General features: G+C 43.7%; 1 protein-coding gene across 1 annotated transcript; it reads left to right on the top strand.

Annotated features, from left to right (window-relative positions):
• Nucleotides 1–48,177: 48,177 nt before the first annotated feature.
• On the top strand, nt 48,178–60,217 carry LOC126260489 (glycine, alanine and asparagine-rich protein-like). The gene is made up of 6 exons (XM_049957817.1): nt 48,178–48,258; nt 49,297–49,362; nt 49,454–49,506; nt 51,829–52,134; nt 55,066–55,275; nt 59,972–60,217. Exons 2-6 carry the CDS (start codon nt 49,326–49,328, stop codon nt 60,215–60,217), a joined length of 852 nt encoding a protein of 283 aa, XP_049813774.1. The 5' UTR covers nt 48,178–48,258; nt 49,297–49,325.
• Nucleotides 60,218–72,089: the final 11,872 nt, after the last annotated feature.

Raw genomic sequence — 72,089 nt, 5'->3', positions numbered from 1 at the left:
AACACGTTTCAGTCCTATACCTATAAGGAAATTAGTGGAGACTTCAATACAGGATCAAACGCAATATTATTTCTCGGAATTTGAAATTCAACTATGACAATAAATAAAAAATGAATTCGCTTAAAACAGTTTCTCCATGCTCCTATAAATAGTAACACTAAATAACGCACACTCCCATATTTGAGACACCTCAAATCTGACGATATTTTTAATTTTATATTAATGACATTAGTTGCTGAATGTATAAAATATTGACTGCAATGTCAGTGAATCACTAATTTTCCTATGAATCAGTCCCAGATTTATTTTCTGCATGTTGTTCAAATCATGTGAGTGGGAATCTGGTTGACAGATTAATGTGAAAAATATAGTGTTATTGTGAATTCCTTTCATCCTTCCACTCGATAATTGAAATCAATGAATTCGGTCTCCTACAGCAGAATTCGTAATTTCTGTAAACAATTTAATCATACATTAATCACAGAGTTGAACTCAGTAAGAACACTAAAGTCGAATATAAATGGACTCTACCACATTATTTATTAAATTAAGCACAATACAATAGGGCAGCAGTGTGCCTATACATACACCGATCAGCGTCACTACCAGTCCGATAACAAGACAAGAGTAGTTTCGATAAGGATGGATAATTCATTTTATAATTTGGACGCTGATTTTAAAAATCAAGGGTTCTGCTCTTTGAAAAGTACCGATAACAACGATTACTACTAAGTAGGTTCTGGATTTTATCATTTACGTGCTACTGCAATATGTCAATTGTCAGTAGTTTTCTTTCAAGCTACCCACAGGCTTCGAATATTATCTCTATGCCCTCGCAACATTACGCATATGTTAAGTCAGGTTGCAACAAATTAACTAATTTCGTTAAAAGAACCTGGACTACTACAATATTTTTCATTGATAAACCTAGTTTTAAGCTTATTTACGGTTGCAGTTAGAAAGATCAACTAAGGAATGCCTCGAACACAGTCATTGGGAAGGCAATACCCTCTGAGGTTTGACTTACTAATTGTTCCACAGCTATGCATCTTTAAATCAGTAACAGACCCTTTACTGAGATGACACGAAAACAGCACCAAAACTGCTCTACATAATTCGCTTCTCGTGCCATTTTAAACTTTGATCCGTATTTCTAGTTTACAATATTACAGAATAAATTTCTTCTCCACGGTCTTGAGCTCGTTACGCACCATATTAATCAATGTTTAGTAAATTTATTCAATCTTTTTGTCATGGTCACCTCCCCCTTGGTAGCCCCCTCCCGGAGATCCGAGTGGGCGACTATACCGGAATATTTACCAATGGAGAGATCATCATAGCACTTTTCAATTACGGGCCACATGTCCTGTGGATACACATGACGTGTCATTAACGCGGTAGTTACTATTGCCTTCTGCATACTCTTGCCGTTAATTACTGCTGATCCTTCCGCCTTTAGGGCAGTTTCCTACCCCTAGGACAAGAGAGTGCCCTGAACCTCCGTCCATTCTTCCGCCCCTTTTGACAAGACCGTTGGCAGAACGAGGGTGACTTCTTACGCCGGAAGTCTTCGGCCGCCAATGCTGATTATTTATCAAAATTTAAGCAGTGGCGGGATTCGAACCCAGGACCGAGGACGTTTTGATTATTAATCAAAGACGCACTTCCAGACCGCGGGTTCTGCGCAGAATCGGAGAGGAAAGGAATATGTGGAAAACACTGATAAGGAGAAGGGGCAGGGTGATAGGACATCTGTTAAGACATGAGGGAATGACTCAAGGTACTAGAGGGAACTGTAAAGGGGAAAAACTGTAGAGGTAGACAGAGATTGGAATACATCCACCAAATAACTGAGGCCGTGGGTTGCAAGTGCTATTCTGAGGTAAGAGGTTGGCACGAGAGAGGATTTATCATCAGTCAGAACACTGATGATAAAAAAAAGATACTAAATTTAAATTTCCAAAATGCTTGATTTCTAAGCAACTACTGAGCATAAAAATGTGAGTAAATTTATCTTATAACTGCCAGCTACTTTATAACTCATTTCGGTAACTAGTTCTTCTGTCGTTGCAGATATATGGGCGACACTAGAAGATGGGGTAATAAGTCCCCAGTAACTAAAAAAAAAAACAGCATATTCAGGTTACTGCGAAGTAGATGGCTATTGTATTGGCAGCACTGTAACCAACTTGACAGTCATCTTGCGCTGCCGCCTGTTTAGACTGATATAGAATGGAATATATGTAATTGTGACCTAGGATGTTGTTTGCATTAAGCTCGCCGGTTATGAATTAAATCAAGAGCAGAAAACAAAGATAAATATTTGTTTCACGTTAGTGCCGAAAAAAGTACCCTTTCTTATGATGTCATGTGAGTTTTGTTTGAAATGTATGTGAAGTAACATGCTCAGATTTGCAATGAGACCAAACTCTGTCTTGTTAAAGGTTACTACGGAGCGTACTGGATTTCGTCTAGAAATTTTTAACATATTTTCCTCTTCTTTCTTCAATAGATTGTCTCAAATAGATATCTGTGACAAGTGACTGACACTGTTGAGTGTTTGGGAACTGTTATCTTCTGTTTACGAATTAATCAGTACTTACGCAAAAGACAGACATGGGAGACAGTCACATAGCCTGCACCTCTGAAATTACACCAAATGGACTATTCAAGGCATCTTCTGACAGATCAACAAGTCATAGATAGTGTCGCTTTCTGTAGCCCCGCAAGACTTCTCGGAGAGGTATGCGACAAACGAAACTTTGAGCAGGCAGGTGCACGTATCTCCTCAAATTGTTTCTTCAGTCTTCCGTTTCTAAAGATAGATTGCACAATGGATCTTCAACTAGATTAGATTCAGTTTTCGTTCCACAGACACAAAAATGACATTATTCTAATAGGTGTGGAACATGTCAGAAAGTAAACATAAAAAATATAGAACACCTCAATATAATAATCACTTCTCTGATCATTTATCAGGAGATTGTCAAGTCCGCAGCTCGTGGTCGTGTGGTAGCGTTCTCGCTACCCACGCCCGGGCTCCCGGGCTCGATTCCCGGCGGGGTCAGGGATTTTCTCTGCCTCGTGATGACTGGGTGTTGTGTGATGTCCTTAGGTTAGTTAGGTTTAAGTAGTTCTAAGTTCTAGGGGACTGATGACCATAGATGTTAAGTCCCATAGTGCTCAGAGCCATTTGAACCTTTTTTTGAGATTGTCAAAATATGTTAACACATTACAGCTAATTCAGACTGCTAATAATTACAGAATTAGAACATTGTCAGAACGAAACATAGTTATGCACTTTTAATTAAGTTGTTGTACACAAAACACCTAATCTTCACTGTTGTGACCAAGTGTCGTCAAACGTGAAATATGACAGCCATTTTACTTAAGCTGGTCCAGTAGTTCCTGTTAAGATATTCATCCATAGAGGAGAAGAAGTTGTCCATCAAAATATATTTCAAACTCTGTATAAACTGTGCTTTATCTCATACCAAGTTTTTAATGGCTGCTGGAAATTTATCGAAAATATGTGTTCCTGAATACTGGGCCACTTTTTGGACACAGAGAAGTGGTTTTAGGTATTTATGTTATTTTTTCTTATTCCAAGTACTCATGCTATGTATTGAGCAATGGGTTGATGATCGAGACATATTATTTGCAACAAATTTCATTAAGGAATAAATACATTGTGAAACAGTGGTTAGAATACCCAGTTCCTTGATCAGGTTTCTACATGATGTTCTTGTATTTGAACCAGAAATGAGTCTTATTACACGCTTTTGCACTCTTAAGACTTTTGCTCGGTTTGACGAGTTATCCCAGAATATCATCCCACATGAAATAATAGAATGAAAGCGAGAAAAGTATGCACGTTTGCTTACACTTATATCTCCTACATCTAACAACATTCACGTGGAGAATGCAGACTTGTTTGAGCGCTTTAGCAGTTCTGTATGCCCCTTCCAATTGAATTTATTATCGAGTTGTAATCGCAGGAATTTAACATTGTCAACCTCTTCGATCTGCATGTCTCCATATGTTACACACATTCTCTAAGGAGATATCTTACAGGTTCTGAACTGCATACAGTGGGTGTTTCCGAACTTTAATGACAGTGAATTAGATTTAAACCATTTACTGATGTCAATGTAAATCTGATTAGCAGCCATTTATAAATCTGTACTTGACCTGTCATTAAATTATGTTCTGTATTATTTCATAGACGCCTCGTTTGGACTGCGCTGTGAACGACTGAGCTTGGGGTTGTATAATTATGAAATAGACATCATTTTAATATCTGTAACATAAATAAATACAGCTGAGTGGAATATTCCTAACTACACTACTGGCCATTAAAATTGCTACACCACGAAGATGAAGTGCTACAGACTCGAAATTTGAGAGGAAGAAGATGCTGTGATATACAAATGATTAGCTTTACAGAGCATTCACACAAGGTTGGCTCGGGTGGCGTCACCTACAACGTGCTGACATGAGGAAAGTTTCCAACCGATTTCTCATACACAAACAGCAGTTGACCGGCGTTGCCTGGTGAAACGTTGTTGCGATGTCTCGTGTAAGGAGGAGAAATGCCTACCGTCACGTTTCCGACTTTGATAAAGGTCGGGTTGTAGCCTATCGCAATTGCGGTTTATCGTATCTCGACATTGCTGCTCGCGTTGGTCGAGCTATGACTGTTAGCAGAATATCGAATCGGTGGGTTCAGGAGGGTAATACGGAACGCCGTGCTGGATCCCAACGGCCTCGTATCACTAGCAGTCGAGATGACAGGCATCTTATCAGCGTGGCTGTAACGGATCGTGATGCCACGTCTCGATACCCAACAGATGGGGACGTTTGCAAGACAACAGCCATCTGCACGAACAGTTCGACGACGTTTGCAGCAGCACGGACTATCAGCTCGGCTGCATCACAGACAGGAGCGCCTGCGATGGTGTACTCAACGACGAACCTGGGTGCACGAATGGAAAAACGTCATTTTTTCGGATGAATCCAGGTTCTGTTTACAGTTTCATGATGGTCGCATCCGTGTTTGGCGACATTGCGGTGAAGGCATATTGGAAGCGTGTATTAGTCATCGCCATTCTGGCGTATCAACCGGCGTGATGGTATGAGGTGCCATTAGTTACACGTCTCGGTCACCTCTTGTTCGCATTCACGGCACTTTGAACAGTGGACGTTACATTTCAGATGTGTTACGACCCGTGGCTCTACCCTTCATTCGATCTCTGCGAAACCCTACATTTCAGCAGGATAATGCACGACCGCATGTTGCAGGTCCTGTACGGGCCTTTCTGGATACAGAAAATGTCTGGTGAATGGTGGTCGAGCAACTGTCTCGTCACAATGATGAACTGTGGTATCATGTTGAAGCTGCATGGGCAGCTGTACCTGTACACCCCATCCAAGCTCTGTTTGACTCAATGGCCAGGCGTATCAAGGCCGTTATTTCGGCCAGAGGTGGTTGTTCTGGGTACTGATTCCTCAGGATTTATGCACCCAAATTGCGTGAAAATGTAATCACATGTCAGTTCTAGTATAATATATTTGTCCAAAGAATACCAGTTTATCATCTGCATTTCTTCTTGCTGTAGTAATTTTAATGACCAGTAGTGTATTAATAAATAAAACTGAAAGTTGAAGACGTCTACCTGGAAAGACGGCTAAAAGGAAGGTTTCCCGGTGATTGTAGACTGGATCCTGGAGTAGAAACTGCACTTATATTTTGCATGTGTCTCCCTTATGTCAATGCACACTATCCGATAGTGTTCCAGTAAACAGAGTAATAGTGTAATCGGAGATTCTGGAAGGTCTACAAAATTCACTTGTGTCATTCCTATGTTGAAAATTCGTATACTTTTATTTCATAAAATCTTCACCGGAACAAAAAAGAAAAAAAAAGGTATTTAAGTATTGAGAAAATAGATGGAAATCAGAGGATGTGGTATCCCTTCAATAGCTTGGTTGTTCAAAAATTTCGGACTTAAATTCCCTTTGTTTTCCCACCGACAAAGCACTATTGTTTGAAGATGCATTCCACTATGCTAGATTTCTCTTCTCTATTTTTCTGCAGTTAGTTCAGAAAACGAACGTACATTATTACTTTAATTTTTAAAAACAATCTGTTGAATGCTCTTTAGCACCTTAGAAAGCACGACATCGACTTGGTGTTTAATGGTGCAGGGCATGTAACTTTCAACAACTGTTTTGATAGCTGCGTTGTTTATAGCATTAAGGTGCACAAGTATTAATCATCTTAAGAAATTTTCACATGGAATGTGGTGGACTAGTTTTAAAACGCTCCAAACGTTTCTAAGAAATTCTATCTTGATTTTCACTCAACAGATTCGTCACACATCTTGCATAAAGCCTTTGTCATAGGCAATGATTGATACAAAAGTAACTGTAATCTTCCTTCTGGCTTATCTGTACCGTCAGATATACCATACAACTTTGATTTGCGAGCTCCCAATAACACACAGCGCATTTTCTGAAAAGATCAACCTGTGGTCTGTCAGGTGCATCATTCTCAATGGACATTCAATCACGTTTGAATTCAGTTTTTCATATCTTGAAAATTAATTAGCAGACTCCTTGTAATACTGTACTATCTTTTCATTAACACTCATTTGCGATTCTTAGTGATACTGTACTTTATCTGTTTTAAAGGAACACACAGAAAACTGCTACGTTCAAAAGCTGAAGGTCCCTTTTGTCTGTCCGGTGCATCACACTCAATGGAATTACGACCACGTTTCAATATAGACGTTCGTTGCGTGAAAATGAATGAGCAGGCTCCTAATAAACTTGTACTAACTTTGCATTAATATTCTTTCTTGATTTTTTAAATGACAGAGTATTCTAGTTTATGCATTGCAAAGGAACACACGGAAATCTGCTACATTCAAAAGCTGAAAGAACATATTTACTCTACAGGTCAATTTGACACACAGATCATGTTACCGACAAACATGTACCAACATATACTGACCTGCCAGAACATTTAGACCACCGACTTACTATCGATATAAACCCGTCTAGGCGATAGCAGCGTCACCTGGTGGCGAGTGACTGCTAGTTAGACACACGTACGGCGCCTGTGGTATTAGTGGGCGTGGTGCCTGTGTGTAGAATGAGCAAGGAGAGCTATCTATCTGAGTTTGAGCGAGGGCAGAATGTGATGGCCCGGAGGCTCGGCAGCAGCATTCCTGGAACTGGACGAATTCTCTGGTGTTCAAGGAGTGCTAGGTGAGTGTCTTTAACACGTGGCGAAACCAAGGTGAAACAACGTCCAGACGTCGTGACGTCATTACAGATGTCGGACGTCGTAGACCGGGCAGACTGGTAAAACACGACAGGCGGTGAACTGTCGCGGAACTAACATCAGACTTAAATGTTGGGTAGAGTACAAGTATCTGAACACACAGTGCACCCAATACTCTTGTCGACGGGCCTTCGTAGCTAACGACCTATGCATGAAATAATGTTAACACAACGAATCGACAACTACGACTGAAATGGGCAGGGAACCATCGGCTCTGGACTTTGGCGCAGTGGCAAAGCGTTGAATGGTCTGTTGAATCCCGATACCTTCTTCATGATGCCAATGGGAGGGCACGAATCAGTCGTCCACCAGGGGAACAGCTTCTTGGCACCTGTACTGCGGGACGGAGACAAACTGGCGGGGGCTCCATTATGCTTTGGGGAACACTCATGTGGGCATCCATGGGTCCAGGGAGCTCATGCAAGATACCATGACGGCAAAAGGAGTATCGTACACTGGTTGCAGGACAGGTACACCCTTTCATGACAATCGTATTTCCTGACAACAGCGGCATTTTTCACCACAATAATGCTCCATGACACAAGGCCAGGAATGTGATGGAGTGCTTCAAGGAACACAGTTTCGAATTCCAGTCGTTATGAGGGTGCCTCATCTCGTCGGATCTGAACCCGATCGAACACATGTGGGATGTGATTGAACGTGGCTTTAAAGCTCATCGCCCACCTCCCCGAAATTTCCGGGAACTGGGTGACTTGTGTGTGCAGATGTAGTACCAACTCCATCCAGTGACCTAACAAGGCCTCACTGCTTCCATGCCACGTTGCACCACACTGTTATCCGTACCAAAGGTGGACATATCGGCTATTACGTAGGTGGTCATAATGTTGTGGCTGATGACAGTGTGTATAAAAATATTTTGTTGATATCAATACTAACGCTGAGCCAGACCGAATATTTTTCTCCTCGTTCTCGAGTTCTTAAGGGTATTTGAGCTAGATTTAATGAGTCTCAAATGAAAAAGCCTCGTGAGTGATGTGTCTATCATTCTCTGTTATTCCAGGCCAGCTTATTCATGATGTGTCTATCATTCTCTGTTATTCCAGGCCAGCTTATTGAATGTTGGCATACATAATCCAGCAGTTATATACTATAGTGATACGGACTGTGTTGCAACTGTGGTCGCCGCAGTGCCTGTTCCTTTGGTCAAGCATGCTTGTCCAAAGGAATTTTGTAGCGTAATCAGAATAACGCAGACATTGCAATATCGAACTCTCATTCGAGGTGATCGACGCATCACAATCCAACACCTTTCTGCTCAACCCTACGTCTCTGTTGGTAGTGCTGACATACTTTTCCACTTGTTGGGGTACTGAAAGGTGTGTGCCCGCTGGAATCCTCGCAGCCTAGCGGAACAATGTAACGAGCAACGAAGGACTGTCTGTACAGTAAGAGGCTGTTCGTGACAATATTTTGTCGAAAATCGTTCAGGCTATGAAAAATGGGCTAATAACTTCGAACCAGAAACAAAATGTCAATCAATGGACTGGCGCCATACCACCTCTCCAACGAAGAAAAAGCTCAAAGTCTCACCCCAAGCCGATAAGGTGGTGGTGACGGTCGTCTAGGACTCTGAAGGTCTTATTCTGTTTTATGTCTTCCTTCATTGTGCAACGACCAACTTTGAGGTGTGTTGTGCTACCCTCAGGGAATGGAAGGAACGACTTCAGACTATTCGACGCCACAAAATGCTAACGAAGTTCTCCATGAGAACGGAAGACCTCACAAAAATCTGCACAGTCGACAGCAGCTCACAAAACTTCATTGGACTGTTCTTCCTCTTCCTCTCTACGGCTCGGATCTCCCACCTTCCAATTTCCATTTATTTGGCCCAATGAAGGATGCACTCTGCTGGAACCAGTACGCGGATATTGGGGAGGTTATTGATGCAGCAAGACGTTACCTCCGACGTTGACCTGTAGAGTGGCACCATGTGGACATATAAGTCCTCCCACTAAAGATGGCGTAAAGCTGTCGCACTGAATGGACATTATGGTGAAAATAGGGTCTTTTAGACAAAAGAATGGGGAATAATATGATCTACTGGAATAATGAATAAAACCAATCTGCTTTCAGGAAAAATGTGACGCATTATTTACTGAAAGCACCTCGTAAATAAGCAGTGTGATATTAATACACGTAAATGACTCAAAAACTATAAAAGCTTATCATCTTCACCAACATATAGCTTGTGGCAGGATAATGAGTACGCGCCCACTGATTCACAAGGCGTGCTACAAAATCTGTTTGTATAACAACATACTAAATCGAACTATCTCATATATTTTTGGGTGACTCTGTCAATTGTTTTACAAAATTCGAAGTTTATTGTAGTATAATAATGCCACAATTATGACCAATGACTATATTGCGGGGGTTGTGGTGAATGCAGTGTGACGTAGTGGGTAGCACCGATGGGTAGCATCGCTTCAGTTTGCCAGTTCAGACCTGACCACCAGCAATTATCCGTTATTTCGCATTTACCTTTTCTCGAATGTTCTTGAAATATCTTATTTTTTTCATATTTATACTGCATATTCTGGAATATTCGTTGTTGGAATAAATAGCAGTACTAGGATATTAGATATTCGTAAAAATAGCTACGTTCATAAAGGACTTCCGTACCAAGGCACGTTCCTTGCAAAAACAGGTACACTTCAAATTTCCATAAAATGAGGCCTTGTCCTTAAGGAGGCACTAATGTCTGCTCCTGTTCCAGAAATGTTAACCTTGGACACTACAAAATTTTGATGAAGATCCCAATAAAGGTGTCGAAACGCCAATCGTGTAGAAGAAATATGACGCACGCTCACAGCCCAGAAGATGTTACTGCTCTGGAGAATGTCTTGAACATTTGCTTTAGAAATGCTGCTCCACTGCAGTTCGTTACACAACAATGTTGACTGACAGCTTCTGGTCGCAAGTCCACTGCTTAACATTATGTCTTCTCAAAGCTGACTGGTCGGATGCATATATGAAATGAGTAAACTTTTTTGGATTATGATGTATGTAGTCTCTTGCGTTAGTTTCGTAAGTGAGATCCTGAAGGGCATTGCAAGTGGCTCTCCTGATCCAACGAATCCTTATTCGCATGATGGTTTGCGAGGGTACCGCAGAATAAAATTTGATGGATTTTGGACCTACAGAACTCACGTCCTCCTTCTTCAGAATGTAACTCAACATATATTGCTCAAGCCGACTTCAATGTGTAGTCATAGACCGGAGAGTAACAATCTGATTTATTGCCGTATTTTGATATTGTAGACTTTTTCAACGTAAAGGATCTCAAACTACTCCTTCCACCTAATATTCAGTTGACTGTCTTTTTTTATGTCGTTGTTGATGTTTTTCCATGGAAGACTTCTGCTCGTAGAGCGATGTACAGTGTTGAGGTCTCTATACTACACCTGTGCTGACGTCATACCATATGCCGCTGCATTAACAACAGAACACGAAGCCCAATGACTGCTGGCAACAGAAATTACAAAATAGAGGCAGAAACGTCATCTAGTACATGTTACATAAATAAATCATTTTTTTACACAATCGACATTTTAAATAATAAGTTATGTTAATTTATTACACCAGTTTATCACGTTTGCTTATTAATGATGAATGCCGAGAGTATAGACATTTTAAATCGAAAAATATTCCTTAGGATCTCCCAAACTAAAATCACAAAATAACTATTGTGGGATCCTGACCAACGCAAGCAGCGATACCGCAGAATGATAAATAACAGCATCGGTAGGCCATGATACTCATTGGTGCTGAATTCCGACACATGCTGGCAGATGGTTCTTCATTTTACGCGAGCTATACTACGACCTTTAACATACAAACAACATTTAAATGTGATTTCTCAATGAGAGACGCACTGCGTAATCTTCCCGTACTTACCGATTGTATAAGGAGTGTTCAAATGAGAAGGTTGAAACTTGCATATGCCGCTTTGCGGTAACGTAGTGAGATATTTAGGATCGCGAATGTAGTGTCGTCACCTCCCTCTAGGAGAATTAAAAACGGTGCCGTCAACAGGCAAGGTGATGGATGCTTACCGCGTTCTTACGTCCAAGATCGGATACTCGTCGAATTTCTCGAACACGGAAAAACCATCAACAGCGACATGTACTGTGAGACACTCCGAAGCCTATGCAAGTCAGTCGAGAACAAGTGGCCAGGGCTGCTCACGGAGAAGGTGATACTGCTTCACGATAACACGCGACCACAAGTTTCCAAGGTCACACGAAGTGGAATTCCTAAATTCAAGAGGGAGTAGCTAGGGCATCCGCCTTACAGTCTACTCGTATGTCGCCTTGTAGCTTCCGTGTGTTTGGTCCGCTAAAAAGACATCTCAGACCGAAGGGCTTAATCTCGAACGGCTGACGCCTGTCACAGCCACAGAAATTCTGGGAACAGGGAATCGTTCAGCTCGTGCAACAGTGGGATAGTTGTTCTCAGGCCTCTAGTAATTACTTATGAATAAAGACTTCAGATATAACCACAGTGTTATTTCGTACATATCCTTAGAACACCCGTCATAGATTATCTTACACGTACCTTCTACTTGCGGTTGCAGAGAAATGCTTATCATTAGCATCTCCTAGCAGGTAGTACACCTCACCACTGATTTGACGTTTGTTGTATACCGCCTTCACGTTGTTCTGTTTTCATTGGCAAAATGGGTCCATTGATCCTAGCGATCGCAATTTTGAACATTTGCTATGAGCTTAAGTTTTGACAATTATATCAATAAGAGAGCTAAATATACATGATTAAAACATCCTATTATGTTTCACTGTTATTTATTGATTGACATCTGTGCCGTGCCAGGTTTTAGGGACTCAGTCCCATCTACAGGTACATCAGAAAAAAGTAGGTCCAAGCGTCCGTGTCAAAACTAACGTACAAAGCAACGCATCTGCCGTAGGGGGGGCCTGCATGTTTCATTAGTGTGATTTAGTTTACAATATAACGAGCCATGTATGGCAGATGTATTGTCTGGTAAATTAGCTTTGACGTGGACGCTTCGACCTGCTGTTTATAGATACAGGTGTAGCTTGGGCGGAGTCCCTGAAACCTGGTAGTGTAAAGACTTCAGTCAACAAATAACTTGTCAACTGTAGCGGATGTTTTAATCGTGAACATTGCGTACAACTGTTGTGGATATCCCACCAACAAAAATTTGAACCAAATATTCATTTATGACCGTTGGTTTTCTCAAAGTACTTAGAGTACAATACGTAAAATTTTGAGGCTAGGCGGTTGCGACAGCTTGTTGATGGTTAAGTGGGGTTTGTTTGGTGTAAACTTTTAGCACTTCACTAGCTGAACATTACCTTTTATACTTGCGGAAAAATTCATTAATTACAGTATTTAATGAATGTTATTTAAGTGCTGGCGGAGAAGGAGCGAAGGGGTGTTACTGGGACTTTTGTAAGTAGGTTCGATCAATATACGTGGATCGTAGAACTGTTCCATCAACTCGACTAGGAATCCTTGGAGGGCAGAAGACGTTATGTTTCCGAAACACTATTGGGACGTTGAGAATGTACAGAGAACTGTCTTTGCCGACAGACTGCAGAACGATTCTACTGCCACCAACATTCATCTCGTGTAAGAATGGCGAAGACGAGGGAAGAGAAACTAAGGCTCGTACGGCAGCTTATAGATAAATGGCTTTCCCATGCTCAGTTTGTGTGTGGAACGGGAAATGGAATGACTAGTAGTGATATAAGGTACCCTCCGTCATGCACTGTACGGTGGCTTGCGGAATATGTGCGTTGGAACTTCGGACAGCGAGGTACACCCACCATCCCAAGCTAAGACCATTGCGCAGCAAGAATGGCGCAGTTTCAGAAGAGAGTGCATGGTCATGGCTTCCCGCAGCTGCAGTTTTGCTGCGGCACTGGTACCAGGTGCATCAAAGTGAGCAATCTAAATGGTGTGGCAACCAGGAATGTTCTTAAAAGCTGAAGTACGCAGGACAATATGATTATTGTGGGTAAAATGTCTAAATTGCACACAGACTCATCCTGAAATTCTGGTGGTATATGGATTAAATGCAGTTTCGCGTCCAGCAATAGTGAAATGGTGCAAAAAATTTGATGAAGGCCGCGCAGATGTGGGCCATGCTGATGAGGACGTACACATCTTGCAACATACGAATTCCAGGTTTTGGCAAGCTGGAGGAACATCTTGGGGGAAGAAGATTTTCCAGAGATGAGGACAGTCACTCAGAAATTCTTGAGTGGCCCCGTGATCAAGGAAGAGTGAAAAATCGGCAGAAACGTTCCGAACGTTGTTTAAAGAGACGTAGTGACTATGTTGAACAATAGTGTCTTGCATCTTCGTCGCTTTGAAATGTAGTGAAGCATTCAATGAAAGTTACTTAATCTGGCGTCATAGTGTAATGTATATCCTACTTTTTGGACGTCCTTTGTAAGCAGATGTACGTGAAAGAAGGAATCATTAGTTACATGCAAGCCTCTGACATTTTACATTTCCCACTTTCCATAATGTTTTTGTACTTACACGCGCAAGCTGATGTCTTAGTACTTGGAAACCTGTCGATAGGTCCGCATGCGGTGTACAGTGTACATTCTATCAAGAGGAAATACATAAGGAATATCATCACTGAAGCAGAAACAGACTTCAGAGGACAAAAGACGAGGGAAATGTTTCTGAGGGTGAAGTACCTCTGCAAAGGTCACCAGGCCAAGCAGGAGTTTGTCAAAGATTCCCGTGATAAGATCCTCACGAACGATAGGGACATAGCTGAGAGATGGAAAGAGTACTTTCGACAGCTGCTAAATTGTGATGAACCCGAACTGCAGTTTGATTTCCAGTACCCAATTACAGCTGATGCAGACTATCCCCCACCTACCCTGTGTGGTGTCACAGCCAGACACCACACGTCCTAGGTGGTAGCTTAAATCGGCCGCGGTCCTGTAGTACATGTCGGACCCGCGTGTCGCCACTGTGTGATCGCACACCTAGCGCCACCACAAGGCAGGTCTCGAGAGACTAACTCACCCCCAGTTGTACGGACGACAGAGCTAGCGACTAGACGTACGAAGCCTTTCTCTCTCATTAGCCGAGAGACAGAATAGCCTTCATCTAAGTTCATGGCTACGAACTAGCAAGGCGCCATTAGCCTTACAGTGATTGTAATTAGAGTCTCACTTGTGTTCACCATAGAGATGTACAAGAAGACATTAAAGATAAGTATATGAGACGCTCCGTTCTTTTCTTCATAGCATTAATTACGTATCCTGTTCCAGTACTTCACGCCCGTCTGCGTTAGTCTCGCGTGCCCTTTAAGCCACCTCTATCTACAAGGTGTTGGCCCAACTGCCGACACATCACCCTGGATGAGATAAAAACCAGAATCAGACACCTTAAACAGAATAAGAGTCCAGGTCAAGATGAATACAGGCTGAAATGATCCTGGCAGGAGGAGAGAAACTTGCAGAAAAAATACACCGACTGATACAGGCAATATGGACCAAAGAAGAACTACCAGGAGAATGGAAAACAGCTCTGATTTGTCCAATACATAAGAAGGGCGACAAACTGAAATGTGACAACTATCGAGGAATCGCCCTGCTTAACGTCTGCTATAAGATCCTGTCCAATTGCCTCATACATAGAATTCAGCCAGTGGCAGAATCGGTGATTGGGGAGTACCAGGGAGGTTTCCGGCCAGGACGGTCAACAGTAGATCACATCTTCAGTCTCCGGCAGCTCACTGAGAAACTGGGTGAATATGGTAAAGATTTGCATATTTTATTCGTTGATTTTAAGAAGGCCTATGATTGCATACATCGCAAGAGCCTGCGCAACTGTTTAAGGGAGTTTGGCATAGCAGAGAAACTCATCAATCTGATAAAGATCTGTCTGAACGAGACACATGCAAAGGTGAAGATGGGAAATCGCGTAACTGAGGAATTTGAAATTGTGACAGGACTCAGGCAAGGAGATGGGTTGTCCCGTATCCTGTTCAACTTTGCCCTCGAGAAGATCATACGCGAGACCTTCCAAGAGAACGAGGGGATTGAAATCGAAGGAAAGAGACTGGCATACTTAGCCTATGCAGACGACATCTGTTTACTCTCTAGGTCGGAATAGGAGTTGGAGCAAATGACCAAAGCACTAAAGGAGGCTGCCAGCAAATTTGGGCTAAACATAAACGAAGCTAAGACAGTGTACCTCGTTATGACGCGTGGTCATTGTCAGACTGCTGATCATCTACAATCACTTCAGGTTGGGGACCATTCCTACAGGAGAGTGCAAGAATTCAAATACCTAGGGGTACTTTTCACTGAGAACTCGTCATGTGAAGCAGAGATCAATGCCAGAATACAAGCAGGAAACCGATCTTACCATAGCCTAGCACAACTGCTTCGGTCCAAATCTCTCTCCAGACAGTTCAAGATTCGACTGTACAAAACCCTGATCCAGCCTGTTGTTCTATATGGCTGTGAGACATGGGGTATCCGGAAACAGGACTTCCATAAGCTTCTTGTCTTTGAGAGAAAAGTGCTTCGGAAGATCTTCGGTCCGGTTCTGGATGCAGATACAGGGGAATGGAGGATCAGATACAACCAAGAGCTTGAGGAACTATACCAGCAGCCCAACATAGCAGGAGCTGTCAAAGCCAAACGAATGCAGTGGGCCGGCCATGTGGCCCGGATGGAGGATCACAGATGGCCCCGGAAGCTCCTGGATTTCACACCTACAGGAAAGAGACCGCCAGGGAGACCCAAGAAGCGTTGGAGGGATGGACTCCATGAAGATTTAAAACAAATGTCAATAGATGTGGACGAATGGCGGATAGCAGCAATGGACAGAATACAGTGGAGGAGGAAACTTGTAGATGCGTGCGGTCCACTGGGCCTGATCAAGTAGTAGTAGTAGTAGTAGTAGTAGTAGTTATTAATGTGTTGAACGTTACAGAATTCAAGCAAGAGTAACAGACAAGTGAGCGGTATATTTTTACCCTGTTATATCAAGCAATGACGTAATTCTACTGCTACAGCGAGCTGCCAAAGAACCGAAGTAGATTTTCCACTGTTAGTTCGATTGAGATATGGTGAAATAGTTAAAATCAGTGAAGATAAACTGCGGACTGGCTACAGACACAGATTAGAGGGTGTCCATAAATTGCCGCTATAATTTAAAAAAATCGTAATTGGAAACTACTGGAGATAGACAGTCGGGGTTTCCCGTACAACGTTCACCCGCTCTAAACATTTGACTTTTAGTGCATCAAAATGACGACAGGCTAAGAGAAAGCGCTATAAATCATTTAATATGCAGGATACAATCTTTGACAATGATACTGTGGAATTATCGTCGTCAGTATGGAAGGGCACCGCCGGCAAACAGTAATGTGGTGGTTCCAAAACTTTACTAGACAGGCAGTGCCAAAGACCTTCCTCGAAATTTATGCACCCTGTCTCCCACAAACGTGCTGACAGAGTACATGCTTCTTTTCGACTCAGCTCCCAGAAATCAGTTCTTCACGCATCATGCAAATTACAGGAAGAAATATCAAGTAAAAATAACTCCATCTTGGGTTCAGAAGTGTGGGACAGCGGCTAGTCGATGAAACGTAGTAATACTCTACCAACAACCGTTACCTTATTTGTTTTATTAGGCAACCAGGTTCGACGTTCCAGTCATGTCATGTTCAAGAGTATTGCATGAATGACACTATGCATGTATATGACAAGACACCAATAATCGTATCTGGTTCCGTAGATATCCGCTGTCACCCGTTTTAAGAGTGCACATGCTCATGATGGTCGTATAGCTACGGAACCAGACACGGCTATTGGTACCTTGTCTTGTAAATGCACTATTGGCACTTGGTGTCATTCATACGATAGGCCTGAACATGACATGACTGGAACGTCGAAACTGCTTGCCTAATAAAACAATCAAAATAATGGCTGTTGGTACAATATTATTACATTGCAATACCAAATGTCCATAAAATATACGCAGTTACGTCTTTTTGCCTACAGAGTGTAAAACGTCCAAGTAATGCAGCCAAACGGTCATCTTCTGCGGCATACATTTGCTTTTTCATGCTGATATACGTAGATGATTACAACAACTACTCTAAAAAATGCCTGTTTTCAGATGAAATACCGTTTCAGTTTTCTGGATTGCGAATCGCTCCGACATTACGATTTGGCACTCCAAAACCAGAAGACACCCGTGAACACATTGGTGATAGCTCAAAGATTAATATATGGTGTGGTGTGATGCTCGATAGCGTGATAGGCCATGTTCCTCCGCAGAGATAAACCATAACAGGGAAGGCGAACTCTAGATTGCGGTTTATTGGTAGAATCCTGAAGCGATGCAGTCCTCCAACAAAGGAAATAGCTTACAATACGTTAGTTCGTCCAGTCTTGCAGTATTGTTCATCTGCATGGGTCCCTTACCAGTTGGGTCTGATTCAAGAGATTGAGAAGGTCCAAAGAAGAGCGGCAAGATTCGTGACTGGTACATTTAGCCATTGCAAGAGCGTTACAAATCTGATAGGAGGTTTGAAATGGGACACACTTGCAGATAGACTGCGTGCTAAACAGAGGGGGCTGTATACTAAATTCCGAATCCGACCTTCTCCGAGGATGTAGAGCATAGATTATTACCACCAACTTTCAAATCGCGCAATGATCACCATTCAAAGATAAGGGAAATAAGAGTTCGTACTAAGGCGTTCAGACAGTCGTTTTTCCCACGCGCGATCCGCGAGTGGAACAGAAGGGGGGAAATATGACTCTGGCGCGAATTGTGCCCTCTGCCACACATCGCTTGGTGGTTAGCGGAGTATATGTGTAGATGTAGGTATACATGGACATGTCGAACAGTTCTTGGCTACCGTAGACCGAAGAGCTGCAGCCATTGATCATCTTCCAGTACGATACTGCTCGCTCACATTAGAGTCCAAAACGTGCCGGATATGCTGAATGACACATTTCCTGAGAGATAGATGGGTCGTGACATTCCCTACTCTAAGCCCCGCGCTCTCCCGACGTCCCGTCATTAGACTTTATGTTTAGGGATTACGTCAAAGATCTCGTGCACACAGTAACAGTGAATGAGGTATCTGCACTTCGCGCACGAATGATTGAAGCAATCAAGACTGTGCGTTCCATTGTTGAGTACTGTTTGATGATTTGAGATCTGCAACAGGTTGGATTAAAGAAAGAGAAAAGCAATCCAGAGGCGCGCTGCTAGATTTCTTACCGATAGATTCGAACAACACGTAAATATTAAGGAGATGTTTCACGAACTCAAAAGGGTACCACTGGCGGAGGGGGGGGGGGGGGGGGAGGGTAGGCGACGTTCTTTTCGGAAGAACTTGTGGTGTCACCGCCAGACGCCTTTAAATCGGCCGCGGTCCGTTAGTATACGTCGGACCCGCGTGTCGCCACTAACAGTGATTGCAGACCGAGCGCCGCTACACGGCAGGTCTAGTCTAGAGAGACTCCCTAGCACTCGCCCAATTGTACAGCCGACTTTGCTAGCGATGGTTCATTGTCTACATACGCTCTCATTTGCAGAGTCGACAGTTTAGCATAGCCTTCAGCTACGTCGTTTGCTACGACCTAGCAAGGCGCCATATTCAGTTACTATAATTAATATCTTCAGGAATGTATTCTGAACAGATAATATTGTGATTCATGTACCGTGAAGAGCAACGTTCATCATTAATGGATTAAAGTTAAGTATCAAACTAATTACGTCCGCTTTCTGAATTCTCATTCCTTGTCATGTTCCAGACCTCACGTCAGTATAGTTCTTCCCTCCTCACGCCAGCCTGCGTGAGCTAAAACGCGTGCACTTCGGCCTCCACTCGTAACACGGTGTTGGCTCTTCTGCTAACACAAAAGAACTATTGAGAAAAATTAGATGACCGGTACTTGAGGCTGACTGCAGAACGATTCTACTGCTACCAAGGACATTTTACGTGAGGTCCACGAACATAAGATTAAAGAGATTAGGGCTGGTACGCAGGCATATAGATAGTCGTTTTTCCCTCGTTCTGTTTGCGAATGGAACATTAAGGGAAATGACTAGCAGTGGTAAAACGTACCCTCCGCCACGCACCGTACAGTGGCTTGGGAAGTGTGTATGTAGACGCAGATATTGATCTTGCTATGTTGATCCGTGCGTCGGCAGAATTCTAATATTTGCAATGGAACGAGTGGGATAACTTAGAAATTCTTAGGAAGAAAAAAAAAAACAGACTTGGAGAACTGCTAAACGTTTTACAACGATCCACTTATATTGCATCTCTAAAGCGCAGATGACGCCTGTATATAAGAAGGGTAGAAGGACGGATCCTCAAAATTACAGACCAATATACTTAACATCGGTTTGTTGCAGGATTCTCGAACATATTCTTAATTCGAATATAATGAATATCCTTAAGACAGAGAAGTTGCTGTCCATGCATCAGCACGCCTTTAGAAAGCATCGCCCCTGCGAAACGCAACTCGCCCTTTTTTCACATGATATCTTGCGAACCATGGATGAACGGTATCAGACGGATGCCATATTCCTTGACTTCCGGAAAGCGTTTGACTCGGTGCCCCACTGCAGACTCCTAACTAAGGTACGAGCATATGGGACTGGTTCCCAAATATGTGAGTGGGTCGAAGACTTCTTAAGTAATAGTACCCAGTACGTTTTACTCGATGGTGAGTTCATCGGAGGCGAAGGTATCATCTGGAGTGCCCCAGGGAAGTGTGGTAGGTCCGCTATTGTTTTCTATCTACATAAATGATCTTTTGGATAGGGTGGATAGCAATGTGCGGCTGTTTGCTGATGATGCTGTGGTTTATGGGAAGGTGTCGTCGTTGAGTGACTGTAGGAGGATACAAGATGACTTGGACAGGAGCCGGCCGAAGTGGCCGTGCGGTTAAAGGCGCTGCAGTCTGGAACCGCAAGACCGCTACGGTCGCAGGTTCGAATCCTGCCTCGGGCATGGATGTTTGTGATGTCCTTAGGTTAGTTAGGTTTAACTAGTTCTAAGTTCTAGGGGACTAATGACCTCAGCAGTTGAGTCCCATAGTGCTCAGAGCCATTTGAACCATTTGAACTTGGACAGGATTTGTGATTTGTGTAAAGAATGACAGCTAACTCTAAATACAAATAATTGTAAATTAATTCAGATGAATAGGAAAAAGAATCCCGTAACGTTTGAATACTCCATTAGTAGAGTATCGCTTGACACAGTCACGTCGATTAAATATTTGGGCGTAACATTACAGAGCGATATGAAGTGGGACAAGCATGTAATGGCAGTTGTGGGGAAGGCAGATAGTCGTCTTTGGTTCATTGGTAGAATTTTGGGAAGATGTGGTTCTTCTGTAAAGGAGACCGCTTATAAAACACTAATACGACCTATTCTTGAGTACTGCTCGAGCGTTTGGGATCCCTATCAGGTCGGATTGACGGAGGACCTAGAAGCAATTCAAAGGCGTGTTGCAAGATTTGTTACTGGTAGGTTTGATCACCACGCGAGTGTTACGGAAATGCTTCAGGAACTCGGGTGGGAGTCTCTGGAGGAAAGGAGGCGTTCTTTTCGTGAATCGCTACTGAGGAAATTTAGAGAACCAGCATTTGAGGCTGACTGCAGTACAATTTTACTGCCGCCAACTTACATTTCGCAGAAAGACCACAAAGATAAGATAAGAGAGATTAGGGCTCGTACAGAGGAATATAGGCAGTCACTTTTCCCTCGTTCTGTTTGGGAGTGGAACAAGGAGAGAAGATGCTAGTTGTGGTACGAGGTACCCTCCGCCACGCACCGTATGGTGGGTTGCGGAGTATGTATGTAGATGTAGATGTAGATGTAGTCCCCAAGTTACGACTTTTTTTAACTGATTGCAGGACGTTATGGTCACTTTGAATAGCGAAGGTTGGAACGAAGAAGACGTGCAGCGACACACCACGGGGAACACAAGACTGGAACTGGAGACCATCCTACATTCTCCACAGCGTTGCGTTCTCTGTATTGTTGGAATGAGTCATGCTTGGATGGCTAAGGAAGCGAAAGTAGCGATCGCATGGTGGACGTTTTACGACGCAGTTCCGGCACTGCACGGACCAGCTGGTAGATGTAAGAGCAGGAAGCACGCTGGCGGGTCTTTACCGCTCTTCCGAGTAAGTACTCGGTGGGCGATCGCTGGAGCTTTCGCGTCGCCCTACCCGCCGTAATCCAGCGTGCTGTGTCTGGGCCGTGCTCCTCCTTTCGCCCAGGGCCGGAGAAGGCCGCAGAGGTGCGGCTTTAATAACAGCAATTGGAGCGCCGCGCGCCGCTCTCCGTCCGGAGGAGAGAGAGAGAGAGAGAGAGAGTGTCCGCTATCTGCTATCAGGGAAGGGGCGTGCCGGCGTCCACCTGCTCTGTGCCGTGCTTTGTCCTCGCCACCCGCTGCCGATGGTCCGCCGATATCTCCGGGGCTGCCCCGAGGTGGCAGCAGATACTCATCGGAAAGGCGACGACTCTGCTCCTGGGAACTTGGTGGCGCTGCTGGTCAGCGGCAGGAAAAGCGAGGGAGCGACGGTGGACTTGTACTCACTCGCAGAAGCCGCTCGCAGCTGCAGCCTCCTTCTCTGCAGGCACTTTCAAGCCTGACTGTAAAGCTACGATTCTGATCAATCAACTTACATTGTCAGGTGATTCACGCGTATTAGAACGGTAAAGGAAAGGACACACTACAATACAGACCAATAACCTTAAAGCCGGTTTGCTGTAAAATTCTTGAGCCTATTCTACACGGTCCAATCAGATGAATGTGACCATCGGCTATGTTCAACGTCAACATGCACGAACCACTCACAGACGGCAAATGGCAACACAAGCGCTGTAAGATATATAGGGTGTTACAAAAAGGTACGGCCAAATTTTCAGGAAACATTCCTCACACACAAAGAAAGAAAATATGTTATGTGGACATGTGTCCGCAAACGCTTACTTCCCACGTTAGAGCTCATTTTATTACTTCTCTTCAAATCACATTAATCATGGAATGGAAACACACAGCAACAGAACGTACCAGCGTGACTTCAAACACTTTGTTACAGGAAATGTTCAAAATGTCCTCCGTTAGCGAGGTTACATGCATCCACCCTCCGTCGCATGGAATCCCTGATGCGCTGATGCAGCCCTGGAGAATGGCGTATTGTATCACAGCCGTCCACAATACGAGCACGAAGAGTCTCTACATTTGGTACCGGGGTTGCGTAGACAAGAGCTTTTAAATGCCCCCATAAATGAAAATCGAGAGGGCTGAGGTCAGGAGAGCGTGGAGGCCATGGAATTGGTCCGCCTCTACCAATCCATCGGTCACCGAATCTGTTGTTGAGATGCGTACGTACACTTCGACTGAAATGTGCAGCAGCTCCATCGTGCATGAAACACATGTTGTGTCGTACTTGTAAAGGCACATGCTCTAGCAGCGCAGGTAGAGGATCCCGTATGAAATCATGATAACGTGCCCACTGAGCGCAGGTGGAAGAACATGGGGCCCAATCAAGACATCACCAACAATGCCTGCCCAAACTGTAGAGCAATGAGTCGCATGTCAACACAAGCACCGAAGTCAACATTATCTTCCTTCAATTGGGACAACTGGCGGTGAATCTATGAAGTACAGTACATACTGACGAAACTAAAATGAGCTCTAACATGGAAGTTAAGCGTTTCCGGACACATGTCCACATAACATCTTTTCTTTATTTGTGTGTGAGGAATGTTTCCTGAAAGGTTGGCCGTACCTTTTTCTGACACCCTGTATATAAAGTATGAAGATGGTATCTGTTCCCGAAAGAACGGATACCATTGATGACCGCGCAGCTTCTCTAGAATGAAATGATAATTAAATCGAAACCCTTAGCTACTGACAGGTGTTGTTGATACTGAAACATACCCTTAGAAAAATTTATGCAATTTCTGTACTGATTAACCCCTTACGTTATTTGATTTTCAAACAGCTAAGCAGAACTGAACGTAATCAGACATTTCTCTCTTTACTTGTTCTGATTAACACTAAACTGACACCCAATATTTTTTTAGCGCAACGCAATCTGACTTTCAATAATCCCTACAAAAGAATGGCCCTGACTAACAATAACCTATACCTTTCATGAATCACTTATCTCACAAAAATCTTCATTACTCGAGCTACTGCAGTATATCGAGCGCCAATACTGCCAGCTAAATAAATGATTCTAACTACTGAAGGCACTAACTACTGATAGGCATAGTTAGCAAATGAAAGATTTTGATGGAGAACAAACAATGTATTTACCTTAATAATGTTCAAAAGTCATCATATATATATCAGTTCATGATATCCAATATTACAAATTTACTCTTTCTGATGGACACACGTCCAGATCGTCCGCTCTCAAAATTCTGCCATCTCTCTCCCCACATCCACCACTGCTGCCGGCTCACCTCCAACTGCGCAACGCTACGCGCTTTTCACATCCAACTGCCCAACGCTACCATAGCGAATATTCCAACAATGCCAACCAGCCATAGATTGCACACAGCACAATCAGCGATTTTCATACAGAGCGCTATGTGACGTTACCAACATAAAAACCTAAACAGCCTACTTACAATATACGTCAATGGGGACAACTGAAAATGTGTACCTTGGCCGGGACTCGAACCCGGGATCTCCTGCTTAGATGGTTCAAATGGCTCTGAGCACTATGGGACTCAACTGCTGAGGTCATTAGTCCCCTAGAACTTAGAACTAGTTAAACCTAACTAACCTAAGGACATCACAAACATCCATGCCCGAGGCAGGATTCGAACCTGCGACCGTAGCGGTCTTGCGGTTCCAGACTGCAGCGCCTTTAACCGCACGGCCACTTCGGCCGGCTCCTGCTTAGATGGCAGACGCTCTATCCATCTTCTTTTTTTCTCATTTTGTTCGATGTTGTTCGTTGCATTTGTTCGGTGCGGATGTCCAATTTCCCGTTCAAGTTCAGTGTAGAGCCGTTGAATCAGTTATTACAGAGGGCAGCTAATCCTCTGATCGAACACGCTGAGCCACCGTGCCGGTTCCCATCTGAGTCACCGAGGGCACAGAGGATAGTGCGACTGCAGGGACTTATTCCATGCACGCTTCCCGTGGGACACACATTCCCAACTGTCCACAACCTACATTCGTAGTGTTCCTTATAGATATTTTCCCGTTCACTTATTACTCGCGCCAGACTTAGGAGTGCCGTATGAGTTCGGGCAAAGTGTGCGCATTCGCACAGAAGCAGGTCAGAATGGCTCGGTGGCTCAGATGGGCAGTCGGCTTTCAGCCGTGTTACCGTGCGGACGGGCTCGGCGCGCCGGGCAGTGCTCCGCAGGTGTTGTTGTTTACCCGCTAGCGCGCGGTCGCGTCGTTGTATTGCCGTATAGTACTTGTACCGACCCGACATGGCGTTCTCATATCGAAAAGCTACAATCAAACTAACGTTCAACGCATCGTACACGAGACCGAAGGCCCATGAAATCGAACGGTTTCTACGAGACATCATGCACATCGAACCACAAGAACTGATAGGAATTCATCTGTCCATTGTAACCAGCACAGTGTACCTCAAACTGATTGACGAAGCGGCCTGCGACAGATTACTCCAACGATCTGCAAACGGCTTTCGCTTCTGTCACGCAGACGGTAACGTGAGCGTGGTAGGAGTTGACCATGCTGGTCTGGGGGTGCGTACCGTGCGCATCTTTGAACTACCGTTCGAAGTTCCTGCCAACCTAGTCGTTGATGCGCTGCGGCCATACTGCACAGTTCTGAGCCACACAGAGGAGAAATGGAACACATTCGAAACGTACCCTGTCCTTAACGGGGTACGACAAGTGCGCATAGAACTTAAGAAGCACGTTCCATCATATGTTTTCGTTGGTGGCTGCCGCGCAATTGTTATATATGATGGACAACCGAGGACCTGCTCGGGCTGCGGCCAGGAGGGCCATGTTAGAACTGAGTGTCTGCAGCGCCGCCTCGTTCAGGTGCCCCGCAATGAACTTCCCCAACGATCCACTATGACCTCTCTCCCGCTAACATATGTGGAGGCGGCACGACATGATGTGATGGATGATCAAAACCTGCTACCTCCTCAAGCCGCTGCCAGCTCCGTTGGAGAGTCAGCACCGTCGACGACGCCGCAGCCCAACGGTGCAGAGGTTCCTACAGCCTCTGCCCACCGCAGCGTCGTGGGCACCCAGCCACCGTCACTGTCGGGATCAGTCACAGGGGTTCCTAGCGACCGAGACTGTGTCGAGGCCCGCCCTCCAGTGGATGTCGAATCTCGGACCCGAAAGCAAAAATCACCCAAGCGCCACAAGAAGAGGCGATTGTCAGCTGAAGAGCAGGTCAGGGATGTGAAACCGGTGGAAGACATCGACTTCGTTGACTCGCCCACAATTGCAACGGACTCCAGTGGCATCATTCACCAGAAGGTGCCTGAAGACAAGGAACACTCTCCTACATCTGGTGGCCCAGAAAACGAGGCGCACTGCGTCGACTCCCAAAATGTGGGCTCCTGTGAAAGCGACCAGCCCCCAATGACATCACAATCGTCTCTTGGTGATTGGGCAGACGATATGGAGGCAGATGATGCACAGCAAACATCGATATCTCCACCAGAGCCCATGGCTGACATTGAGCCCGGAGGGCTCTGCCAATCAGGGACTCCTACGGCACAGTAATGCACAGCATGCAGATGGATGGCTGTGTGGTGTGTGGTGTGTGAGATCACTGTGGGATTGCACCGGCACACTGCCTCCGCCACTTGATATGTCTCAGTCATACCGTGTGGGAACAGTCAATGTAAATGGTGTCCACTCCACTGTCAAGACCCGCATGTTACACGACATGATCAGAGCGGCAGACTTGGACGTTGCCCTTCTCCAAGAGGTCCGTCCCGAGCTGTGTTTTGCGCCGGCCGCGGTGGTCTAGCGGTTCTGGCGCTGCAGTCCGGAACCGCGGGACTGCTACGGTCGCAGGTTCGAATCCTGCCTCGGGCATGGGTGTTTGTGATGTCCTTAGGTTAGTTAGGTTTAAGTAGTTCTAAGTTCTAGGGGACTTATGACCTAAGATGTTGAGTCCCATAGTGCTCAGAGCCATTTTTGAACCGAGCTGTGTTTAGACCTATATGGCTACACCATGTACAGCCTACCCGTAGGTGATGGCGCAGGAGGAACGGCCATCCTTCTCCGAGATGGCATAGACGCGACGGACGCGACGTACTTGCCGAACGGGCGAGGCATCGCACTCACACTTGGCGCAGTCCGCCTCATTAACGTCTACGCTCCCTCCGGTAATTCGCACCGTGGTGACAGGCATGTCTTCTATTCGGAGGAGGTAGCCCCACTTTTACAAGGAAATATGGACCATTACATAGTGGGCGGCGATTTTAACAGTGTTCTGCGGCCCGAGGACCAGATACCGCATTACGTCCCATGCCCGGCTCTACAAGCATTGATACGTGACCTCGCGCTCCACGACACATGGCTCTTACATTATGGGACCCAGAGTGGATATACGCACTTTACCAGCCATTCTGCCAGTCGTCTGGACCGGATATACGTCTCGCGTGCCCTTCGCACAGCAACCCGTGATGCAGAACTCTGGCCGACGGCCTTCCCGGACCATCTCGCGTACATCTTCACTGTCACCTTGCCCCGACAACTGACAAGACGCAGCAGGGGCCCGTGGACGCTGAACGTCTCCCTCCTTAGCGAGGAAGCGTGTCGGCGAGCAGTCACTGACATGTGGCGTCGATGTATCAGGCGCCTGCCTATGTATGCTTCCACGTTGCTGTGGTGGCTGGGATGTGTCAAACCTGCACTCCGAAAGACATTGATGGCCTACGGGCGTGACAGAGCGAACTGGCAAAGGGCAACATCGGAATTTTACTATACAGCGTTACGTGAGCTGGCGACGCAACCGCCGTCTCCCGAACGTCAGATGTCCGTACAACGCATCAAAGCTCGTCTACTTCGCATCAGGACAGAGCAGCTGGACGGTGTCCGCATCCGTGCGCGAGTGCAAGACTGTATCCCCAACGAAACAGCGTCAGTGTATCACATTGTGCGCGAGAGGCGCCACCGCAAACGTCAGCTCATTACGGTGGTAAACACGGAGGACGGCGGGCGCGCAGTGACACAAACGGACATCGCGCACACGTTCGCCAGACACTATGGGACCTTGTACATGGAAGATCCGCGAAATGTACGTGATTATGACGAGCTGTTGCACGATTTTCCCGCCCCTCGAGACGTGGCAACCGATGACAGTCTGCTGTTGCCCATTACACCCGATGAGCTGACATCGGCCTTGGCACGTGGAGCACCAAACAAGTCGCCTGGACCGGACGGTTTACCACTGGAATTCTACCGTACTTTTTACCACCTTATGGGTGACAAGTGGCTCCAAATGTTTCAAGACCTGATCCGCTCTGATTTCACTGTCCCCACAGGATTCACAGAAGGCATCTTGATCCCAGTTCCGAAACCGAATGGTGGTTGTAGGTGGCAGGATTTTCGCCCACTCACACTTCTCAGCAACGACTACAAGATCTTCGCCCGTATCCTCCGCGCGCGTCTCCACACCGCTATCGGGAAAGCCATCCACACCGATCAGACATGTTTAGGTGGTGTCAGCAACATTCATACGGCGTTAGGAGCATACCGCGACGTAATTGCTTTGACGGCGGCCTGCAAAATACGAGGCGCCCTTGTCGCCGTAGATTTTGACCACGCATTCGACCGCGTCGACCACGGCTTCTTACGCGCAGTTTTGCAACACACGGGCCTCTCTCCGAAGTCTGCACAGATGGTCCTTCGACTGGTCCACGGAGCGGGCTCCCGCATGATGGTCAACGGTTATCAGTCTGGTCACATTGTTGTTGGACGGTCAGTGCGACAAGGGTGCCCCCTGTCGGGCATATTATTTGCTGCAGCGCTTGAACCAGCTTTACATGGTCTACGGCAGCGATTAACTGGTATCTCCTTGCGGGACGTGACCTTTTGTTGTGGTGCATTCGCCGATGACGTGGTGTTCCTGGCCAGATCAGAGGATGAAATGCATATGGCGCTACAGTGGCTACGCCAGTACGGGGCGGTCGCTGGGAGCGTCATCAACGTGACGAAGACAAAATACATGGATGTCGGAGGAGGGATTTCCCACACAACGGCGGTGCCCTTTGACAAGGTGCCCGTACTCAAGTGTTTAGGAGTGCAATTCTATAGCAATGTCCGCCGCACGGCGGCGGCTACGTACCGCCGGCTCCTACACCAGACACGTGCTCTGCTGCAGGACAGCAAACTGCGTCGCTTGGATATGCTCCTCAGAACACATTATGTCAACACCTATCCTGTCTCAAAACTGAACTATTTTGCGCATATCCTTCCCTTGACAGCTACGATGGCCGACAGATTTCAAGCAGCATATGGACATTTCGTAAGCACCGGTCTGGTTTTTAAAGTCCGATACGCCACCATGACACTGCCGCAGCGGGCGGGCGGTATCGGTTTAATTCACGTATATAACCGTGCGCGATCGCTTTATCTCAACACTATGCGTCGCACGTGGACCTCTGCCCACGCCACTCTGACGGGCACCCTGATAGCGGAAGTGGCACCACACTCTCTGCATCCCCCGGTTTCTGTAGGACACATTTCACCGGCACTCACCCACATCCGAGAGTTCTTTATTGACTTCAGCTACTTACGGTCAGAACTTCCGACGACACGGAAGCCCAGCACAAAAGACTATTATCGCCTCTATCAACCTGTAAATACGGTCACCCACAGACATCCTGAAGTTGCCTGGAACGCGGTGTGGCGAGCGGTACACACGCCTTTTCTACCTACGACGGTGCGTTCATTGTGGTACGTGGTTGTGAATGGGAAGTTCGCTACTCGTCAGAGGTTACATTCCATACATCAGACGGACGACCCCTTGTGTCCGACATGCTCAGTCGCTGACTCGGATGCACACCGTCTGACGTGTGCCGCGACCAGCGAGTGCTGGCTATTGACGCAGCGCATGCTGGCATTACTCTTGCGGCGATTGCCGGAGTCTATCTCCCCTGATGACGTATTGCGCCCCGACGGCGTATACTTTCCATCAACCAGAACGAACAACGTCAACTGGCTAAAAGGCATGGCCGTTTACTACATATTTTGCGATGCTCCCAAAGGCACACTCGACTTTTGGTCCCTATTGATGACGACACATGCAGCTTTCAGCCGCCACCCGAAGTACAGAACTCGTTTCGCAAATTATTTAGGTTCATTATTTGCGGATCCTCCTGCTCACTGGGGCGTTCCGGGTATGAGACGCTGAAAATGAAGACGAATCCTGGAGCATACTGATCCTCTACGGACGGAATAGGGGGGAACCCCTCCCAACAGACGAGAAGACGACTCGGACGCTCGGCTACGGCAGTTGTAGGATCTTTCTTTGTAATGAAACAAAAATAAAACTATAATACACAAAAAATGTTATAAAAATTAAAGAAATAAATAAATAAAACAACGTCGATAAACCCACTACATCCTCTTCCTGATCCTTCGATCCTCGAACTCGAACACGTTGCTTGGGCGTGGCGGCGGGGTGGCCAGGCTTCGGGTGTCGACCCCTGCCCTACCCGTCGCTGCTCCTGCAGCGGTTCATTAGATTAAAAAAAAAATGGTTAGAGCGTCTGCAATATAAGCAGGAGATCCCGGGTTCGAGTCCCGGTCGGGGCACACATTTTCCGCTGTCTCCATTGATGTATATCAACAACAGCTGTCGGCAGCTAAGGGTTTCGATTTAATTATCATTTCATAAATATATATTGAAACGAAGTGATTTATCTGACGTCCAAAAGGGCATGGTCATTGGCTTTTGAGTCAACAGTGGACGCATTTCTGAAACGGGTAAGTCTGTCTGACCACATACCGCCGTAGCTATACCGCGAGTAGCAAAATGGTGCTGTGGTGCACCACGGGCCATAGGTGACGGAGGTGAACGACGGCTGTGGAGATGTGTAAGTGCGGACAGACTTGCGGATGTGGAGCTACTGACCGACCAAATGAACCAAAGGGCTACTAACAATGTCTCCTCAACGACCGTGCAGAAAAAGTTGCTGCATGTGGGTCTCCGCAGTGCCGTGTTCATGTACTCGTGCTGATTGCTGCTCATCGGCGACAAAGGTTGCAATTTTCACACCATTATCGCAACTGGACGTCTACTGAGTGATGACAGGTGGCCTTCCAAGATGAGTTACGTTATGTGCTCCATCGGACATACGGCCGGTGGGGTGTACAGCGTGAAACTTTTGAAAGCTTGTGTACTACAGCAATCTTCGGAGCGTTATGATCAGGGGGATCTCCTCATTGTGGAAGGCACAATAGATCAACACAAGTATGCATCTACCCTTGGGGATCATGCCCATCCCTACATGTAGTCGATTTTTCCTCGGCACGTTGGCATCTACCAGCAAGACAATGCACACGGTTGCACATTGGATTTATTCACCTCGCTGGCAGCCATATCTGCAAGGGGCGCCATTATGCGCCTAACGTTGGAGCTTCTAGCAACCAATCCCACCCTCTGTGCATGTCCAGATCTTGCTGGCAGAGAGACTTCCTGTGGAACACCACGAACCACTTCACCTGGGTCAGAGACTTGGTCGGCCACTTACGGTGCCCGTTCCTGTTCATCAGACGAACTGGAGAGGCCCTTGGAAAGACCTTTACTACCGACCAATCTTGAAACGACCTATCACTCGACAATAGGTGAGGGATCAGCCTCAGTGTGGTCAGTACCCACGGCAGCCGCAGTAGTGAATCGATCGAGGGGCACATAGGTCGCGCAGGACATCCCTCGGATCGCCCTGTCCAGTCCACACGGTGAAGCCCATTGGCAACAGCCTCAAGCAGCGTGACCGAAGCCAACGCCGAGTTGTGAGCGAAGCTCCACCAACTCAGATCGCATCCGAACATAGCAGTCAAGGTTCCTACCCGTAATAAAGATGGCCTGACAAATACACAAGCACGCACGAAATATAGGAACTGAAGCTAAAGAACACTGATGAAATTTAAAATCATTCGCCTCTTAAGAGAGGCTATGTCAGCTCACAGTACTCGTAAACATAATTCGCAACAGTACTCGCCTTTATCTGCTGCAGGAACGAAGATCTCTCTCGCTGACAGTCTAACCGACATTGAGGTAATATAGCCAAAAAAACCAAACAAAAATCTGGCAATACGAGGGTCGATACATGCGTTCGAGTACTTTACACTACCCTGCTATTAAAACAAAAAAACTGTGTCTAGTAAGTACAAAAACACACAAGAACTAATAAAAGGAACTAAACTATAAAAATAGGTCGCTCCCGTCTACCGCTCCCAAATATAATTCGCAAACGAGCGGTGTATTCGCCTTTATCCGCAGCAGAAACGAAAGTCTTCTATCACTGAGGGTCTAGCCGACGAGCTTAACAACAGGACGAGCTGCAAGAGCTTAGGTGAATTAAACGAAATAGGAGCAGAGAGTACGCAAGCTGGGAGCATCCATTGGCACACAACCATTAATGATGAGATGCAACTTTTGTCGCCTGTCCTGTAGCTGATAGGGTGGTTTGCTATTAAATATTCTAATACTCACAGCGAGAGAGTTACTTGAGCTTTGTAGAATAGTGTTTTTAGTGGAAAACCCATAGATGAAACAAGTTGCCAATAAAAGTGTACGTATTATGCCGATTGGCGAAAATGTGTAGACCATAAACAAACTCAGGGGCCATTTTGAGCTCGCAGAATTTAGGAGTCGGTGGTCACCCCATGGGTTACGCCTTGTCGAGGGTAGAACAGAAGTCCTACTGCCCTGAGGGACGCAGAACATGTTAATTATTTTCGGTAGTACACCAATTTCATAAAACATTTGAGATCCCCACAGAATTGCCAAGATTATTTCGAGTGCGAAAAGACAATATGACTGCAAGTTATGTTCCGTGTGTAGGATCATAGTTTACGAGAAATCCTCAATGGAGTATGAGGAAGGGCAGAGTAGTGGAGTTGTATGAGCTGTATGATGGTGTGGTAGTCTGTTACTTTTCTTTATCGCTTCCAAAACGAGGTGTTTGTCTTCTAGGAGGAAACAAAAACATCTACAAAAATATGTGCGCTTAAGATGTATTGCTGTAATTAACTAGAATGTGACCGGACTGTGTTATATGTGGGATACAAAGATGTTGATACTTTTCAAAAACTGCTGAGCGATTCTTTCAGCGGCAGAAATTAAGTCTGAGTTAGAATCTATCTGCCAACGAACACTGTTAATGAATCATGTGAGTCTGAGTAAATGTATCAGCAGCATCTGAATAATATACAAAAATCTCAGCACCGTCTACCCATCTATACCATCGCATTCGTATCCCTAGATGTTGCTGTATATCGCTTTGTGTAAACACCAATCCAAGCTATTTTTTTAAAATTTCTTTGTATTTAAGGACTTGCCCTTCATTAAAGTGATTAGTTAATTTCTAATTTACACTTATCGTAGCAATCCATTTTACCAATCCATCCTCAATAATTCTCGTATGAAAATTCTTATTAATTAGAGACAAAAACAAAAATAAAATAAAACAGTTATGACGAGGAGAGCTGCCCTGCTCTCAGTTTATGGTTTTCCGGTTGGCTTATATACATTAGCTTATAGCTGTCGTATTTCAGGAATCTGTCAAATTGATGACTGTTTCCGCTGCCTCTTTCAAGCGCAACTTCACTGTCGGATTGCTAGGACGCTCAAGAAACGCTCCCTCTGCTGTGAGAGTGCTTTGGACTTGTATAATATGTCTGGGAACCTGTGAGAGTCGAATTACTTCTTGGAGGGACACAGAATTATCCTGATAATTGATTTCATATTTTCTTGGTATTTTAATTAAATTTTCTGAACCATCTTCAGTTATGATGTGTCATCTAACTATCAAAAGGGTGTTTTTAGCCCAAGAAGTTAATTTTGAGCAGAAACATCAACTAATTTTGACTTTTCATATCACTAGGACAGTGAGGGAGCACCAAATGCTGCATTTGGTCCCTAGGTCTAACTAAATGTTGTTGCCATGTAATGCGAAGGATGCATTGGTTCTATGTTCAAGTCTCCCAGGGGAATAGCATTTTGTCTCAGACAAAGCTACAGCCATAGACTTCCTGAATGTGGCCAACAAGTCATGTCAAAACGATCCTACCTGTAGCAAGAAAACTATTTTTTGACGTGATTTCTTCTATAGTACTCACTCCATACAAGGCACAAATGTTAGAGATTCGTTCACAGCTTTCACTCCACTAAAAAATCCAAAGAGAACGAAATGTACAAGTGTTAAACTTTCTGCAGTTTGACACTATTTTCTAAGACGTAAACAACGGTATTAATCTTGAAATAAGCTACGACCAAGATTTTAATGCAAGAGCGATACTAGACCTTGAAATAAAAAAAAAACTTCATACTTATATGCCAAGCAAAATCACAACGAATGTATGGACCAACCTCCTTTTCCCGGATAAATTTTGCCCAAACACCTATAGTATTCCTCACGTCATATGCTGCTTGAACATTGGTTATGATGTCATCGTTGCTGCATGGTGTACACCGACACTGGAGACCAAACTACAATAGTAAATAATCTTGTGCTTGTCAAGGTGAGAGCAGAAATGCCCACTGTATATCATACGCTCAAGACGCTGTCTCTCGTGATCACATAGGCTTACGGCGACTACCGTGATGTGGTCATAGGCACGTAGAGCAGCAGTTGTTCTGATCAGGCGGGCAGGCACGTGTTCTTTCCCGAAACCGTTTTCCCAATGTTTTACTAATTTTGCCGGGTTAGAAAGAAGTAAATTACCTCTGAGTTTAGAAGATATTGATACTGTTAGCAGAGAAACGAGCTGTGGTTAACTGAACTATGGAAAAATCGTGTTCAGTAACACATCTTTTTTTTTCATTGCACGACGTTTACCACTAGTACTCGTAAATAGCGTAGCAGGGTAGCTCAAGTAGAAAGCAATAATTTCAGAGAAAACTTACACATTCTACACTGACAGCTGTTTTGGATGGCCGTTATGTGATTTTATTTCAGTGATTATAAAATAACGTCAGATGTTTGCAGTGGGTAACAATGGCCGCTGGTTAATGGCGATTCGATCAAACAAGGAAATGAATGTAACAAACAGGCTGTAATTCACTATGGGGAGTCACGGACTATGAATTCTCATCATGTGTGTGAAGCATTATCGATAATGTATGAGTAGCGAACTGTCTTGTTTTACTTAAAAACATTGCAGTAAAGGTCCTTGTGCACGAAATTACAGACCAATACAACTGACGTCTATCTACTGCAGGATCCTAGAGTATTTGCTAAGCTAAAATGTTATGACATTACTGGAGGGAAACAAGTTTTTGTCAAAGAATCAGTACGTATTTAGGAAAGACAGCTTGCTTTATTAGTACACGGGATGTGGCAAACAACGGATACAGATAAACAGATAGATCCCTGATGTGTGCTCGACAGTAGTAATGAGAGAGGAGAAAGACTACCAAGCAAGATATGATCACACAAAGTGTCTCCGCTGTTATGTGTTTTAGGTTGATGAATGACCATGTCAGAAGCTTGAGCGTGATAGGAAAGATACAAAATCTGAAAATGGAAACGCTAAGGCTCAGTGAGGGTGGCTAACGTGAAACATAAAGAAGACAAGGATTTCTGGTCAGAAGGGTACAGAGTAATATTAAGAGCAACGGAAGATGTTATAACGGTAGTAGGATTCGTTATGAATAATAAGGCATGGTGAACAGTGAGTAACTGTGAATAGTTCGCTGATAGGGTTGTTCTCATCACAATCGATAGCAAGCTAACAACGATGACAATGTTTCAGATATACGCATTTACGTCGCAAGCCGACGATGAAGAAGTATATGAGGATATTTAACGGGTAATTTAGTACGTGAAGGAAGATGAAAATCTAATAGTCATGCGGAACTGGAATGCAGTTGCGGGGAAGGGAGAAGAAGAAAGGGTTACGGGAGAATGTGTGGTCGACAGTAATAATGAGAGAGGAGAAAGACTAACTGAATTCGGCAATGAACATCAGTTGATAATAGCCATCACGTGACCAGAAGTAGACGAAGTTAAGGAATTCGGCTACCTATGCAGCAAAATAACTCATTACGGATGGTGCAAGGACTATCGCTGAAACAAATGACATTCCTGGTCAGGAGAAGTCTGCTAGTATCAAACATTGGTCTTAATTTGAGGAAGGGATGTTTGAGAACGTACGTTTGGCGCACAGCATTGTTTGGTAGTGAGACATGAACTGTGGAAAAAACGGAACAGAAGAGGATCGAAGCCTTTGAGATGTGGTGTTACAGAATGTTGAAGATAATGTGGACCGATGAGGTAAGGAATGAGGAGGTCCTCCGCAGAATAGACGAGGAAAGGAACATATGGCAGACACAAGAAGAAGGGACAGTATGATAGTACATCTGTTTACACATCAGGGAATAACTTCCATGGTGACATAGGGAGTGGCAGAGGTTCGCAAAGAACAAAAAATAGGGTTACAGATAGGAAGATGCTGCATAGAATGCGTTTGCCAGTCAAGAGAGCAAAGCATGATGACGACTAACTCAGGCTCGAAACTATTAATGGTATAACAAAATCATTTCAAGAAAACATGTGGCTGGTTGCAATATTTGTTACAGTGCAATTTACTAAAACAGCTGCAATGTTCTCCAGCCAAAATCGATAAAATAATAAATACAATTTATTTTTTATCATCGACACGAATTAGATAAGAAAATTCTGAAGCTCCTGCAACAAGTTTTTCTTTGCGACTATGTCGCAGCTTTTAAAACCACAGTTTTTGCCCTGTTTTCATCCGCAAATGAAAGAAAATGCTTAATTTTGGTACCAAATATCCGCCACCAAGCAATGTACCAAGCACATGTATATGTGGACGTAACAAGGAAAAGGGGATTAATAAAAAAATGTGTAGTTTGGAGGGTAGTGGTAACTGTTTCTGTGAGTCCATTGACGAAATTCTGTGGAAAGGTGTACACACTTTTCATTGTGCATATGATCTCAAGTACTTGATTTGATACAAAAATTAAATATGAGCAGATAAATGTCTCACTGAAACAATACATTTGTAGATAGTTGAACGTATAAATCGTAACAGATGAGGCTAAAATTTCAGACAGTTAAATTACTAATGAAAGTGACTACTGTGGTGAATTGACTGTTCCGGGGGGTGTTACATCTAGATGATGTATAGTATGTGCAGAGATTCCTCGAATCGCACGCTTCAGCTAAAGGCGCCCGTTTCGATAACAGTGAGTACCTGTTAAAGGAATTCTTCACTTGTTCGTACTGTAAGAAAGTTCAGGGAGACACCTAGCTCAGTTGAGCACTTGGTTACCACGATTCGCCACATATTCAGAGAGATGCATTATACAAAATGTAGGTAGATTTCAGCTGCTTCTAACGACGCATATTACGGTGCGTCTGATGTTCCGACGAGTTTAGAAACTTGAAATGTGAAGATTCCGAATGCACTTAATAGTAGTTAGCAATTTAACTACCACAAAATTCCAATGGACGAACTTTATTATCACGATGACTGACACTGAAAAACTTATAAGGCATGTTGGCGTAATTTTTACAGCACTTTCATGTGTAGATTGGCGGAAAATCTCGAAATTATACCTGTGCTTGTCGTGAAGAAACCGGCTGGATGGTTTTCCACAGGCAGCGATGGCTGTTACAGTTCATAAACTCAGTGCACGAACGCCATGCCGGCACATTTAGTTTGTGTAAAATGCGTACCGTCGTTTTAACGACGAGTATCACAAGCGTTGTCATTTTGAGTAAGTAGTCTCGTTTCCTGAATCGCAATCGTCAACTTGACTCAGCATCCGCTACGCACCCACTTTAAGTAGGATCGTTATTTATTTATGTGATGATATTCTGAAATATTTCCTTGGGACAGAAAAGCAGGGCCAACAGTACTAACAATACAACAATACTAACCAAAGAGCAACAAGTAAAACAGTGTTCACGTAAGATTTACGATTTTGATCTGCAGAGGAATAAAATACGACAGTCAGACACAATATTGATTGTAGCTGCATAGTTAGTGAATTTCCCTCACCTTCAAAATGAAACGCACAATTGAAAATCCAATACAATTATCCACTGTTTGGGAATGTACGAGGTGTGGCTAGAAAAAAACCGGACTAGTACTGGTGAAACAATAAAACGAATGCAATAAGGCTGAAAGTCGCGTGGCCTGTCACGTGACTCTCGCTCCGCCTACTGCTCGAGTTTCATCTGACTCCTGCACTCAGTCTGCCCGTGGCGTCTGTTTTAAGTAGTTGACGTTTTGTCTGTGCGTCGGAAAATGTTGAGTGTACAGAAAGAACAGCGTGTTAACATCAAATTTTGTTTCAAACTAGGAAAATCTGCAAGTGAAACGTTTGTAATGTTACAACAAGTGTACGGCGATGATTGTTTATCGCGAACACAAGTGTTTGAGTGGTTTAAACGATTTAAAGATGGCCGCGAAGACACCAGTGATGACACTCGCACTGGCAGACTATTGTCAGCAAAAACTGATGCAAACATTGAAAAAATCGGTAAACTTGTTCGACAAGATCGCCGTTTAACAATCAGAGCAGTGTCTGAGTTAACAGGAGTAGACAAGGAAAGTGTCGAACAAATTTACCGATTTTTTCAATGTTTTCATCAGTTTTTGCTGACAATGGTCTGCCAGTGCGAGTGTCATCACTGGTGTCTTCGCGGCCATCTTTAAATCGTTTAAATCACTCAAACACTTGTGTTCGCGATAAACAATAATCGCCGTACACTTGTTGTAACATTACAAACGTTTCACTTGCAGATTTTCCTAGTTTGAAATAAAATTTGATGTTAACACGCTGTTCTTTCTGTACACTCAACATTTTCCGACGCGCAGACAAAACGTCAACTACTTAAAACAGACGCCACGGGCAGACTGAGTGCAGGAGTCAGATGAAACTCGAGCAGTAGGCGGAGCGAGAGTCACGTGACAGGCCACGCGACTTTCAGCCTTATTGCATTCGTTTTATTGTTTCACCAGTACTAGTCCGGTTTTTTTCTAGCCACACCTCGTATACAGAGAATCTGTAAAGTCTCGAATCTGCAGAAAGACCGAGCAGGATATAATAATTCCACTGATGCTTTTCAATGACCTGGTCATAGTTGTAAGCGATAGAGAGGTATTTCGGGACACTGTTAATAGGTACTATGAGTCGAGAAACAGATTTAAATTAAAAATTAATGCGATGTAAATTGAAGTAATGAGTCTTGTAGATCTCCATTTTGGTGCTGAGAAACTAAAATCCATTGTGGAATACATGGGTATCAATGAGACGGAATCTATTGCGTTTAGCAAGTTTGTCCACTTCATGTTACAAAATTCATGATACGAAGCTCTCTGTTACAGAAATGTTGAACTCTATACTCCCTTGTACACCTCAGATTTGGTGTTCATATCGGGGACCTCACAAGAAACTGGACAGTTTCCATTTGAAACGTGTCAGGTACATATTCCACATTGAGATCTCTGTCCTCTTGAGGAACGCCGATATGCTAAAGTGTATACGCACTGACACTGGTACCAGCAAAGTTGGACGCATATCTAAACCGAATGTACGATCACTCCCCGCTATAGATCTTTAACGGAGAGCTACGAACTAAAACGTGACAGGTTGGAATACAGAGATTTTGCTTCAACGACGCAGCCAAACCTAACGTGAGACACTGGACCAAGACACGGAAGAGCTTGGAAAGTTCCCTGTTAGGCAATCAAAATGGATCTAAGTAGCACACATATAGATGCAAGTATTCATTAAAACAAATCTACAAAGGAAAGGCAGGTGGAATGCAATGAAAGTAGGTCAAACTACAGTGTAATGCAATTTGAACTCTCTCCAGAATGCGATACACTCACATTTGTGACAAAAAATGGACCCACAGGTCATTCAAGGGCTAAAGAAAATAAAACACAAGAAAAGACAAGTAGGTCACGTATATACAAATACAGTGTGTCTCAAGCCAAATTAAAAAGACCGTATAGGATTTCAAACAGACAATAATATGGTAAGGAAGCAATGGTTAGAAATTAATACTTCTAGCGGCGCGAGGTTTGAAATGAACAGCGTGCGAGAGGCACATATTTGAAAACTACTTACATTACATAACGAAAAATTACATGACGATTCTATAGTGACAGCGCTAGTTTGAAAAACAAAACAAGCTGACCTGTGACGCGCACTGGAGGTAATTCACTATTCCTTACAATTCGTGACTGGTTATACAAAACTGGTCTTCAATAGTTATAGAAACCTGCATTCACGTATTTAATCTGGAACAGACGACATTTTCTCATTATTAGTGAGAGATTTGGGCGAGCCAGACACGTTGAAACTATTCCACCTGGTGCACATGATATAAGACACTGGCGAAATGCCCTCATACTTTAAATAGAATGTAATTATTGCAATCCGAAGAAGGCGAGTGCTGAGACGTGCGAATATTACCGAGATAAAAGTTCAATAACTCATAATAGCAAATACTGACACGAATTATTTGTAGAAGAATGGAAAAACTGTTAGAAGCCGGCCGGCCGAAGTGGCCGTGCGGTTAAAGGCGCTGCAGTCTGGAACCGCAAGACCGCTACGGTCGCAGGTTCGAATCCTGCCTCGGGCATGGATGTTTGTGATGTCCTTAGGTTAGTTAGGTTTAACTAGTTCTAAGTTCTAGGGGACTAATGACCTCAGCAGTTGAGTCCCATAGTGCTCAGAGCCATTTGTTAGAAGCCGACCTCGAGGAAGAACGGTTTTAATGCCAGGGAAATACAGTAACATGCGAGGCAGTACTGAGCCTACGACTTAACTTAGAGGATAGGTTAAAGAAAGATAAATATATGTAGATTTAGAGACAGTTTTTGAATAGTGTTACTCAAATAGACTCTTTGAAATTCTGAAGGTAACAGGGACACCACTGCTCTTGTAAAAGGCGGACGCGAAAGGGAAGCAGTGGTTGAGAAGAAAGTAAGACAGTAATATTCAGTCTGTATTTTGAGCAAGCTGTAAAGAAGATCAAGGAGATATCTAGAAAAGAATTTAAAATCTCACCGGGAAAGAATAAAAACTTCGAAGCTCGTCGATGAGATTGTAAGAGACAGCAAAGGACTTGGAAGAATAGTTGAATGGAGTCCATAGCATCTTGAAAATGAGTTATAGGATCAAAATCAACAGAAGTAAAACAAGTGCAATAAAATGTAACCAAGTTATATCAGGTGATGGTGATGTAATTAGGTTAGGAAATAAGGAACTAAAAGTATTACATGAATTTTGCTATATGCATAGCAAAATAATTGATGACCAAAATAGAGATAACATAAAAATGTACAGCGCAAGACATCTTACGGCAGTATGGATGAGGGTACTAGACGTGCCCCTGTCATTTCCACCACTTCCTGCTCCTGTCGATAGTGGTTCGCAGTAAGAACGGTTATCGGGAAGCGTCAATGTGAGCTAGAATCTCACCAGTTTTACGTTCATGAGCTCTTCCCGAGAAAACTAACGAGAATACGGAATAGGTTCCGAGATACGTGAGTGCCTCGCAGAATTCTTAACTAATAGATACCAATATGTTGTCCTCCATGGCAAGTGCTCATCAGAGACAAGGTTATCGACAGTGACCACTGTTATTTTCTGTATTACGTAAACGATGTGTCGAACAAGGTGGGTAGCAGTCTGCGGTTGTTTGCTGATGACACTGTGGTGTAGAGGAAGGCGCCGAAGATGAGTGATTGTAGGATAATACAAGATGACTTAGACAAAATTTGTAGTTGGTGTGATGACTGGCAGCTGGTCTTAAATGTAGAAAAACGTAAGTTAATGTGAATGAGCAGGGAAAAGAAACCCTTAATGTCCTACTTGACACCGTCATGACGTTTAAATATCTGGGCGTTTCGTTGCAAAAGCAATGTGAAATGGAACTAGCATGTGAGGATTGTGGTAGGGAACGCGAATGGTTTATTGGGAGAATTTTAGAGAAGTGTGATTCATGTGTAAAGGAGACCGCATGTAGAACGCTAGCGCGACCCATTCTAGAGTCCCTCTCGAGTGTTTGGGATCCTCACCAGGTCGACTTAAAGGAAGACGTCGAAGCAGTTCAGAGGCGGGCTGCTTCATTTGTTGCCGGTAGGTTCGAACGACACGCAGGTGCTACGTTAATGCTTCGGGAACACAAATAGGAATTCCTGGAGGGAAGGTGGCGTTCTTTTCGAGGAACACTGCTGAGAAAATTTAGAGAATCGCCATCTGAAGCCCACAGCCAGCGTGCTGCTGCCAACATCTCTCGCTCTATCTACGAGTGGAGCAGGAAAGGAAACGATTAGTAATGATACAATGTACCAGCCTCCACTCACCGCACGGTAGCTTGCAGAGTAAGTAGGCGTAGATGTAGATATATCTTGGGGAAGCAATATTCTAGTTGACTCTTCTTGGAAAGTACGCTCTTAGAATTTTAATACTAACCAACTCCGTGGTGCGCATCGCATGTCTCGCAACGTCTGCGGCTGCAGTTGGTTATGCATCGCGCTTTCGCGCTTACTAAATGAATGAGCCTGTAATTAAATGCACTGTCCTTCTTCGGATCTTTTTATTTCCCCTATCGATCCTATCTGGTGCGGACCCGAGATTGACGAGCAACACTCGAGTGTTGATCGACCGAGGTTTTTGTGAGCTACCTCCTTTACGGGTGGACTATACGTGCTTAGGATTCTTTCAACGAATCTCTGTCTAGACCTGCCTTACTCGCGTAATCTTTCCTCTTTAAACCACTCTGTAAGCGTACTATTAGATATATTTGTGACTGCTTGGTTCAAATGGCTCTGAGCACTATGGGACCTAACATCTGTGGTCATGAGTCCCCTAGAACTTAGAACTACTTAAACCTAACTAACCTAAGGACATCACACACATCCACGCCCGAGGCAGGATTCGAACCTGCGACCGTAGCAGTCGCGTGGTTCCAGACTAAAGCGCCTAGAACCGCTCGGTCACATCGGCCGGCTTGTGACTGCTTCCACTGATTGTTCTGCAATTTTTAAATCATTCAATAATTGGTCTTTCTACCTATTTACAGGCAGTACGTTACATTTGTACGTTACATTGCAAACCGCTGGGCCACGGGTCAGTCCTCTGCAAATATTTCTGCATTTCAGTGCAACTTTCTGACGTTGGGATTGCTCCATATACACATCCTGAATGTTAATGCTCCGCAGCTTCCAAATTTTTTATTAAAGCTTACATCTTCAACTTACTATGGGCTGTACGACAAATGTTTTATTTGCCGAAACTGATTTTCGGGGTTATAGTCCATCATCAGTTTCATCCGATCGGAATAGAGCAAGCAGGTACAAAAAGATAATTTTATAACCTTACCACACAGGAGTCACATTTCCGGCATAATAAGTTGTTTCTTTCGAAACGTTGGGCTGCAAATTCGCTTCAGGACAGAGAAAAATGTGAGATCACTTGTTACACACAGTATAGATACGAGGCAAAAATATTTCTGATGTGTATAAAGTAACATGTAGTGAATGTGATAAATTTTACCTTGCAGAAACAGGGAGAAACTTCAAGGCGAGATTTAGAGAACGCATTAATTTTAGTGAAGCGATCCCCTCAGCAATTAGTGCTCATTTAAGAGCATACAAGCATTCTATTAATGATACTGACGAAAACATCACCATTCTCCATAAAGGAGAAAAAGGTAGAGTATTAAGTATTACAGAAGAAACTGAAATATACACCCAAATGACAAAACAATCGGACAAAATACTTACTGAACAAACAGAGTTACTTGGTACGATGTATATACAGAATTTCAACAATGTCTTAATCGATTGATTTTGGTTTTGAATCTACGTTCTGCATGTAAAATAGTCTAATTTAAAATGATATCGTATATTATTTGGCAATTTTAACCATTTTTTAATATTCTACCTTCACATAAAAGTTATCAAAAAATATAATTTATATACAGGAATACATGTCGTAGACATATATAAATATGATATTAGAAATAACAGAAGCCAGGTAACGTAGACACTTTGATCTGTCAGATCCATGTTTACTCTGTATGATAGTTACGTCAAACGTTATCTCTTTATTGCCTAATATTTGAAAGCAGAAACATACATGACTATCTGTATACTATGTTATAGGACAGATTTGAGAGCCTATCGTATCAACAAACAGGCAAGTCATTACTAAGCAGACTTATACTGGTACCAAATATGCAGTTATCCTTTTGTAGAAAGTGATGTACAAAAAGTTGTGTGTTGCTCTGCATCAGATGTCACTGATGATGAATTATAAACCCTAAAACCGGTTGTGGCAAATAAAACATTTCTAGTGCACCTCAAGGTGTATAGAAGATGTCCTTTAATATATGCTGTATATACAACAGCGTCATCCGAGGAAAGCGTCAAGGAACTTTCAGAACAGTTTCGCTAACGAAAGACTCTCTGTGGTTCCTCCTTTAATGGTAGCTTGAGCGTCGAAATGACAAATATCGAGGTATCAACTCCATGCCAACCATCATGGACTCCGAAAACAGTGATCATGTGGAAAACTTACTGGAAACCACAGATAAATGCAGTCAGGTAGACGTAGTAATTCTAGATTTCCAAAAAACATTTGAGTCGATACGACATATTCGCTCATTATCAAAAGTACAGTTGTATAGGGTACCAATCAGAATTTGTGACTGGACTGAGGACCTTTTGGAAGAGAGAAAACAGTATATTTTCTTGGAAGGAAAGTGATCACATGATGTAAATGTAACGATGCCCAGTGAAGTCTGTAGCGACACTTACTGTTCGTCTTGTATACTAATGACCTTGCAGATAATGCTCATAGTGACCTCAGACTTTTCGCAGATGATGTAGTTACCTACAATGAAGAAATATATCTATATCAAAAAAGGTGCCCAAATGTCAATGAGATCTGACAAGGGGACCCTCCATACTGTAAATCACGGATTTTGATGCGCTTCAAATATATTGTAGAGCCACTTACTCTGAGTACCTGGCTATCCGGTTTGTTAGCGACGGGCCTTGGTTTTTGAGAAAATCGATTTTGAAAAGTTCGTTGCGCGTTTTGTATACCCGGAAAATTACATACATCCTGAGCAAGTCAGCTTAGCGCAGCGGTCAAGGTTCACGGCTACCGCGCTGGATGTGCCGTGTTCGGATCCTGCTCGTGTACCTTTGTGTTACTTTTTTTTCAAAATCAGCAGAATTTTTCAATTTTATTTCAAAGAATATCAACAAACAGTGTAATGTGTGCGGAATTATGAAGATATATTCAGTTACTAATTTTTTCTGTCATACAACATTACAAAATCTTATTTTTCATCGTCCACATTGCTTGATGTGCCAGAACAATATTGTGGGTGATACTTATCATAGAAACAACCGAAGCACAAATTTTCGCAGCACCACGCGCGTTTTATGAAAGCCACCGTCTTTCAGGTGCACGATCTCTTCATGAGTAATACCGGGAAACACAATTCTTTTAAATTCAAAAAGATTTCTCTTTCATCCGCTAATTTCGATGCGAACCATGCGTATCTAATCATGCTTTCAAAATTAGATGCGCTGAATTTATGTAGGATTTGCGAATGTAATTTTATCGAATCTTATCTAGAAGCGATCTCTCTGTTGTCTTTAATCAAGTCGCGAGCATTCTGAATAATTTTCGTGAAGATTTTCACCTGTCGGTGTAAATAAACATCGCAGGGCTGGCAACAAGGAGTGCACTTTGGTGGGACCACTTTTAGGGTGCAGGTGCTCGCTTTCCTTTCATCAGTGAATAGATGATCGTGTGAAGTTGAATGGGTTTGCCCTCCGCACGAAGCAATAATGTACAAAACAAATTTCTGTCCCACGTTCGGAAGAATTACAGAACGCAAAAATTCTTCGTACACCAATTTCGTGAACTTACCGGGTTTCGTGCAGGACACGACTACATTTCTGTATTTCCCAATTAATTCGTCTACTCGTTTTTTAACGTTAGGACCAAATTTTCCGGATGGTTCTTGCTTACATAAAAAAAACATATGGGAGCAGGATCCGAACACGGTACCTCCAGCGCGCTAGCCATGAACCTTTACCGCTTCGCTACGCGGACTTGCTCGGAATATATGTAATGTTACAGATATACAAAACTCCCAATGAACTTCAAAGTCTATTTTCTCAAAAACCAAAGCCCGTCGCTAAAATACCGGTTAGCCAGGTACTCAGGTTAAGTGCCTCTACAACGTATTTGATGCGCATCAAAATCCGTGATTTACAGTATGGAGGGTCCGCTTGTTAGTAGGATCTGGAAATCGTGGAAAGGTTGGCAGTTGCTACAAATTTCAAACTGTAAAACTTCACACGACACCAAACTAAGAAACGTAGTATGTTATGACTACAGTATCAGTGAGTCGTAGTTGGAATCAATCAGTTCATACAAATACTTAGTAGGAATACGAAATGGAACGATTAGATAGGTTCAGTCGTAGGTAAAGCAGGTGGTTGGGCGGGTGGTAGACTTACATTCATTGGTAGAATATTAGGAAAATGTAATCAGTCTACAAGGAAGATTGCTTACGAATCACCCACGTGACCCATCATAGATTATTACTCGAATAGGACTAAAGACAGTCTACAGAGAAGGGTAGCACGAATGCTAACATGTTTGGTTTACTCATGGGAGAGAGTGACAGAGATGCTGAAGAAACTGAACAACAGATATTTGGAGATAAACGCAACCGATCGTGACAAAGCATTCTTACAAAGGTTCAAGAACCGGCTTTAAACGATGGCTCTAGGAATATACTACAACCACCTGCCTACTGTTCAAATGGTTCAAATGGCTCTGAGCACTATGAGACTTAACATCTGAGGTCATCACTCCCCTAGAACTTAGAACTACTTAAACCTAACTAACCTAAGGACATCTCACACATCCATGCCCGAGGCAGGATTCGAACCTACGACCGTATTGGTCGCGCGGTTCCAGAAGCGCCTAGAACCGCTCGGCCACACCGACCGGCGCCTACCGTTCCCGGAGTCATGTTGAGGAAAAGATTAGGTAAATTACAGCGTGCAGAGGGACGTTTAAACAGTTATTCTTCTCGCATTCCATACGTGAATGAAACGGGAAAAAGCGTTGATAACGTGTACAATAGGCCGTTCCCAATTTCACATATTTCACATTGGTTTGCAAAGTATGGATGTAGATTTAAATAAATGACCACTGCATAGAAGGGCAATAGAAATAGCTCTTCGAAGTAAAGGTTAAAGGTTAAAAAAAAAAAGGTTCAAACGGCTCTGAGCACTATGGGACTTAACATCTAAGGTCATCAGTCCCCGAGAACTTAGAACTACTTAAACCTAACTAACCTAAAGACATCACATACATCCATGCCCGAGGCAGGATTCGAACCTGCGACCGTAGCGATCGAGCGGTTCCAGCCTGTAGCGCCTAGAAGCAAAGGTCACTGGACCTGATGCGCTAACAATACAGTTATGCGAAATAATTTGCTCCTATTCTAACAGCCGTGTACCGCATCGATCCTAGCGACTGGAAAAAAGAGCAGGTCATTCCCGGCAGATCATCGAAGTTAAGCGCCGTCAGGCTTGGCTAGCACATGGGTGTGTGACCAGTCTGCCGAGCGCTGATGGCAATAGGGGTGCACTCAGCCCTTGTGAGTCAAACTGAGAAATGTGGTTCCGGTGTCGTAAACTGACATACGGCCAGGAGAGCGGTGTGCTGACCACATGCTCCTCCATATCCGCATCCAGTGACACCTGTGGGCTGAGGATGACGCGATACCGTAGGGTCTTCATGGCCTGTTCGGGCGGGGTTAGTCTTTTTTAGTGCTACCAATATACCCCTTCAAGGATATGGCCAGCACTTTATCAGGTGAACTTATTAATCACAGCATCTCATCAGTGTACACGCGATTTATAAGGCAGCGACCAGTAGCGGTAGGTCTCGGCGGTGGCATTTCGCTCGGCTGGCGGCCGGCGCCGGTGAGTCTGCAGGGACGCAACGCCGCCCTCCGGTGGACTCCCGCGCCGTACCTTGCGCCGGCTGGAACGGCTGCCGCTGCCGCGTTTTTGGGTGTCGCCGCAAGAAGTGAACTCGGCGCGCCGGCGATTTTTAGTCACTACCGGCAGCTGAGCGGCTCTTCGTCCCGTGGTTTCTTACACGCGTCCTACTTCTGACTGCTAGTTCCTTTCCTTACTGCCGGCACGCTTGCGCCAGTGTCCTCCTGCTATACAGTTGCCTCTGAGATCTCTCGCTCGCAAAAAGATAGCAACGGTTTTGTAACAGTGTGGCGGGACAATGTCCGAGAGGGGCGGCGGTGGAGTGTCGGACAGAGAGGAGTAACGCTGGACCAGAGATTCCAAACAAAAGTCTAGAGACGAGTATGCCACGGAATGTGGAGCAGGGGGGGGGGGGGGGGGGCACGCTTGACCGAAACCTTCTCCACCTCCTACCCCCGTCCCCACCTTAGGCCACGCTGCCCACAGCGGTACTTTCGCGAGACTGGGTGAGCTACTGGTATAAATACCGAGCGACGGGCACAGTTCGGCATCAGTCGCAGCTCCACAGCGCCGACAAGCCCTCTCTTCCCTTTCTCTTCCTCCTCACTGCCGCCTTACGTTTCGTGAGAGTCCGCTCTTGGTAAGTTCAACTCTCCGTAGAAAATAATCTCTATAATGCGCGGAGTAACATGAAGAGCAAGTATGTCTTCGTTCGCACTAAATTGTTAACGTGTGTCCGAATGTCAAGTGGAAAGATCTCCCCGTCCGTGCATTTACGTTCGTAGTAAACCTCATCTTAACTTATAGTGCTCATGACCTTCATAGTTACATTAACCGAGACTACTACGCAACTAACAGACGATAGATTAAAGCTTGAATGTTGTGTTTACGTCTTTAAATGATTGTGGGGACGACAGGCATTTACTTTGGTATGTGGCATAAAATATTTTGTAGAGTCATTTTCAACGTAGTAAAAATGTAATAATTTATTTGGTCATGACGTTGTACAGAAATAGAAGCAGTGTCGATCATTAATGGCCATGGCCATTCTCGCCCTTTAAGTTCATGTGGCTTCCAGTCGGGACTTCAGCTGCTAGATACTTTACTCCCGAGAAAAGATAACTACGTGATCTCCTACGATTTTTCAAATTAGCTGTGTTCATGGCGTTTCGTCTATTTGCGATCAATTTCTAAGCTTTAACGCTTCATCCTCAGGTACTTTAGCTTGGTAAGTGATCTCGTGTACTGCCGCAAGTACACGGCTTACAATGATTGACCATCCTGTAGCATTGTCACATAAGCATCCCCTGACGTTGTTACATAAGATAACCTTCAGGAATGATATTCGAAAGTATTTCCAACCAGTTTTGTAATATTTGGATTGTTGAGAGAAAACTGCCAAAGCTAACTGTAGCTGTGACAGCCTTGGTAGTTCTAACAGCATCTGTGACTTATTCTGAGTCGACAACAAAACGTCACCAAGGGAAATTTTGTTTGCTGTCGGCACATAAATTAAATACTTCGAATGGCCTTAGTCATCTATGCCACATTCCTTTTATGTCTTGGTTCCATCTTGCTGTGCGAGCCATTAACGATAGCTCCACTCAAAGCCCACATTGTGAAAGGCAAATTTAAGTTCAGATATTTTCTAATGTAAATCATGAATTGTACTTTGCAGACCCTTGCTACATACAGACTAGCAACAAGATGAAGACCACAGGTGTCATCGCTCTAGTCTGTTTCGGTAAGTGAGCAGAACAGAATCATAATTTTTGCAATTACATTTCTATGTCACACAGTGTTCCTTATGCGATATTGTTTGCTTACGTCAACAGCCGTAGCCCTGTGCGAGGCAGCTCCTTCAGAAATTGCTGCAGCAGAAGTCAGGGTGAGTATCACAGCGTCACATGCTACATATTTAGTCTAGTTTCGTAAGACTATATCCAATGACAGTCCTTTTACGAGTGTGCCGCCACTTAGAAACGATATCACCTGCTTCTGCAAAATCCTAGGAGCACTGTGTACCCGTCGCGGAGGTTACTCAGTAGAGAACGAAAATCATTTCAGTTAGTATCAAGAGTTAAGTCGAAATAAAGCTTTAAAATTCTCTAGTTCATGAACTTCTTGATTCTAGATTCACGTAAACTTGGATTCTTGAGAGGTCTGGCATTTAATGCAGCTTTTTCAGTTTTTAATAGGGTAGAATTTGGTAACATAAAAACGAATTTGCAACACTCATCTCGTTTAAGGTCCGTTCAGAGAAAAGTATTCATTTGTAATTCCTAAGGTTGCAGTTTTAGTTGCCGTTTCAGTTTCAGTTATTTAAAACAAATTGATATCATTAGAGCCATTGTTCCTGTAATACGCCATCTTAAAGTTCTGTATCGCAACCTATTGCATGTAGGCAGATCCACGTTGCCAGAGTTTTCGTGCCTGGAGCGTATTCAGATACTTCAGAAGCAGAGAACTGGGAATCAGCATTTATAACTGCTGACTCGCAATCAAGCAGTATCGGACGTCCGACGTGGAACTCGTGTCACGTCCATACCAACGAGTGTCGAGTTATGCTCTCTTGTCAGCGGTCTTGTTCTCGTGTATGTTGTTCATGTATTGTGCCGTGGAAAAATTAAGTATAGCTAAACTCAAAACATGTAGAAAACATTCAATTTTGAAATGCGAACTGTTATTAGCTGACGAGCCAAAATTCAAAATAATTTTAACGACATAAAGCAGTTAAATACTTCGTTACACTAACGCAAAGTAGTATACTGGTTTCATCCTATTTCAGAGCCTAGGTGGGACTTAGGGAAACTGTTAGGTTTCTATGACTCTATGTCTGACTGAAAGTAAAGCATCATAACTTATTATTAGTAACTAAAAATTGCGCCCGAAGGTAGTAGTTGTATTCAGGCTCCTTATACATCGCTAAGAAATTCAACATATTCTCGCGAAGAATAACGTAGAAGCAGAAACCAGTTACAATACAAAAAGGAAGAAGTAATGTGAAACAGTGACTATAGATGTTGGCGTTGCGATTAGGTATGATGATATAGAACTACAATCTAGAACAATGTTTACATATTTGTACCACTTAGTGTTCTGAGAGACAGTGTTGCCTAATTATCATGGGAATAGTTGGTCTGTAACAGCTTAAGGGGACAATGTATAGTAATGCTGCGAAGTTCATTGACATGCATCGTATCTGATATTAAGAAGTTGACAACAAATCATGTACCTCCACTTCAAGGGTTACCCTATGTATGATGATACAGTGACAAAACCCGCATAAGGTCTAGATTTTTTCCAATTTACATGTAGACTCCGCACCTTTGTCCATACCTAGAGTGGTTCTCCGAATTCTAAATAGTGAGACCCATACATGTTATTCTGCCTCACACTGATATGGCAGACGTAACAGTTTTTATTGTGATGCAAACTGATAACGCCCAAGGAGACGAAACTGGCTAATTGCCAAATAGTATAATAAAGTACAAAATGGGCTTACATATTGTGTGTCATTCGCTATTTTTATTTCAAAAGTACATGTTTCGGTCAATGTCGCCCATCTTCAGAGAGTTAGACAATAACCACTAGAAAACGGACAATCAGATAACTGTCATATATGACTGACATACATGACCGTGAACTGTTTGTAACTCGGTAATTACGAAATATGATCTGAAAATGGGCGATATTGCCCGAAACCGATCGTATTGAAATGGAAACAGCCATCGACAGAGAGAAAATAAATAGCTTATTTCGTGTATATGGCGATCGCAGATAATTGCCTGTGACAAATCTGCCCAGCTTTGGTAAAATAAAGAGCAAGTGTTACAAATTAGCAGCCTTGGAGCAATACATGCAAAACTTCCTTTAAGAGACGTTACTGGTATTCTATGCCGTAGACTTGAGTCAGTGTTTCACTTTACAGACGAGCAGCAATGTCCGAGTGCGTCGAGGCGTTGCTCTACTCAACAGGCCATTTGTTGAGGAGACCAAAGTAGTCCCATTACCTGCTTTCCAGTACATTTATTCCACCTGTACGTTCCTCTGCTACGACCTGCCCTCCACAAGTGCCTGTGTCCCCGTGTCACCTCTTCGAACTTACCTCATTGCCCCCACAACCCCACTCCGTGTCCTGGTGACGCGCCGCCACTCGGTGCTGCTGCCGCTTCCCGTGCCTCTGGCCGCTGACGGGTATCGCCCACAGGTGAAGCGCGACCACGGCGACGGCGGTGAAGGCGGCTTCGAGTACGGCGGCTTCGGCGCGGCTTCGGGCCACCACGGCTTCGGCGGCGGCTTCGGCGGCGGCCACGGCGGCGGCCACGGCGGACACGGACACAGCATCGGCGCCGGACTCGTCTCGATCGCTCAGGGCGCCGTGGACGCGGCCAGGAACGCCGTCTCCAACCAGCACGAGGCGGCGGGACAGGCCGCCTTCCAGGCCAAGAACCAGCTGGCGCAGAATGCCGCCGCCGCCGCAGCCACCGCGCAGGCCGCCCTCGCAGGCAAGCAGGTGCGTCCACTCGCTTCTACTAGCCTAGAGCTGAACTTCATCCACTCGTCACTAGTGCAGGCTTTTCACGCGGGTATTGCAGGTGAACATGTACAGTTCAGGTACACGCCACGAATGTTCCTTCCACTCACTCTGAGTCTTCTACAGCTGTGTCCCTTATGCAAACATCACAGGATCCTGCATCTGTTGACAGCACTTGTCCTCTCTCTGGAGATAACTACACTAGACCGCTTGGCTATTGTCACTGAGTGCTGCAATCATTTTTAGAGATATCGTATTGCATTGCATTTACCACGATAACTGTGTGCTACTCGTGATTACCAACTTCAAAATAATGACACACAGCTGAAAACGAATAGAGTACACTTTCACTGTAGGACACCACCTTCGTGTCTTGCCACACTGGAGACTCTGTTTTCAAAACTAGTCAATCACATTCCAGTAGAGGTGATAGAGTAATGGTCTCACCATGCATTCGGGGACAACAGAATGTAATTCTCAGTCGTTTCAAGTTGTCCACCACACACAACCAATGCATGATCACGACACATTATGTGTCACCTTGCCGGCCGCTGTGGCCGAAGGGTTCTAGGCGCTTCAGTCCGGAACCGCGCTGCTGCTGCAGTGGCAGGTTCGAATCCTGCCTCGGGCATGGATGTGTGTGATGCCCTTAGGTTAGTTAGGTTTAAGTAGTTCTAAGTCTAGGGGACTGATGACCTCTGATCTTAAGTCCGATAGTGCTTAGAGCCATTTGACCCATTTTTTTGTGTCACCTTGCTGACTTTATCCGATATTGCACAACATTAATGTCTCCAGTTTTCGGCTAGAACGTTTCCTCATTAATCAACCTCACATTTGAGGTGTGGCAGAACTAAGGAGGAGGCCAAGTAGCTAAAATCATGACAACAGTTTCAGCTGTCTTGGCCGCGCGGGATTAGCGGCTGCTCCCGGCGGAGGTTGGAGTCCTCCCTCTGGCATGGGTGTGTGTGTTTGTCCTTAGGATGATTTAGGTTAAGCAGTGTGTAAGCTTAGGGACTGATGACCTTAGCAGTTAAGTCCGATAAGATTTCACACACATTTGAACTTTTTGTCAGCTGTCTTGGTTGGTACTCTTCATCAGAGTAATAAAAGTTTTATAATACTCAGCATAACGATACCAACGAAATGTAGCAAGCCATGGCAGTTTCTGTATCATGGAAAAATGTCGTAAATTACGAAAGTGTAACTTGTGACTTACTTTCATGTCACTATGGCGACACTTCAAGAAATGAAAGGCAGGAAGATTATGGTTTACACTTCTGTCGACAACAGAGTCATTAGAGAGGTAGCACAAGCTGGGATTGGAGAGGAGATGAAATGATATTGGTCTTGTGCTTTTGAGAGGAAGTTTTCCGTTTTGAGATTCACAGATCTTAGGGCAGACTTTCCATCACGGCATGGGAAAGTAACTGTAACTGTGTTACACCAAAATCAGCTTTATTTGTGTGTGAGCCACTACTGTAGATTATTTCAAGAAAACATGCCTGTTCCTTCACTGAATTATTGTAGACTTTGCAAATAGTTTCATAAAGTGAGGAGCCGCAGTAGTAAAACACTGGACTCTTGTTGGGAAGGACAGACCATGTCGTTTGTCCGTCTATCAAGATTTAAGTTTTTCATGATTTCACTAATTAGCTTAAGGTGAGCGCTAGATGTCTTCTTCAAAGTGAGACAGCCGATCTCTACCGAGCGAGGTGGCGCAGTGGTTAGCACACTGAACTCGAATTCGGGAGGACGACAGTTCAAACCCACGTCCGGCCATCCTCAATAGATTTCCCGCGATTCCTCTAAAGCTGTTCAGGCAAATGCCAGGATGGTTCCTTTGAAAGGGTATGGCCCAATCCTCCCATAATCCGATGGAACCGATGACCTCACAGTTTAGTTGCCTCCCCTGAACCAACCAATCAACCGATCCCTCTCACAAATTCAAGTTTGTGCTCAGCCTCCAGTGTCATTGCAGATGGGATGTTTAGACGTATATTGGTTACATTTTTCTTGCAAAGTGTCTCATACATTTTAAGCTGGACTAGGAGAGAGGAAAAGGAAGGATGACAATGCTGATCTGACAGGTTTAATCTGTCGGGAAGTTTCTTTAGGGTGTACTTTCTGGCACGCAATGGGGTGACACGATGGTCTCGTTTTTGGTGAACAGGTGATAGTGGCTAACCTGTCTTCTTCAGAGTGAGACGAGCGGAATTAGCCGTGCGGTCTAGGGCGCTGCAGTTATGGATTTTGGTGCTGGTCCCAGCGGAGGTTCGAGTCCTCCATCGGGCATGAGTGTGTGTGTTTGTGCTTAGGATAATTTAGGTTAAGTAGTGTGTAAGCTTAGGGACTGATGACCTTAGCAGGTAAGTCCCATAAGATTTCACACACATTTGAACATTTTTCAGAGTGAGACAGCCGACCTCCACCGAGCGAGGTGGCGCAGTGGTAGGCACACTGGACTAGCATTCGGGAGGACGACAATTCAAATCCGTGTCCGGTCATCCTGATTTAGAATTTCCGCGATTCCTCTAAATCTCTTCACGCAAATGCCAGGATGGTTCAGTTAAAAGAGTGTGGCTGACTTCCTTCTCAGTCCTTCCCTAATACGGTGGAACCGATGACCTCGCTGTTTGGTCGCCTCCCCCAAACCAACCAGTCAACCGTTCTCTCTCGCAAATTCGAGTTTGTGCTCAGTCTCTAATGGCAATGTAGATAGGATGTTTACCGCTTATATTGGTTACGTTTTTCTTGCAAAGTGTCTCATATATTTTAAGTTGGACTGGGAGACAGGAAATAGGGAAGGATGACATTGCTGATCTGACAGGTTTAATCTGTCGGGAAGTTTCTTTAGAGTGTAGTGCCTGGCACGCAGTGGGGTAACACGATGGTGTCGTATTCGGTGAACAGGTGATCGTGGCTAACCTGGAGCAGCAGGCGCGCGACACGCACGCCCAGGTGGAGTCGGAGCTGCTGCAGCTGGAGCAGGCGCAGCGCGCCGCCACGGCCGCCTCCCAGGCCGCCGCCCAAGCGCAGCACCAGGTGCGCGCCGTCACCGCTGCCCTCAACGCCGCGCAGGCCGCGGCAGACCAGGCGCAGCGCGCTCAGCAGGAGGCACAGGTGAGCGCACCAAGTCACACACTCTCACGAAACACGGCGACCCCCCAACAGTCTTAGCAAACTTCAGCTACTCTCTCGTTGGATGCAGCAGTCAATAATAATCCTTCTCTCTGAAGAAGAGAAATTTGTTAAAATCGAGCATAGATTTAAGTGTCAGGAAGTCTTTTCTGACAGTATTTGTATGGAGTGTAGCCATGTATGGAAGTGAAACATGGACGATAAATAGTTTGGACAAGAAGAGAATAGAAGCTTTCGAAATATGGAGCTACAGAAGAATGCTGAAGATTAGATGGGTAGATCACATAACTAATGAGGAGGTATTGAATAGAATTGGGGAGAAGAGGAGTTTGTGGCACAACTTGACAAGAGGAAGGGACCGGTTGGTAGGACATGTTCTGAGGCACTGGAGGGCAGCGTGGAGGGTAAAAATCGTAGAGGGAGACCAAGAGATGAATAAACTAAGCAGATTCAGAAGGGTGTAGGTTGCAGTAAGTACTGGGAGATAAAGAAGCTTGCACAGGATAGAGTAGCATGGAGAGCTGCATCAAACCAGTCTCCGGACTGAAGACCACAACAACAACAACTGTACAACTACTGCAGCCTACTTTCACTTGAACCTGTTTACTACAGTCAAGTCTTGGAATTCCTCTACACATCTTACCCACAGACGTACCTTCGCTTCAGAATTAACCATTGATTCATGCCTTGGCATGGTCAGTCCCTCTTCGTTAGTTATTCAACCTACACATCTAATCTCCTACTATCTTCTGTAGGAAGAATGCATAAGTTACACGTGTTATTGGGGGCGATCTAATGTTGCAATTTTTTATATTAGAAGCCACGATTGCTTGATATGAAATGACCAGTTTAGGTAGTAATCTGAAGATGACTGCCAGTTACTGCCAAACTAGTCATGAGATAAACTATTTCACATCAAGTGATCTTGGTTTCTAATATTACGAATTAGAATTCATAAGATTAGTTTGGCTGGATAAATAACGAAGAGATACTGAGCAAAGCCAAAGTTATAGGAAATTTATAGCACACCCTTCTTATCTCTATGGCTTATAGGTCACATTTTTCTTCTATATAAGGCTACACTTCAGTCAAATACTAGCATAGATAGACCGCTACGGTCGCAGGTTCGAATCCTGCCTCGGGCATGGATGTGTGATGTCCTTAGGTTGGTTAGGTTTAAGTAGTTCTGAGTTCTAAGGGACTTGTGACCTCAGCAGTTGAGTCCCACAGTGCTCAGAGCCATTTTTAACTAGCATAGACAGTCTAAGAACTAAATTTTAATTCAGTGTTAACGTGCTTCCAGAAAGCGTTTCTCGTTATTGCCAATATGCATTTTATATTCTCTAGACTTCTGGTGCCAGCAGTTATTTTGATACCTAAACAGTAAAACTCGTCCACAAAGTTTAACCTATTTTCCTCACAATCACCTGACTTTATTCAACAACCTTCGTTTTATTTTAGTTGACATTAATCTTAACCAACTTTCATTACCCTATTAAGTTTGTTGAGCTGATCTTCCAAATCCTCTGCAGTCTCTCAGCGGTTTACAATACTCTCCCTACTTTTGTGAGTCTTTACTGGTGTTTCATGTTGATATTTAATTTGTATTCCATCGTGATTATTTTTGATTACTACTACGATTTTCCTGAAATGTGATATATGCAAAAGGCATCATCCAGGCTTCTGAGACGAAAGTGGCTTATTTGAATAACGCCTTGCACTTGTCTCAAATTGGCAAGGTTGTAGAATAATTTTTCCACCTTGTCTTAGTGGTTGTTTATATCATCTATGCTCCTTTATCAGTACAAATACCTCCTGACAGTCTCCACAGCCACAAGTTTTGAGGTGTTCTATTACCATTCACATGTCACATGTAGCCATAGCATTCTAGCAGCCTCTTTTCTGTTATTTCAGCAAGTCTAATTTCTCGAATACTTGCCTATTATCTTCGATCTTTGTTATGTCTGTTATTAAAGTGTTGCAACAGCTCTCTCCAATGCATCATTTGCATAGTGTGAAATGTTTCTTTCAGTTTCTTCGCCAGTGTCCAGACTTCTGTGACATATGTTCCGGTGACTTCCACAGAACTCATGTATAGACACTTCTGCATAAACTGGCACATGCTCTCTTTCAGTTGCATTCGATATGGCTGCTTAACTATGATAATTTATTCCCTTATTTTCTGCTGAACATCTTGATTGTATCTTCCGTCCATTGTGCCACACTCTATTAATTGTATGAGCTTCATTTTACTCTTACTCTTCTGCACGTACTACTACTACTGCGCTAAGACAGAATTTATGTCAGCACATTACTGTTCGTGATCAAGCTGTTCTAGAGGGTGGAACATCCGAATAGAGCCGTGGGAGTGCTGGGTTCAGTCCTGATCAGGGGTATGGATTTTTCCTTGGTCCAATCCGTCCGAGACAGCCACACCTCCACTCAGCCTACTGTTACAATGAGTACTGTGGACTTTTGCCAAGGGATAAAAGGCGGCCATGGCTAGGAACGCACTAACCTTACTCCTCCTAGCACCGTGGTAAATGAAAAGGCTTCACTCTACCTGCAGTCATGCTGATAGTCCAGTAAGGACTTTCACCTCAAACTTTACCTTTTATTACTCTTAGCATTCCACCGCCCCCAAAGTTTCTTAATTCATCACATATATCTCCTTCTACATCAGCTACAATGATTCAAGCAATTGCAAACAGTAGACTGTACTTGCTGATCCATACTTTGACATTACTTCCCAAAGTTTTGAGCCGCGAGGGGTAGGGGTAGCCGCGCGGTCAGGGGCGCCTTGTCACGGTCCGTGCGGTCAGCACACCCCCCCCCCCCCCCCAGTCGGGTTTGAGTCTCGAGTCCTACCTCGGGCATGGGTGTGCGTGTTGCCGTAGAGTAAGTTAGTTTAAGTTAGATTAAGTAGTGTGTAGGCTTAGGGACCGACGACCTCAGCAGTTTGGTCCCACAAGACCTTACCACAAATTTCCAAATGTCCTATATATATATATATATATATATATATATATATATATATATATATATATATTTCGAGTATAGTGAGACAGATGTATCAACCTTGTCCCAACCCCTTTGTTAACTGCAGTTTCTTACAGATTTTTATTTATGTTTAGAGTCCTTACTAAGCTTTTCACTGAACTATCTTCGCCAGCCGGTGTGGCCTTGCGGTTCTAGGCGCTTCAGTGTGGAACCGCGTGACCGCTACGGTCGCAGGTTCGAATCCTGTCTCGGGCATGGATGTGTGTGATGTCCTTAGGTTAGTTGGGTTTAAGTAGTTGTAAGTTCTAGGGGATTGATGACCACAGATGTTGTCCCATAGTGCTCAGAGCCATTTGAACCATTTTTGAACCGAACTATCTTCCTTAGATTTCAATACTTTTGTAATTGGCACACTGTGTTAGGCCTTCTTGGAGTTAATAAATATGATATGTCCATCTAATACGTAACTTTAAGGTTGAGGGGGACAAAGCAAAAAAAAAAAAAGGGAAAGAAATAATGATACCAGTGGACTATGCGGAATCAGCGGTGATGAGTGAAAACCTGGAACCTCCTGCTTACCAGGCAGTTGGATTAACCAGTGTGGCACCTGCACACAGTGTTCATGACAGATGTGCAGACTATCTTTCCACCCCTCGCAGCTGACCCACACTCCAACCTAATGGCACCTATCTGCTGTCCACATCCATGCCTTTCAAGGTCGCTAGTTTAAGATTCCTCGTGACTGCACACTGAAGGTTACGGATTCTTTGTCCACATGGGCGAATCAGTTACGTGCGAATCTGTTCAATAAGCTGTACCTTCCATTGCTTCACGTTACCATTGTTTGCAAAGTGGTTATCACCAAGCCTGATCGTGTTACGTTTTCCTTTCAATTCTTGCTCTAAGGGGTTTAAGCTGGCTGCTAGGTTGTTGATGTACAGAATATCTAATAATTAATTATACAGTTCTAAAACAGGCAGTATATTTACAATGTGAAGTCAATGATTTTATAGGCCAGTACGTCGATAGTTTCTCTTCCATATACCGATACCTTTCTCGATATGTCGAGGAACGTGTATGATACCTTTAGATATCCTTATATCGGATTCCCGATATTTTTAAAAATATCAACAGTCCTATGTCCACACTAGTTCATTCTCTATCTGCTCCAAATAATTTTCAGTGAAGGCGCTCAAAACCACATCACGTAAATCCCCATTCCATCCATCAGTGTTAACGATGTCACACTCTGCTAGCCTATTAAAGTCTCTCCCTCTTGCAGTTTCATGACTGAAAATTTGTCCGCAAGCCTTCTGAGGTAAGTGGTATATAAAAGCGTCCGATGTGAATGACTGATACTTCTTTGATGTTTACGTTCTACCAGATTACTTCACATTTAAAGTCGATAGTGACTTCACTAAATAGTATCGAGTTCGTTACTAAAATAAACACGCTGCTTTAAATATGTAGCAACTTCTAGTGGCCAATGTCATCCGTACAGCTCAACTAAATCTGTAACTGTGGAGTCATCACATAGTATTTAGACATAATTTTCAAATGTGGTTTGTTTGTTACAAGTGCACGAACAGTCTGTGGAAAGACCACGAAAATTATGAAAGATTTACGCAATAGCTACTATCAATTTTTGGTAATGTGTGGCCCACTTGCTGGTCCGCAGGGCGAGCTGGCCTCGCAGTCCAACATGGTGGCGGCGGCGCGCACGCGCCTGGGCCAGGTGGAGGGCCAGCTGCGCGACGCGCGCGCCGACCTGGAGGCGACGCAGCAGGCGGCGCTGCACGCGGCGGCCGCGGCCCAGGCGGCGCAGGCCAACGCCAACAAGCACGCGCACGGCCTGCACGCCGGCTTCCACGGCGACGGCGGCGCCGGCGCCGGCGCAGGCTTCGGCGGCGGCTACCACTACTAGCTGGCGCCGCTGCGCGAGGTCCTCACGCTGACCGGCTTCTGCGCGCTCGCCGCCGCCGCCTTCCTGCTCATCTGGTTCCTGGTGCTCAGGACGCGCCTGCTCAGAGCGCAGGTCGCGGCTCCGCCTCGCAGCCTCCACATAAGGACCTGACGACTTCAGAGCCCGTTGCCAGTAACTTCGTATCCCGTAACTTATTTTATTTCCGAAGCTTTCCGCTCTGCAATGCCTTACTGCTCGCTTACTGTCTTTCCACCTCTGTCTGCCTCTCAACTTGTGAGGGCCGTCGCGCGCATACTGCTTCTGATCCACTGTGAAGAAAGGCGATTACGTTGAAACGTACGTCGCAGTTTCTTACAGATTACTTTTATACTATTAATTATTATGTTATACGTTTTTATATGTTTTGTATCAACAACACATTGAAGAAAGTGTAAACTTTTGTGAATAAAAGTTATACATATGTTAAATCTGTCTTTCTTTTGAACAATATCGGTGCAAACCTCAACCTTCAAGGCTCCACATATGCTTAGTCTTTAGAACGCCTCCCTTGTGTGTTCTCGAGTACAAAGTGCATTATGAGCATTGGCCCCAATATAGTGGAACACCGTTCGTGTATGAACACCATACGATATTTCTGACAGCAAACTTTTGTGCATATTTAAATAAGAGTAGTGAAACGGGTTGATTTTGACTACGTTTTTAGTTTTGGTATAAAAATATAAATTAGCACCATTTGACTGTATGCTGTCCTACATCCAACCCAACTCAGTCTGATGCGCTACAGTGTTTATGAGATCAATGTCTTGAATACCTGGAGGTTCGCCTCATTTGTGGAAGAATACTGCGAAGAAAGGAAAATCTTTTCCATCAGTTATTTATTTTCACCATCAGCCAAACAACCAGTAATTCTGTTTAAACAGACAATAAAATCGTTGGTTTCTGTGATGACAGGTCTATCTGAAATCAACTTTTTCCAGCATTATAGGACCACAGGAAGAACTTGTAGTTAAGCTAAGTGTAAAGTTTTCATCAACAAACCGTTTGTTTCCATTTTCCGTCTGTGAAACACAAAAATACTTTTATGTAAACCTTCATCGTCGAAGCGTAACAATAACTAAGATATACTTTTCATTTCTAGCATTCTTCAACGTTAAACAATTTTGCATATGTATCTAAATAATTGGTTAAATTCCCTATTAGACACAATGCGAATAATTTTTTTTTTTTGACGTATAAGGCAGTGCATATCATTCAATGACTATTAATTCTATTTCATAAACATCACAGCTGGGTTTGTTTTCACCATCGATATACAATAGTTGGCCACATTTCTGTTTTTTTAATAATCAGTCTTCTGACTAGCGTCATGCGGCTCTTCACGAATTTCTCTCTTGGGCCAAGCTCTTCATTTCAGACTAACATTTACAATCTACATCATCAATTATTTGTTGGATGCAATCAAATCTCTGTCTTCTCCTGCAGTTTTTACCCTCTGCAACTGCCTCCACTACCATGGAACGTATTCCCTGGTGTCTTAATAGACGACCTATCATCTTGTATCTTCTTCTCGTCAATGTTTTCCGTATACTGCTTTCCTTGCCGATTCTGCGCACAAACTCCTCATCTCATTCCACCAAATTTTCAACATTCTTATGTAGCACATCTCAAACGCTTCGATTATTTTCTGAACCAGTTTTCCTACTGTCCATTGCTTCGTCGGTTGTGGATCCTTTTACTTCCACGGTAGCAGTATTCCTATACTTCGTCTTCTTTTTAGCAGCAGCCTCTCGGTGTTGAGTTTATCGCTATTCTCCTTTCTGCTTAATCTCATTAATTTTGTTGTTTTCTGGTTTACCCTCAAACCATATTCTGTACTCATTAGACTGCTCATTCTATTCAACGGATCTTGTAATTCTTGTTCACTTTTACTGAGGACAGAAATGTCATCATTGAATCCTGTCATTGATATCCTGAATTTTAATTCCACCCTTGAACTTTTCTTTTATTACCGCCTTTGATATTTCTATGTACAGACTGAAAGGTAGGGACGGAAGACTGCATTCCTGTCTTACACGCTTTTTAATATGAGCATTTCGTTCCCGGTATTCCACTCTTATCCTTCCCTCTTGGCTCTAGTACACACTGTATATCACCGAACTTTCCCCAGTAGTTTACTCCTATTCTTCTCAGAATTTCAAACATTTTTCACCATTTCGCATTGTCAAACACTTTTTCTACACCGACAAATCCTATGCGAGTATTTCGATCTTTGTACAGGTTTACTCTGGTTGTAAAGTGCGAAGACAGAACTGCTTCTCTAGTGCCTTTACCTTCATTAAAGCGAAATTGATCGTCATCTAAGACATCACCAATTTTCTTCTCCGTTCTTCTGTACATTTTTATTGTCTGCAGCATGAAATGCGAACATGGTTGTGCCCCTGTTTCATATCTACGTGCTCTTTCTATCTTCGGAATTATGTGGATGATAGTGTGTCTAAAGTCTGGCGGTACGTCGCCAGACCCCTAGATTCTACACACCAACGTGAATAATAGTTTGACTGTCATTTCCACCAGTGATTTTAGAAATTCTGATGGAATGTTATCTATCCCTTCCAGAGCTCTTTTAAATACCGGGTGTACCACTGGTTCCGATATGTCTTTGTTGTCGACTCCTGTTTCTTCTTCTATCAAGTCGTCAGACAAGTATTCCCCATCATAGAGGCCTTCAACGTACTCTTTCCAAGTATCTGCTCTTTCCATTGCTTTTAAATGTGGAATTCCCATTGAACTCTTAATGTTACCACCCCTGCTTTTAATTTCACAAAAAGTTGTTATCACTTTTTTGCATTCTGAATCATACCTTCATATATTTTTCGAGTTCTTCCATTTTTCCTCCACCCATTTCACCGTGACCGTCCTGCGTTTCCTGGTTACTTCATTCCTAAGTGCTTTATACCGCTGTATTGCTGTCTTCGGTAAGCGTGCTTGTTCCTCCTTCTTTCGTCCGTCAATTAAATTATTTCTTCTATATGCCAAGGTAACTCCAGAACTCCTAACATCTTCAGTAGCGAACCTCAAACATTTTTATCATTCCTCAGTATCTCACTCCCTTCCACATTCCTTTTTCAGCACGATTACATTAAACTGCCGCCTACGCTTCATCACCGCTAAATTAAGATCTTATAATCAGTCTGGATATGCCCTACATTTCAATATTTGATTTTCGAATATCTACCTGACTATGACGTAATCCACCTAAAATCTTCCCCTCTCTCCGGATCTTTTCCAAGCATACTTCTTTGTCTTGTGGTTCTTGAACAGAATATTTGCTATTATTATCTGAAATTTATTGCAGAACTCAGTTACTCTTTCTCCTCTTTCATTCATACTGCCTATACCATATTCTCCGATAATCCTTTCTTCTATTCCTTCATCTGCAACCGCATCAAATCTACCATGATTATTAAATTTTCACCCCCCTTCACGTACAGAATTGCCCGTTCAGTATCCTCATATACGTTCTTCATCTCTTCATCTTCTGCTTGCGACGACGGTATATGTACCTGAACAACCTGCCGGCGTTGGTTTGCTGTCTAATCAGATGAGAGTAACCCTACCGCTCTTCACAGTGGCTCACTCTCTGCCCTGCTTTATCATTCATATCGAATCCTACTCCTGTTATACCATTTTCTGCTTCTGTTGATATTACGCTGTACTCATCTGACCAGAAATCCTTGTCTTCTTTCTATTTCACTTCACTGACCGCCACTAAATTTACATTGAGCCCTTGCATTTCTCTGTTCAGTTTCTCTAGCTTTTCTTCTGCATTTAGACTTCTGATACTCCACGCTCTGTCCCGTAGAGTAGTATCCCTTTGTTGGTTCTTCAATTTTTTGACCATCATTACCTCCCCCTTTGCAGTCCCCTCTCGGAGATGAGAAGGGGGGTCTAATCTTGAAACTTTTACCAGTTGAGAGATCGTCACGAAACTTTTTCAATTACATTCCACATGGCTTGTGGAAACACATTGTGTCTTTCATGCAGTGGTTTTCATTGCCTTCTGCATCCTCATGCCGCTGATCACTGCTGAGTCTTCCGCCTTTTGGGGGCAGTTTTCCATCCCGAAGGCAGGAAAGTGCCCTGAAACTCAGTCGGCTCCTCCATCCTCTTTGACAATGCTGTTGGCAGAATGAGGGTGACTTCTAAAGGCGGAAGTCTTCGGCCACCATTTTCGACGATTTTTATTCAAATTTTAAGGAGTGGCTTGGTTTGAACACAGTACCCATTACGTTTTGATTACTACTCAGAGACGCCATGCTTCGACCACGGGTTCACATGCTGAAAAAATCCGCTATATTGAATATTGATTCATTTATTTCTTTGTAAGCTGTAGGACAAGTGGTATAGCTTGAGGTTTCTTGTTGCCATGGGCGAACGTCGACCAGCTGGGTATAGTGTAAGGTGACGTGTTAACTCGTACCGCGCGTTGTATAGCCTTGACCACTCGCCAGATGTACCCGGAGTGCAAGCAACAAGTGAAAAAAAAAAAACCGAACCACTTTCTGGTTTATTTTAAAAGATTACTTTATAACAAACTCCTTGGATTAATGATATGGATTACCATATACCGAATAACCTATGAAGTTCTCAATGATATTGTGCAACTTCTATAAGATTTTAAAAGACCATGTACACTGGTGCTGCCAAAGAAAGAGCAGGTACACAACTGTTAATTAGTCACCATGTCCGCCTTCAATTTAATTGAAAATATATGTTGGTGGCCCTTCACATCTGAAGCGCTACACACACGAATATTGTTATCACCATTCCGTGCCTTGAAAAACAGGTTTTATCTAACGAAACTACAAACACAAAGAAATAGAGGAGCGACTGCACAGGTCTGCAGGATCCATTGACTCAGATAGACAGTATAAAACAAACTCTGAAGACACCAGTAGTTAAAAGTTGCACTTTATGTGCATAGTAGACGTGTAGCTGCTCTACCCCCGTTACGTTCCACAAAGTAGTGCACATGACGACCGTTTCACGTGCAACTGATTAACAGGTGACTGCTGACTCTACATTTGGGTAAGTAAGCAGTATGATACGTATGTCAATTCCGTAAGTGATCCAGCGAAATATGTCAGTTTTGTCAGTTTTCCACAGTTCCCATTTGCTCATCTGTACACGAAAACATAATCTGATAATTCCATAAGCATATAAAACACAATTTCGCTATGTATAATAGACTTTACACTTCGTCTTGTGAAGAGAACGCAGTCTTAAATATCCTTACATCAGGATGACCACGTCGGAGTAAACATCACACCATCTCTAGTGCGTTATTTGAGTTTCCTGTTTCTTCGTCTTCGTGATGTACTCCAGTATGTTGGTCTAATTTGTCAGTCGCACAATGCTATCGACTGCTGACATAATGAATCAGTTTATTACAGCGTACAAATAACGATTAGTAGGTTCTCGTATCCCTAATCAGACTGATCCTACATGTTTGGCTTCACAACATTCGCTGCCAGTTTCGGGCTCTCCACCTCAAATTAGTACATGTGCCCTTTTCTAATATGCCTGGAAGTTTGTATCATCACTCAGGAAACACCTTGTAAAAAGAACTCTGAATGGCATGCTTGCCTTTTACTGGAATTTCGCAGAAATAGGAATGCGTCATACAATTTTATGGTTTAGCTGTAAGGTAGTCTTAGACTCGATTAGGTTTTCAGCGTAGTTACGAATCTATTTGTTCAAGATACATTACATATGAGGGTGAAATATTAATATTGAAGCAATGCAACAATATAAATTCTTCAAATATTTCCTTCCTTCGCAATTCGGAGAATGTCCTTGCAGTTTGATTAAACTGAAACAAGTGGCAAATTTCCATGATTTCGGTTCGTGGACCCTCGCTTTCCCTGGGAGATTAACACGTACTCAAGTTTCCGTATCTTACTTCTATATTCCGCTGTTGACAGAAAGTACTGATTTAAGCTCACCCCTTGATAATCTTTCTGAATAACCGAACAGTATACTCAATAAATGCACAATTCTTTCATATTTAATTCGGAAATGCGAAAACTTTTCACCGAATGCCGGCTGTGCCATACAGATCTGAAGATAATCAATGTGTGGCCTAAACCGGCCACGGTGATTATGACATTATGTTATTATGTCTCAAATAAAAATTTTTATAGTGCAGTAATCACACTTATCTCATGGAAGAATGTCATAGTTCCCGAGACATTCATTAATAGTAGCGGCTAAATACGACTGTAACCAGTCACGTAAAGCAATATTTACTTTTATAATCGTCTAACATATATTAATGGTTCGACTTGAGATTATTTCATTCCTGTTGATAAAATTACTTGGAAGACTTCTGAAAATGTACCACGGCGCAAAAACGAATAGAGTTTTATGAAATGTTATCATTCATAATCACACAACTAGTTGTAAAATGAGTAACAGAACTGGAGCTTTCAATATATGTTGAGATCCTTTACTACCGTGAAGAAATGACTGTTTTTAGTACATGTTGTAGAACGACTGCGCAGTTTCAATGATCTCTACATACAGTTACACCTTTTTGCGTATGGGAGTAACGATTGCTGTTGTATGCTGATTATAAGAAACGGGGAGCTAATCCATGTTTCAGTAATTTTAATTTTAATACGTATTATTAATAAGCTATTGGATTATAGTGAATAATGTGTTCTACCATACTTACTACTTTGCATATGCATTTGAAAATTCTGTATACATATTGATGAACTTTATTACACGAAGAGGCATTTGCATACATATTCAGTTTCAATATATTGATATATTTTAAACAGTTACCTCGAAGCTGGTTACTGATTACAGAGGAATGATGATTTGAAAGAGGACTTAATTATGTTAGCGTACTTACGTTGTAGACGATTATGGTTCAAAGTAATATGTCTAAATTAAGAGAGGAAACATGTAGAATTGAGATGATGAGATAAACATGTATTGTCTCTTGGTTTACAGTTCTTAGCTGTCCAATTTATGTTGGTTATTAAAAAAATTAATGTGATTCTATATGAGTGTGTACACAGACTTATACTTGTTTTAATAGGTCACTTAATAGGACATAGTTTATATGATGACCTATGAGGTGGCTCTTTTATTCATTAATTGCCTAATGAGTGTGTTGCACACGCTACATGCTAAAGCTGAATTTTCTTGAACTCTTATGCGTCTACCAATTTTTGCAATATAGGAAGTACCATTTTCTGTTCAATTTAATAATTATTCCATCCTCTCCCCTCACCCACATAAACGATGGGACATAAAGAAGTAGGGTGACTTGCGGGCCTTAGCGATAAAGATTGTCACGCCTAAGTGCAAACACAATGTAATAATAACTGGGGAGGGGCCAGACATGAGGCAGCAGCCTTTGCAGTAGTTGCAGGGGAAATAGTATGGATGATTGACTGATCAAACCTTGTAACATTAGCCCTGCTGAAAGCAAGGGGAAAATGTAGCCATGTTTTTTCCAAGAGTATACGGTTCCAATATAGATTAATTAACGAGTAAAATGTTCCGGAGGTAAAATAACCTACGGGCGAATCTACGGTGGGTAACTACTCAGGAGGATGTTGTCACCATGAAAAATATAACTGCCATTCACTGGCCGGCGCATGGAATAAGTGATCCCTTAGTCTAAAAGGTTGGTTATAGATTTTAAATCGGGGATGGATAGGTGTAGTTAAAAATAGTGGGGGGTGAGGAGTGGTGGCAGGAATAATTGGGCTTGTGATTAAGTGAGTGCAGCCTTAGAGATAGAAAATCAAATAGTGGTGATGCAGGAATAGGTCCAAGAATGAATAAGAAGTAGGTATGGGTGTAAGCTACTATCAGCAGCATAGTGAATGCATCATCATAGCCGAGATAGAACTGAAGAAAATACAGACGTATGAAAATAAGGTTGATAGAAACTGTAAAACAAGGGAACAGGAATGGCTAAAGAATAAATGCATGGCTTCAGAAGGATTCATAACAATGTTAAATGTAGGTACCACTTACTGGAAAATGAAACTGGCCTTTGCGGGAAATAAAAGCAGTTGTTTGAGTATCAAGAGCTGAGATAACGAGCCACTACTTACAAAAAGTGAAGAGAAAGTTGATGGGGATTCTCGTGAGATACGATGCTGCGAAAGGCATTTGGCAGAGCTCTGAAAGATCAAGGACAAAAATGCTCCTGGGATAGGCAATAAACCCTAAAATTATAATTTTGAGGAACCAGCCAGCCATGACAGGCCTATCGCACGTGTTGTTCAAGGAATATGAGACAGGTGGAATACCCTCAGACTTCAAGAAGAACGTAATCATCCACAAGAAGAATGTAGTCATTCGATAGAACGCATACACTGACAGGTGTGTATATAGCCAAATTGTCAGTTTAACAAGTAGGTGGCTGTAAAATACTGACACATATTATTTGCAGAATCGTGGAAAAATGAGGTTGATGTTTGGTTTGTGGGGCGCTCAATTGCGCGGTTATCAGCGTCTGTACAAATTCCCAACCTTTGCTCAGTCCAATCTCGCCACTTTCATGAATGATGAGGAAATGCTGAGGACAATACAAACAAGGCAGGTCAAAATGCCTGACCCGGCTAGGAACCGACCCCGGGACCCCGTGTTCTGGAAGCGAGAACGTGACCGCGAGACCACGATCTGTGGACACGGCTGGAAGACGCAGTGGGTTTCAACATTACTGTGCGACATACATGAAACATTGTTCTGTTGCTTACCATTTCCTCTTCAGGCAAATGTGGTGGGTTCTACCTTTTACATATCCTCGAGATAGCGAGAACAAGCCGGGTTCCTCAGTTTCTAGAAATACAATATCTGCATGATGAAGTCCACGGAATTTGTAAGTCTTCTGAAGGTAGCGACAACAGCTTTCAATTGAAGGAAATTGGAATACTCTGCCGTGAAAGTGGTTTGAATGCTATAGGAGACAGGGATGTGATACTGATACTCGTCTGTTGAATACTGTGAAACCATTTTCCGGTTGTGAAGACACGTATGATGTATACAATCGGAAGTAGTTGAATAACGATGCCAGTGAACCTCAGTTTCAACAGATAATTGACACGGACCTACCGGCCGGAGTGGCCGAGCGGTTCTAGGTGCTTCAGTCTGGAACCACGTGACGGCTACAGTCGCAGGTTCGAATCCTGCCTCGGGCATGGAGGTGTGTGATGCCCTTAGGTTAGTTAGGTTTAAGTAGTTCTAAGTTCTAGGGGACTTATGACCTCCGATTTTAAGCCCCTTAGTGCTTAGAGCCATTTGAACCATTTGACACGGACTTAGTGTTCGCCAAGGGAAGAGAGAGAAGATAAGGTGATTGAGAAATTCGTTATCTCGCGCACCGAAGCTTGTAATGCGTTCTTCTGTTCTTAGGGTACACAGGATAAAATTTGGTTGCCTACAGAGGTGTTTCGACTCTCCAGACAATTAGAACTACAGTCACGATGATAAAGAATGAAAACCAGAAACAGAAATAAATTGGTCAATAGTTTACTAAAAGAGAACTGAAAGTAAGTGATACGAAAAGAAGTGCGTTTTAAGTGTAATTTTGTAAATAAGTTGTAAATATTTAGTGAGTAAGGCGTAAGTAATGCAGTGGGCTCTCAGGTATGACGTGAAGCATGTTTTTATAAGTATAGCGAATAAGAGTTCCTGCTAACAATCTGTGTATTTTGTATGATCAATGTTTCTTGGTTGTCTTATGTAGGCTATGTGATCAAAAGTATCCGGACATCCCCAGAAACATACGTTTTTCATATTAGGTGCATTGTGCTGCCACCTACTGCCAGGTACTCCACATCAGCGACCTCAGTAGTCATTAGCCATCGTGAGAGAGCGGAATGGGCCGCTCCGCGAAACTCACTGACTTGGAACGTGGTCAGGTGACTGGGTGTCACTTGTCTCATACGTCTGTATGCGAGATTTTCACACTGCTAAACATCCCTAGATCCACTGTTTCCGATGTGATAGTGATGTGGAAACGTGAAGGAACACGTACAGCACAAAAGCGTACAGGCCGACCTCGTCTGTTGACTGACAGAGGACGCCGACAGTTGAAGAGGGTCGTAATGTGTAATAATAGGCTGACATCTATCCAGACCATCACACAGGAATTCCTGACTGCATCGGGATCCACTGCAAGTACTATGACAGTTAGGCGGGAGGTAAGAAAACTTCGATTTCATGGTCGAGCGGCTGCTCGTAAGCTACACATGATGCCGGTAAATGCCAAACGACGCATCGCTTGGTGTAAGGAGAGTAAACATTGGACGACTGAGCAGTGGAAAAACGTAGTGTGGAGTGACGAATCAAGGTACACAATGTGGCGATCCAATGGCAGAATGTGGGTATGGCGTATGCCCGGTGAACGTCCACTGCCAGCTTGTGTAGTGCCAACAGTAAAATTAGGAGGCGGTTGTGTAATGGTCTGGTCGTGTTTTTCATGGAGGGGCCTTCCCCTCCCCCCTCCCCCCCCCTTGTTGTTTGGGGTGGCACTGTCACAGCACAGGCTTGCATTGATGTTTTAAGCACCTTCTTGCTTCCCACTGTTGAAGAGCAATTCGAGGATGGCAATTGCATCTTTCAACACGAACGAGCACCTATTCATATTGCACGGCCTGTGGCGGAGTGGTTACGCGACAATAACATCCTTGTAATAGACTGGCCTGCACAGAGTCCTGACCGGAATCGTATAGAAAATCTTTGAGATGTTTTGGAACGCCGACTTAGTGTCAGGCCTCACCGACCAACATCGATACCTCTCCTTAGTGCAGCATTCCGTGAAGAATTGGCGTCATTCCGCAAGAAACCTTCCAGCACCTGGTTGAACGTATGCCGGCGAGAGCGGAAGCTGTAATCAAGGCTAAGGGTATGCCAACACCATACTGAATTCCAGCATTACCAACGGAGGGCGCCACGAACTTGTAAGTCATTTTCAGCCAGGTGTCCGGATCTTTTGATCACATAGAGTTAATGGTTTGCTCTTGCCACGTGAACTTGAATTTTCTAACCAACGTAAAAACATATGACTTCTAATAGCTATAACTATTAGTCTAAAAATGAAGTAAACTTTGACGTAATGTCGTTCAGGACACCGTCTTCAGTAACCAATAGAAATATCTGCAACTTATATACCTTACACCCTATATAACCAGAGAGGAAACTAAAGTAATCATCAGTGCACCAGGACTACATGTTACATGTATATACATTACACTTTAACTAGAGGCTGTTGCAGTTGAGCAGAACATACAGAGAAACAGTAAGTAAGAAGAAAGAAAGAAATAATAAACTGCTGTAATCATAAAAAATTTAAACATTGAGAGAAGAAACACCCTAATTACAAGCAATGACTGGAGCATATCTCTGCATGCGTACAAAATGCGGGCTACGGGACCAATAGAATTGAATGAATTCTACATCTATATTACAACAACATTCCACAAGCCACGTTTCGGTGTGTGGAGGAGGGTACTTCTAGTACTACTGTCTTTTCCCCTCTTTTCTGTTCGATTAGCGAATGGCGTGTGGGAACAATGGTTGTAGGTAAAGCTGCGTGTGAGCTCTAATTACTCTGATTATCTTTGTTCATCATTTCGAGAGACGTAAGTGAGAGGAACTAATATGTTGCCTGACTCTTCTTCGAACATACGTCCTCGAAATTTCAGCAGAAAACTTCGCCGAGATGCATAATGCCTCTCTTGTAGCGTCTGTCATTAGAGTTTATAGAGAGTCTCCGGAACGCTCTCGAGGTGAGTAATCAATACCGTGAAGAAACGAACCAGCTTTATTTGAATCTTGCCCA

Source organism: Schistocerca nitens, chromosome 5 (genome assembly GCF_023898315.1).
Source record: "Schistocerca nitens isolate TAMUIC-IGC-003100 chromosome 5, iqSchNite1.1, whole genome shotgun sequence".
NCBI lineage: Eukaryota > Metazoa > Arthropoda > Insecta > Orthoptera > Acrididae > Schistocerca > Schistocerca nitens.
This window is presented reverse-complemented; position numbering and strand designations above follow the sequence as displayed.

Excerpts from the sequence above, each read along its gene's own strand:
- LOC126260489 (XM_049957817.1), top strand. The coding sequence starts at position 49,326 with ATGAAGACCACAGGTGTCATCGCTCTAGTCTGTTTCG. Across the intron at positions 49,507-51,828 it reads TTGCTGCAGCAGAAGTCAGG|GTGAAGCGCGACCACGGCGA; the intron begins GTGAGTATCACA and ends TATCGCCCACAG. Across the intron at positions 55,276-59,971 it reads GCGCTCAGCAGGAGGCACAG|GGCGAGCTGGCCTCGCAGTC; the intron begins GTGAGCGCACCA and ends GCTGGTCCGCAG.